Source organism: Rhipicephalus microplus, chromosome 1 (genome assembly GCF_043290135.1).
Source record: "Rhipicephalus microplus isolate Deutch F79 chromosome 1, USDA_Rmic, whole genome shotgun sequence".
In the NCBI taxonomy this organism is placed as follows: Eukaryota; Metazoa; Arthropoda; class Arachnida; order Ixodida; family Ixodidae; genus Rhipicephalus; species Rhipicephalus microplus.
In genome coordinates, this window is record NC_134700.1 from 96732359 (window position 1) to 96804447 (window position 72089).

Genomic DNA, 72089 nt, shown 5'->3' on the forward strand with positions numbered 1-72089 from the left:
TGGGCAGTCTACATAACGGGCTCTTGACTAATCTAATAATAAAGGAACAAGCATTTCTGGATACGATCCGAAGCCATAAACAAGCCGGATGTATACAGTCAAGCCGTGAGTGCCAGGTAGATTGAAACACAATATTTCTAGATTAAGATGCAATGCACGCAGACGTGGGAAATCAAAAGGACCGACAACTGCCCAAAGCATGAAATGAGATAAGTGTAGGGATGGAAAGAGCATCCCTCATAGTGACGCAAACCAACCCTGTTTTTCTCGTGAGAAGGGGAGTTATATTTTTATTTCATGTTTTTTAAATATAAAATCGCGAGAAATAGCTTGTGGCGCCGCCTGGTGGCAGAAACATCAAGTATTCAAGGTACCCGGTCACGTGGCCATATACTAGCGTACGCCGTCAACAATTTTCTTGTTAGTATTTAAATATTGTTCGCTTCTTTACAGTAAATATTATGACTCCGTAAAATGTACGTATAGGCCTACGTTAGCAGCACGCGCTAAAAGTATGCTGCCTTCGTATGACGTAATTATCCCGTGCTCGTCAGCGCGCCTTCATATCGTGGTTTTGGGACGTTAAACCCCACACATCCATCATATCAATCAGCGCACCTTCAGCAACTTTTATGCGTGCTTATGAAATCATTCCCGCAATTTTCAGGTCACTAAGATTTTGGATCGACGTGGTTAATCTGCCTACTCTTTGTCTCAGAAATCAGCCGCGCATATGCGCAGTGACCTTTTCGGTGACTTCGTTCGGCTCGTTTGTCGGCCGAGAGAGAGAAAGTAACGACAACGGGACAAGCTATCCACGGCACAGGTGCATCAACCTTGGGCTTAGGCGATGCGGCACACAAACAGCGAAGCTGTATAAAGCCACATCATCTCAATGTAACAGCTTGTTATTTTCAAAAGTAGTCGTAAAGTTCATCATAAACGTGGTTAATCACAGTTACAGGAACTACTGCGAAAGCAGAACAATGACATGATGCGTAAGTCGCTAGAAGGCCTGCCGGCATCTCTCTCAATTTTCAGCGTTGCTGGACAAAAAGGGGCATCCTTGTTCAGAGCCTTTCAGATAAAATGCTGCTTATAAAATAACTATGCTTTTTTTAGATTAAATACTGCAGCTACGAACACTACGAAAGGCAAGCTTTCTGTGGCACCGAAAAAAACTAGGTCGAGAAATATCAGGGATTGGTCCCCTTAGGTGTAGGTGATGCGCTTGAACACCTCTGGTAAGCCTACTTAAAGGCTTGTTTGATATGTTCTCACCATATACCTTGCTCTTACTCCTTAGGAGCCCAATCTGAGTGAAATCTATAAGCGAGAGCCTGGCGGAGTAGACATGTCATGATAGGGCGCATTTGTCTCTTTAGTTCGCCTGGCCGATATATGCACAGTTGGAACTTACATTGTTCTGACAATAAGATGTCACCATTGCTGCCGCACTGAAAAGTTCGCGTTGGGCAGGATGGCTTAATTCTGTTCCGGAGGGCACTGGTAAAACTCGTGCCGAATGTTTTTGATGTCGCCGCTGGAGGGTAATAACCACCGCTGTTTGCTCGCCTAAGTGCAGCTGTACTTTTTGAGGTGTTTTGAGGTGAGGTGTTTGTTTGCCACAGGGAACGTGTAGTTCGGTATCTCCATAACTTCACTCACTTAAAAAGAATCAAATCTGTGTGTCCTTCGAAGCCCTTCGTTTTCGAAAAGTAATATATATATATATATATATATATATATATATATATATATATATATATATATATATATATATATATATATATATATATATATATATGTGCGTGCGTTCACGCGTTACGTTTCTTCCTTCATAGTGAGCTGTGCAACCACACAATGCGGGACATCAGAAGTGAAGCTCCATTGAGGTTTTAGAGGACCACAGCACGGTAATTTATCACACACGCATCAAACTGGGTATCAGTGCCGTGCGGTTGTATGCAGTCACACAAGTTCAGCCACTGGCAATGCTTGCAGGAACTCCACAACCTTGTTTCTCAGCACGTCTCTGTTTCCTGGAGGAAACGGTTGTTTGGCAGCACGGCTATGTTGCGAGCACAGGCGACGGGCTACGCAAAAGACGGCGAGTCGCATCAGTGCCACCGGCATCGACACCGTCTCTTCCACTCAGCTCTTCGCCTCCGTACAAAGTTCTCATCTTCGTTTGTCTCATTCATTTTTACGTTCTCTTCATTCTATCCTTCTTCCTGGCCTCGTAGTTCCCTGGGCTTCAGTGTAAGCGCGTTCTTCGCGGCTATCTATTTATTCAACCGTTCTTTTTTGTCGCCCAACTGATGCTCCTCCTCCTCATCCTGGTCTCCAGCTTCGTTCTTTTTTTTTCATCACGGTGTGGCGGGATCCCATTCGGAGCTTGGAAAAAACAAGAACACGCCACCCGTCCAGTCTGCCTTAGCGATACACCAGCCAGCCAGCAGCAACAGAAGCAGCGACAGCGCTCCGAGACTCTAAGGCTTCTTTCTCCGCCGTGGTCCTGCCTCCTTCATCTCTGCCACCCCCTCCCTCCCCAAGCTCAGGGGCCTTCGTGAGCTAGATGCTTCCATCGCCATCTTCTTTCTGTGGTTCAGTTACTTCGTGCCAAGAGAAGACTTTTTTGGCTCAGTCTTCATTCTTTTTTGGCACAGCCTCTTACTTCTGGACTTTTTGTTCTACGTGATAGCTGTGTTCCCTTTTCCTTTCTTTTTTCCCCCTCTGTTCTGGGCTGTGCTTTATTTTTTTTTTCATTCTTTCTTCGCGTGGAGCAGATCCAGAGACTCCCCTGCTTCGCGGGACCGAGCCTTATATATACCAAGCTGGAGAGCATGGCGTGGCCATTTTGTACGTGAGCGTTTTGTTTCTGCAGCACTCCGCTCGGCCGCAGCCGCCTGCTCTCCGGCACGGCGCTCCTTGCGCTAAGCGAGCGAACGAGAGAACGGGAAAGAAAGCGACGAAGAACTCGCTCACGCTACTCAGCAGCACACCACCACGGCTGACGTGGTAGGAGGGCAACGGAGAAGGGAAGGTTGAGCATGAGGGAAGATGCTCCCATTGAAAAGAACTCCTCTCCTGTTCGGGAACGACGCGCCGCCGCCGGCGGCAGCTTCCCTAGCAGCCTTCCCCATCCTTCCCTACGCGCCCGTCTCCTCATCTCCGGGCGTCCGGGTGGGTCCCGGGTCCTTTTGTTCCGCGGCGAGCGAGCGTCTCCTTCCAAAGCAGCAGGGCTACAGGCAGCAAGCAGAAGCAATGCCACCAAGAGCATCGCTGCTGCTGCTTCTGTTCGTAATACGTGTCTCCGGCATCTTTCAATTTTCTTTTTCAAGGTTTTCGTTTGATTGTCTTTGCACGCTTAGTGGCTCCTTCATCGGGACGAAGACAGCCAGACATCCAGGGGCTGACCCGATGTTGCCTGTGCTGCTTGTTCTGCTGCTGCTGCTGCAAGCGGCAGCAGCAAAGACGTCTCGCTGCTCGCCCCCCCCCCCCCTCCCTTTCTGCGCTCATCTGCTGTACTACGCTACACTGAGGAGGCTGAAGCAGCGCTAAGGCGTCTTTTCATCTGGTGGGGCACGTGGACGCAGTAGCTGTTTTGTGTTTTTCCCCTGTTGGCGCCTGCCCGTGTGTCCGACGCGTATGTGCTGATGAATCCTGAACTCCGGTTATCCGCAGCGTTACTTTGCCGGCTGCTTCAGTTTTTGTTTCAAGCTGTGCCCCAAGTTCCTTTTAGCGGCAATTTCAACAGTTATTACCAAATCGCGGCAAAAACAAACCGAAACAAGACGAAATTGACGAACTAATAGAAAAGTGAATGAGGCTTAGGAACTTCATAAATATGTATTTGTTTTTCTGATATTGGTACCAGAGGAGATTGGACCCATGCATTCTTAGTATTTTGCACTTTGTCAACTGAAGTTTGGTAGTTAAGAGAAGACTTGCGTCTTTTTGTGTAGCGCCTTGCAAACTTCTTGTAGATGCAAACACAGACCTCATTTTCTCAAGAGAAGGAAGATATGACCGCCACCTTTGTCCATTAGCAGAAATTGTACGCAATCCACGTGCTTGGCCACCTGCGCTTCGCTTCACCTTCACATGATTGCTTCACCGCTTATAAACAAACGTGCTGCTTTAATTTTATTTTGCGTGAACAACACCTGAGCATCAGTATGTGCCTCCCACCTGCACACGCTATCGCCTTCATTCAGATATGGTATACGCCTACTTTTATTATATATAACATATGGCTGATTACCAAAGATCCGTAAAAAAGGCGTTCATTTATTCCCACTTTATCTCTTAGTTTTTTTTACATTTGTTCTTTTCACAGCGAAGTGTTTGTCCATGCGTCTAGCGGTGACAACACCTCGCGTTGCTTAGCAACCCAAGGCGCACTTGTGCCTTACTTCATGTTTGTTTCCTCATCTAGCCCTTGCGAGACAAGGCCGGCTACTTGGCTTGATAAAACTGAATCACGGTGTAAGATACCTTACACCGCGAGCTGGGCTTAGCATGCATAGTGGCGCACACTAGAGATACTATCTTGAAAAAGTGCCACAGGGGAGCTGAATGGCTGGTCCTGGCCCGAAGCTGACAACTACTGCCTACCACCCGCAAACGCTATTCTCTGATGTGGGAGCACCACCAAGACTGAAGTCGGGCTTTTCAGATATGTTATCTGGAGTGAGCGATGCCACAGGCACGTGCGGAGTTAAACGTACGAAAGACGGTAGTCTTTCTTGGGATACTTGAACGCACAAATTTTGACCTGCCTGTCTGCCTGTCTGTCTGTATGTCTGTCTGTCTGTTACCTGATTCAGCCACCCTGCCAAAGTTTAAGCACTTGCTGGCTGCGTTCTAGAACTACTGGCTGCGTTGACACTTGTGAACAATGCCGGTCAAATAGCAAATATTACGCATATATGAGACACAACATAAATACATAAGTATTAGGTGGTGTGTTCCTTCACTAGACAATACATAGATACGTAATATTAAAGACCCTAGTGCTTCTTACACTGCACTGAAAATGCGTCACTGTGCACGAAAAAGAGCTGGGCTGAAGATATGGTGCTGCCACCTGGCAGTGGCCACATGTGTTCTACACAAGATAATGTTTCCTGGCTGCACTGTCAGATGGCGTCTATATCTCAAGCAGTGCTTCCTCTATTTTATCAACGCCAGCCAGATGCAGCCGATTCAATATAGCAGCACCGCTGTCTGAGGCAAGGCAAAACAGAAATGACCACTCGGCGGGCAGAAGACTTTGGTCTTTCGACGACATTTGCTATGAAGGACGCAGATACGCGGCCAATGCTTAGGGCTGAAGCCGTGGCTCGCGCGTCCTCAATGTATGCAGTAGTAGTAGATAGCCACATCTAGTTTAGTCCTTGGAATGTCCGCTGGATGGCGATACTTGTAACTTGTACATGATGAATATATGATTAGTAAATGTGAGATGGCGGTGTTTGCAGCGTTCACTTGATGGATGCACGGACGAACGGGCAGGCATACAGACATATATGTCTGTATGTCTGCCCGTCCGTATACGGACGAGTGGACGTATGGACGGACAAACGGACAGACGGACCGACAGACAGACGGACAGACGGACAGATGGACAGACAGACAGACCGACAGACAGACAGCAGGCAGGCAGGCAGGCATTCAGGCAGGCGCAGGCAGGCAGGCAGGCAGGCAGACAGACAGACAGACAGACAGACAGACAGACAGACAGACAGACAGACAGACAGACAGACAGACAGGTGGGCAGGCAGGTTCAGGCAGGCAGGCGTAGGCAGGCAGGCAGGCAGACAGACAGACAGACAGACAGACAGACAGACAGGCAGGCACAGGTAGGCAGGAAGGCAGGCACAGGTAGGCAGGCAGACAGACAGACAGGCAGGCAGGCAGGCAGGCAGGCAGGCAGGCAGACAGGCAGGCAAGCAGACAGGCAGGCAGGCAGGCAGGCAGGCAGGCAAGCAAACAGGCAGGCAGGCAGGCAGACAGACAGACAGACAGACAGGCAGGTTCAGGCAGGCAGGCAGACAGACAGACAGACAGACAGACAGACAGACAGACAGACAGACAGACAGACAGACAGACAGGCAGACAGGCAGGCAGGCAGGCGCAGGTAGGCAGGCAGACAGACAGACAGACAGGCAGGCAGGCTCAGGTAGGCAGGCAGACAGACAGACAGGCAGGCAGGCAGACAGGCAGGCAGGCGCAGGCAGACAGACAGACAGGCAGGTAGGCAGGCAGGTAGGCAGGCGCGGGCAGGTAGGCAGGCAGGCGCAGGTAGGCAGGCAGGCAGGCAGGCAGGCTGGCAGGCAGGCAGACAGACAGGCAGGCAAGCAGGCAGGCGCAGGCAGGTGCAGGCAGGCAGGCAGGCAGGCAGGCAGACAGACAGACAGACAGACAGACAGGCAGGCAGGCAGGTTCAGGCAGGCAGACGTAGGCAGGCAGGCAGACAGACAGACAGGCAGGCAGACAGGCAGGCAGGCGCAGGCAGGCAGGTGCAGGCAGCTGGCCAGGCAGGCGCAGGCAGGTGCAGGCAGGCAAGCAGGTTGGCAGGTGCAGGCAGGTAGGCAGGTGCAGGCAGGTAGGCAGGCAGGCGCAGGGAGACAGACAGACAGACAGGCAGGCGAAATCAGACAGACAGACAGACAGACAGACAGACAGACAGACAGACAGACAGACAGACAGACAGACAGACAGAGAGACAGACAGACAGACAGACAGACAGACAGACAGACAGACAGACAGACAGACAGACAGACAGACAGGCAGACAAACAGGCTGGCAGACGGACGCGGCCAGTGGACGGAAGATTCACGGTTTACTGGTAAAACCCTCTGAAGCTTCACCGCGCTCATCATCATTCACTCCGTGAATATGTTTTGAATTTTTAAAATAAAATTAGTGGTATAAAAATATGGCATTTGGCGTGCATTTCAGAACACTAGATCAGTTTTACGAGAGAATTTTCCAGTAACTGAAAATAGAATTAGAGGAGATATATATAACAGTAAGGGGAAACCAATGCTTTATAAAACACAGAAAGAGAGTGTCGTTATCTCGTCCGTTTCTTTATCTTCATAAAAGTGCGCCCGCAGAGCATGCAGAACGGAGCAAAGCAGTTATCTCAATTTTGAAAAGCCGTTGGTTTTCTACACTTCAGTGGAGGAATGAAAGAGGGAACTAGAAATACCAAATCACAAAATCGGGTAATTACATCCGTAATCAACTCACGCATGTGCATGCGTGGCATCATCATGACATATAGGTGTTCACGCAGGCGAGACGCACTCGGAACAATAAACTGCCTTCGCCACATTGTGGAATGATGAGGGATGGCGAGAATATTGAAGTAGATTACGCCTCCACAGAAAGCGACTATGCCTCGTGTGGTCGATTAGAGTTGGAAAGCATTTCTGTGCATCGGTGATGTATATAGAGAAAATGTGAATTTTCACGAGATTTGTATCACTCCTGAGTGGCAGCAAGAATCGCGTTACAACCAACATCTTCAAAACAAAGACAAGGGTGATCACAGAATTGCACCTCAATTCTATAGAACAATCTAAGAATGGGCTAGCTAATTGAACACGGTGAGAACGAAAGACCACAAAAACTTTACATGACATGACAAAGAAAAAAAATTGGCTGCGCATCTCTCTGCTTCGCTGAAAATATCGTCACCAGACGATAGTCTTCTGCCGGCCTTTTTTTTTTTTTGCATAGCTTCACATTTTCAGCGCACCGTAAATAACAACAGCATCTTTAGAATTGCGTATCTATTTATTTCCTAGTGAAGGAGCACACCGTGTAATACTTGCGCATAAATGTTGCGCCTCAGATGCCCACAATTATTGCCTTTTGATCGACAATGTCGACAAGTATGAACGTAGCCACCTGGGCAAAATGACTGGGCATTCAGCAAGTGCTTAAACTTTGGCCTGGTGGGTGAATCGTGTCAGACAGACAAACAGACATACAGACCATAGTACCCGCTTTAAAATCTCTGTACAGGTTAAATCAGCGTGGCTGTGCAGATGGTATTTCTTGTTTCTCGGAGTTACAGAATACAATATGCCGTGCTAGCGCTGGGGGCAGAGAAGGGGATGCATGGGGTATAGGCTTACTTCATTGTTCTACTGTGGCACGTACGGGGATCTGTTGAACGGACAACCTGTCGAAGGCCGCTATACTGGCCATTTCAGTTGATATTCTGTGTTTGGGCTGCATGTCTGATTCTCTTCTGTTCTCGTCTGCTCACTGTATACCTCTGTCTATGTAAAAAAAAAAAAAAACTTGGCCGCGTATATCCGTTTTTCGCTGCAAATGCAGCGAAAAAGTGATAGTCTTCTCGCGGCCTCATTTCGTGCATAGCATCTTATTTTGAGCACAGCGTAAGAAACTCTAGGTTTTTTTTAGAATTACGTATTCATGTAATTTATACAAAAGGAGCACACTGCCTATAATGTACTTACGTATTGATGTTGCATCTCAGATATGCTTTCTTTGCAACATTCGTTGCTAGGCACCTGAAATGCCCTGTATAATGGCTGACGCGAACAACATTTCCTTTTTGATCGAAAACGTTCTCAAGTATTTTCGCAGCGGCCAGATCAAAATGGCTGAGTTCAGCAAGTGCTTAAACTTTGTCAGGCGGCTGAAACATCTCAGACAGACCAAAATTTTGTGCGTTAAAGTATCCAAAGCAACACTCGTCTTTAAAAGTACGCTTTATGTCCGGTAGAGGCAATATTTGATTTAGTAAGATCATGGCCGTGTCACTGACGTAGCATCCCTCATTCGAGCCCGTGCTTCGGCGATGACGTTGATTTTTTGCTTCCTAAGTTGGTTTACGATGCCAATAAGTGGTGTTGTACTGGGGATATTACATTGTGCTTGGCGATTATGTAATTACATACTTGTAATCCTTAGGGCTTTAAATTCAAGTTTACTTGTTTGACGGCATTTAGGGATATTATCATTTAGCTACGAAGTCAGACAAGGTGTAATATATATACAGTTCGAGATAGATAACAAAAACACAGCTTCACCTGTCACCATATTTCAATCGGGAAATTATTTAATGCGGCTCAGTAGTTGGAGGCAGATTTTTCTGTTCATATTCCAGAATAATTAGTATTGACACACCTCGATGGGCGCATGAAGAGGAAGAGGTGGAAGCGGTCTGGCTCACGAGCAGCTCGGTCGCCGGTTTTCTGGCTCTGAGCTGTACCGATCTCAACCATTTCCTGTAAATAAACGCGTTCCTTCGTCACAGTTGTGGTGGAAGGTGCTGGGTAAGCCAGCTACTGTCAAGCGAGACCGGAGAGCAGCCGTCTACTAACGACGGAACCGCAAGAGCACGAGCTTCGCCGCAGCCGTCGACTAGCGGGCTTGCCACCACTACCTCAAGATATGAACTTGGACGGAGACATCCAGCAGCCGGTCGCGAGGGCGCCGTCTTTCCACTACCGAGAGCCACGCACATTTACAGGAAAACCTGGCGATGACGTTGAAGAATGGCTCAGCCACTATCAACGGGTGAGCCGAGCCAATGGCTGGAATGCGGCCAGCCAGTTGTCCCACGTGGGTCTATTTCTCGATGGCAGTGCTTTAGTGTGGTTCGAGAATCACGAAGACACCTTGACAACATGGGACCAGTTTATGGAGGAGATCAAGAAGTGCTTTGGCGACCCTGCGACGAAGAAGAAACGTGCAGAGCAAATGTTGTCGCAGAGAGCTCAAGCTTGTGGTGAGACATGCAGAACCTACATTGAGGAGGTACTGAAACTGTGCAAATGTGTGGACACCAACATGACGGAAGAGGACAAGGTGGGCCACATTCTCAAAGGAATTGCGGAAGACGTCTACCACTTCCTTATCGGCAAGGAGAGTCTTGAGTCTGTGGCCGATGTGATTGGGCACTGCCGAACGTTTGAGGCCCTGAAGACTCGCCGCATCACTACGAAGTTCGGACGCCTTGCCAATGTTACGACCGTCGCCACTGTCGATGTGTGCCAAGACTCCGTGCCTACCGACCTTTCGTTAACGATTCGCCTCATTGTACGTGAGGAACTTCGTCGTCACCTTTACGCGCCCTTGAACGCCCGAGAACCACCGTGCGATACACCGTCCACAAGTATCAATGCTACGAGTTTCGAGGAGCGCAGCTATTCCAACCGCGGCCCTCAGCTAAGGGCTCCACCACCGGCGTCTTCTTATGTAGAGCCGCCTTATGCTCCCCACAGTCGTTACGGCTACAACAGCCATCCACCTCCTTTTGCGTCTCAGTGGGAACAGAGCGCCGCGTACCCTCAACATCCAGCGACGTTCCCTATGCCCCGTGAACGGCCCGTCTGCTACCAGTGCGGTGTTCGTGGACATATCGCCCGATTTTGCCCAATGCGACGTAATCCACGTTCGACATTCCCTCAGAGATCCGCGACGTTTGCACAACGAAGCCAACGGCCTGACTACACCTACTGGCCCCCCAACCCAACTGACGAGCGGCACGCCTACCAGCCGATCAACCGGAGTGATTCGCCCGGATCTGTGCGCAGCTTAACGCCGCCCACCACCCGTCCACCTCGGTCACCATCTCCACGGCGCCGGTCACGAATGTCGTCTCCGCCACCGGGAAACTAGCCAGCGCGGCCGACGGAGGTGAGGTCGCTGGACGTACCGATTTTCATCAAAGAATGCCTCCACCAGTTTCTATGCTTCAGAATAAGGTTCAGGTACTTGTTGACGACGTTCCCACGATGGCATTGATAGACACTGGCGCAAGTGTTTCCGTGATGAGTTTAGTTTTTAAGCAACGACTAGGCCGTAAAGTTATGTTTCACTGGGACAAACCTGCCACATTTCGGGCAGTGAGCGGCGCATTCTTGCGTCCTGTCGGCGTCTGCACTGCGTCTGTTAGTGTTGCCGGTAAAACGTTCAAGGCGGAATTCACAGTACTGGCTCAATCAACGCATGACGTTATACTTGGCATAGACTTTTTGCGAGAGTGTCGTGCGACCGTGGATTGTGGAGCAGGTGAGGTTCTGTTGTCTACTCTCGCCCAGCAGCCTGATTGTGAGAAAGGTAACCTCACTGTAGCTAAAGATGTACTTCTGCCAGCGTGGTCCACGGCCAGCGTACAAGTGACCACTTCGGAAACCAACTCGAGTTTGAATTCACGTGACATAGTGATTGAGCCGTTGCCTGTAGCTTGTCTCAAGAAAAACATCTTTGTACCACGATGCATTGTATCTCTCGCAGACGAGACGGCTCAATTATGGGTGATAAACAGCTCACCCGAGTCGGTTGTACTACCGGCTGGTATGCGCCTTGCCCTGTTCGAAAAGCAGAGCAGCACCTGCATTGGAGCTTTAAGCGATCTTGAAAGGGCGGGTCCGGAAACTTCTGGTATGGAAGCTGAATTTTCAAAAATGGTTAGCAAGTCCATTTCCTCACAGAAGCGCAAAGACCTGGTTGCACTGCTGGCGAGACATGCTAAAGTATTTGATTTTGCACGGAAGGTGCCTAGGGCTCAGATACCGACCACGCGCGCTCGTCACAAGATCGATACTGGCTCTGCTCATCCTCTCCGACAAAAGCCCTATCGCGTGTCCGTGTCCGAACGCAAAGTTATTGCTGAACAAGTTGGCGAGATGCTAGCCACTGGTGTAATTCAAGAATCGTCAAGTCCGTGGGCTGCGCCTGTTATTTTGGTAAAGAAAAAAGACGGGTCCTGGAGGTTCTGTGTTGATTATCGGCGTCTCAATTCTATAACCAAGAAGGACGTGTACCCCCTCCCCCGCATTGATGACGTAATTGACTGCCTTCATTCAGCTTCCTACTTTTCTTCGGTAGACTTGCGATCCGGGTATTGGCAGATTCCCATGGATCCAGTTGATAAAGAGAAGACGGCTTTTGTAACGCCAGACGGTCTATTTGAATTTAATGTTATGCCGTTCGGCTTGTGTAATGCTCCGGCAACATTTGAACGCTATATGGATACCGTCTTGAGAGGCCTTAAATGGGAAATTTGTTTATGTTACCTGGACGATGTGGTTATTTTTGGACGAACTTTTGAAGAACATAATCATCGCCTTGACGTTGTTCTAACATGTTTGGAGAAAGCCGCCTTGACACTGAACTCAAAAAAATGTCGTTTCGGTGAACGGCAAACACTGGTTTTAGGACACCTTGTGGACAAAGCTGGTGTTAGACCGGACCCGCAGAAAGTGGACGCCGTCAGCGAGTTTAAGCAGCCACAGTCTATCCGCGAGCTACGAAGCTTTCTGGGCCTATGCTCTTATTTTCGCCGCTTTGTACCTAATTTTGCTGAAAAGGCCCAGCCACTGACTGACTTGCTGCGCAAGGACGTCCCTTTCCACTGGACACCAAATTGTGAGTCAGCGTTTAAGCAACTAAAGTTCGCTCTCACTTCCGGGCCAATACTATGCCACTTCGATCCCTCTGCTTCCACGGAAATCCACACCGATGCCAGTGGAGTTGGTCTCGGCGCGGTGCTTATTCAACGACACAACAATGCTGAACACGTCGTCGCCTATGCAAGCCGGTCCCTGAGCAAGGCAGAGCGTAATTATACGGTTACCGAATTGGAGTGCCTCGCCGTCGTTTTCGCCGTACACAAGTTTCGCCCCTACATCTACGGTCGTCGTTTCTCAGTTATCACAGATCATCACTCTCTTTGCTGGTTGGTGAGCCTACGTGATCCATCTGGTCGACTTGCGCGATGGGCCATACGGTTACAAGAATTTGACTTCACGGTCCGCTACAAGAGCGGTAATCGCCACGCAGACGCTGACTGCCTGTCACGGCTTCCTCTACCAACGACCGAGTGTGAAGCTGATAATTTTGACGATTTTATCACAGCTATTGACTCTCATTTTCCTGACATCGCGGCTTTCCGGACAGCACAGCACGAGGATCATTGCTTAGATCACCTGTTTGCCTCCGCGAATGACCCGGCCAGTTCAAGCTCTTTTGTAGTCCATGACGCCGTCCTTTACAAGAAGAATTATTCTGGCCAAGGCGCCCGTCTGCTTCTGGTAGTTCCACGCACTCTACGTCCCCAAATTTTTCGGTTCTGCCATGACAACGCAACCAGTGGGCACATGGGCTTCGCCAGAACGTTTCATCGCATCCAGCAAAGGTTTTACTGGCCCAAGATGCGACGCGACACAGAAAAATACGTAGCGGGTTGCGAACAATGTCAACGTCACAAGCGTCCCACGACTACATCACCCGGACTTCTCCATCCCGTACCACCTCCTAGCTCTCCCTTCGAGATTGTTGGTGTCGACCTTCTAGGTCCGTTTCCGCGTTCAGCCAGTGCCAATCGATGGGTCATCGTGTGCGTCGACCACCTGACGCGCTACGCAGAAACTGCGGCTATACCTACTGCAACAGCCTTTCACGTGTCGCAGTTTATGCTTCGGCATATCATTCTCCGTCATGGCCCTCCACGAGTCGTCATTAGCGACCGGGGACGTCAGTTCGTCGCTGACGTCGTTGAAGAGATCCTACGCCTGTCTGCCAGCCAATTCCGCCACGCAACCCCGTATCACCCCCAGACGAATGGCCTCGTAGAGCGGACCAACAGGACGCTAACGAACATGTTGTCAATTTATGTTGATGCCAAGCACAAAAACTGGGACGAAGTACTGCCCTATATCACATACGCCTACAACACCGCGAAACACGAGACAACAGGGTACGCGCCCTTTTTCCTGCTCTACGCCCGCTCCCCCCGCAGTTGCCTCGACACCATTCTGCCTTTTACGTTAGATGTGGAAACATCGGTTGCCGAGTCACTATGCCGCGCTGAAGAAGCCCGTCGCGTCGCACGCCTTCGAACCATTGCATCTCAACAGCGCTCCAAGACCCGGTACGACGCCCACCATCACTCCGTTGCCTACACAAAGGGTGACCTGGTGTGGTTGTGGACACCTGTCCGCAAACGTGGTTTATGCCAAAAGTTTCTGGCCCACTACTCCGGACCATTTGTAGTCATTGACCGTCTCAGTGACGTCACATACGTCATCTCCGGCGTCACAAGCAATGGTCGGCGCTCTAGCAAGACACAGCTGACACACGTCGCGCGCCTCAAGCCATATCACCACCAACCTTCCTATTGACTCGCCCAGTGGGCATCGTCTGCGAACGGGGGAAATGACACACCTCGATGGGCGCATGAAGAGGAAGAGGTGGAAGCGGTCTGGCTCACGAGCAGCTCGGTCGCCGGTTTTCTGGCTCTGAGCTGTACCGATCTCAACCATTTCCTGTAAATAAACGCGTTCCTTCGTCACAGTATTAAATTTATCATTAAGTTAATTCGGGAATTTGGTACAGCACAGCAGCTTAAAGCAGCTTGTAAGCCGCTTTAAAAATATGTTGAGAATGGCACGCTAAGCAAACAAGGTCCAAATGAAGGCCATAGTGAGTTTCGGAGTTTTTCCTCCGGCGTAGCAAGGGTAGTGATGTTGTTGCTGCTTCCACCACCCCGTGGCGCTGCCGTTGGATGCTAAACGCGATGCAAATGAGATCGTCGGCCCGGGCGTGTTGCAGGCCCCGTTGTTCGGGCCTATCGACGGCAAACAACCATTAATAATAGTGCGACGCGAAGCGGCCTCTCGGCGGGTCGGCCGACTGTGAAATGTTCTTCGGGAGCAGCAAACAAGCGGGCGAACGAGCCGCTAATCGTCGCCGCAGTGAACCCCGAGATCGGCGGATGGTGTCGTTTATGAGCTCGTCGCTATATGTTTGCTTAAGCTTTCTTGTTGGTTTGTTTTATAATTTCTGCCTTAGCGCCTCATACAAGCCCCCTCTGCTTAACATGGAGGTGACTGACTCTTGTACTTGCGCGAGAGTAATCAGACCACGCCGCTTCTCGTCTCCTACGGAGTTCTGCGCGATGAGAACAATTGAATGTATTAATCAGGTGAGTGGAATTAGTAGTGAGAAGGAGCGAGGGTTAACTGTGGTTTTACGTGGTGGGACAGGAGGCCGCAGCTCCATATGCGATTTTCGAAGGCACGCATATCAGGGAATAATGAATAGAGCGTTTCGGAATGTTCGTATTTACGGTGATTCTTTAATGTGTTAGTCCATGGAAAGCGCTTCACAAAACAGCATTATAGCCGAGATCAGGTGTATGTTTATTCACCTTTATTTTATCTGTATTTGAGGTGCAACAATCGTACCATGATTGTGCACAGTAGGGACAGATTTGAATGAACAGTAGGTGCGTGACACCACTTGGCGGGGCGATTCTGAAACGCCTACTCGTAGAGCTAGTGAATGCTACACGCAAGTGGAAGCGACCGTGCACTCCACCGTTGCCCTTTTTCGCACGTATCTTGAAGCATTTGGCTGCCTCTTCCGGAACCCCGGAAGTAGTTTTGCCTCCGCACGTCGTTGTCGTGTGTAGCGAGCGAGGCCTCCCAACGTGACCGAGGTGGGTCATCGCTGCTTCGGCATGGTGGGAATCGATCTCGTGTAACCAGCCGGTGTGGCGCCGCTCTTGATTCCCTCCGATTCCCGCGCGCCGCCGTATTTTCGTCCCGCGATCAAAGTATAGCAACGCGGAAAACGCCAATCTTTCTCGCGAGGGGCGCACAGACCGTGACAAGATACCGTGCCGCATGAGGCAGAGCGTCAGCGGCGAAATAAAATGGAGAGAAGGGGAAAAAACAACGAGGAAATAATGGCAGCATGCCGAGCGTTCAGACTGGAGGCGGCTTGGCATCTCGTTTCCGTAGCGGTATACGCACACCGTCACAATAGCCACCGACTACTTGGGAGTTGGCGATGCAGCCGCCTTCGACTGCAGCAGCGTGCGGGGTGGCCTCACTCACGCCAGGGTAGGCTGAAAACCAGAAAAGGCTTCACGCACTACATCAAAGAGGCACGCACGCTTCTTACAGTGCGTGCGTACAAGCGCCGCTGGACGACCACCGCCGCAAAGGTCGCGGGGGCGCATCGTCTTGTCTACTCGGCGCCGCAATGTCCACGCTCCGCTGATCTCCGAGCAGCCGAGGCGGCGGAAGAAACAAGCGGGCGAGATCTACGGAGGGTGAGGGGCGCAGCCGGCCTTGCGGCGATCCATCACGGCGCCAAGGCTCCGGCAATATCGGCCTGTCCGCGCCCGGCGCGCGCCGGCCATTCGGAGGGCACACACGGGATGGAAAGACGGTCGGGAAGAAGGAGGGCCTCCCATGGCGGACCCCCCTCGCGAGGCCGTCGCATCGAGGCCCGGCCGCTGATGGCCAAATTGGGGGCCCGATTGGCCGCATTATGCGCCATCACCTCTCCTTCACTGCCACCCTCGGCACGACCCGGGCAAACGCGGCAGCACGGCGAGATAGATGCTGCCGCTGATGTGGTGCGTCTGATCGTCCCTGCCTCGAAGGTCCTCTGATGGCGCCACGGGGTGCGACGACAGGAAAGACGATCGCAGGGTGCGCATGTGCGTGTTTACGAGCGCCTGACGCTGTCAGGGCGACCATGCGTCGTGTTTGTATAAGGAGCCACGGGCTGAATTTTCAGCGTCGGAACAAGTTCCGGTCACCGACGGCTGCACTAGTCTTGCGACTTCCGACTTTGCTCTTACGCAAGAGCTTCTTTTGTTTTATTTTCATATTCATAAAGTGAACTTATTGATTTTGATATTACAGGCACCGGCGCTCTCCCTATGGCTTTCGTATCAGGCATGCTTTAACACAAGGAATAAACTAATGTTAAACATGGCGAAAATGTTCACACGCACTCACATGGCATGTGTCAGTGTGTGTGTGAAGGAAAAAATGTCTCATACGTTCTTTTGTAAGATACTGCAGCACACCGAGAAGGTAGGGGGCAGTCTGCTCAACGGGAATAAAGTTAAGGCCAATATTCGCACTATCCACCCATTCACATAACACAACAGTGCTACCTGTGCAAACAACAACGACTAGTTTACATAGTAGAATGATGCTATTTCAACGGGTATGTTCACTTATCCTGCTTATCTCACGCTTAACCATTCCCTGCTTGCACTTCTCGGCTTCTTCCTTTCCGTGCCGAAGGAAGATGTCGTGCGCGAATGAAGGAAAAGAAGCTTGATATCTGCCTCGAAAGAAAGCAAGCTTTCTCTGCTGTCCGAACCGGGCGCACCGCGTCACCGACGCGCGGATTCGTTATTGGGGCTTCCTTCTGCAAGCGCGCTCTTCCTCACGAGTCTAAAGCGGAGCGGGAAAGTAGGATGGTCGATAGCTCATTACGCTCGCGGCTGGCATGCTGATAGCGCGCTCCAAGATTGGGCCGCTCCAGTCTGCTGCTAGCAGCCGGTGACTGTGCAGGGGGAGGGAAGCAATTTTGGTGGAGAGGGAACGTGATTGCATGCTGCTTTCACCTTCCACGTCGCGAGTTCTCCCGCGATTATTTATTAATTAATATCGATGCGATAAGATGCTTAGAAGTGAAATTTAGCGCTCATCGGGTATCGTTTACCTTCTTGCGTCGTGGTTTTTTCTGGCACTTATTTCAAGGGTTCTTACAGCGACGGGCCACTGATTCTGGTGGAAAGATTGTGAAATTAAAGGAAATATGACGCCAAGAATAAGAATTTTATCAATTATCATCTAAAGAATTTCAGCAAAAATATGTGCGTCAGTGTCCATGTAAGTGTATGGATACGAGTAGACACACTTCTGTGGGCGCATATGCCGTCATATTTTCTTCTTTGGTATCTGTCTGTTAGTGCAGCTCTCTTTTCTTTAGCAATGTCATCTAAATATTTAGATACGAAGTCGTGGCCGATACCACTCCTACACTTCGACCCTATTAAGCGGGTATGTGTCATGGTATTGAAGAAACCAAGAAACACACACACCACACACACACACACACAAAACATCCAAACACGCACGCACGGGCGCACTATTAAGCATGCAAGCACATAAGCATGAAAAGAACAAAGAAAAAGAAGCAGGGTAGGTTCATATAAGAACAAACTCGAGGTCCTGGTGACCATCCCTCATTTTCACGAAATTCCACTTATGTCAACATTTTACGCACAAAACAATGTCTGTGTAGTGAAAAAAATTTTGCTTATAACATATAAATTTAGGCTGACAAGCACCGATACCTGACAGTATCTAAATTACTGAATTTAGATCGTGCTAGTGAAAGAACAGTGCACTTTTCGGTTACTATAATTATTCCCAGCATTATTCCCAGCTACGGTCTTGGCACATGTCCATTTCTTCTTCTTGATTTCAACTATGTTATCCTTAACCCCAGTTTGTTCCTTGACCCGCTCTGCTCTTTTCTTGTCTCTTATGGTTACGCCTGCCATTTTCCTTTCCATCGCTCGCTGCGTCGCCCTCAATTTAAGCAGAACCCTCTTTCTATGCCTCCAGAATTCTGCTCCGTAAGTAAGCACTGGCAAGATGCAGCTTTTATATCAATTCCTCTTGAAGTAAGTGGCAAATTCGCAGTCATTATTTAAGAATGCTTGCCGCATGTGATCCACCTCATCTTTAATATTCTAGTTATTTCACTCTCATGATTTGGCTCCACCGTTTATACATGTCCTAAGTAGGCATATTTCTTTACAACTTCCATCTTTCCACTTATCGAAAAGCACTGTTTTCTGCCGAGATTGTTGCACATTGAGTTAGTCTTATGCATATTAATTTTCACACCTATACTCTTCTGCTTTGCGTGTCTAGATCAGTAATCATCAGCTCTAATTCGTCCCCTGAGTTACTCATGAAGACAATGCCATCAGCGAATCGCAGGTACTAAGATACTCTTCTTTAACACCTATCCCTAACTCTTGCTAATCTAGGGCCCTGAAAACACCCCTTATACAGACGGTGAAAAGCATTGAAGCGATCGTGTCTCCGTTCCTTACACCCTTCTATTTTATAGGGGGGGGGGGGATCTGTCGCTTTGTTTATGGAGAACTATGATGGCATCAGATCCACTGTAGATATCTTCCAGTATGTTTATGTAGGGTTCATCAATGCCCTGATTCTGTAGTGCCTGCATCACTTTTGATGTCTTGACTGAATTAAACACATTCTCGTAATCTACGAAGGCAATATACAGAGATTGGCTGCATTCCATCACCTGATTTATAGTATGAATATGGTCTATTGTGGAGTAGCTGCACCAAATTCTGCTTGGTCATTTGGTTGATTGAACTCGAATGTCACTCTGATTTTATTAGCTATCATTTTTAAAATAGTTCGGAGATAATGGACAGTAAGCTTATTGGTCTGCAATGTTTGAAGTCCTTGACGTCTCCTTTCTTATAAATTGAGATGATGTTGGCTTTCTTCCAATATTCCAGTACCCTTCCCGTCAAGAGACACTTCATATGTATGGTGGCTAATTTTTCTAACACTATTTCTCTGCCATCTTTCAAGAGGTCCGTTGTTACCTTATCATCACCAGCGACTTTGCCTCTTTGCATTCCTTCTTGGGCTTTCCTCCCTGCTTCTATCGTTACTGGTGTAGGATGTCGAGTTCCTCTGGACTATTATTGTTTCTCACGATATCATCCTGGTTATTTTGGCTTCTGTACAGCTCTCTGTAGAACTCCTCCGCCATCTCAACTATCTTATCGATATTGGTCATGACATTGCCTTTTTTCCCTTAACGCATACATCCGATTAGCGCCTATGCACAAGGTGGCCTTCGCAGTTTTTATTCGTCTGCCGCTTTTTACAGCCTGCTCGATTCAATCCATGCTATGCCTTCTGCTGTCGGCTACCTTACGTCTATAGATTAACTTCGAATGCTTCACGAGCTCTATTTTGTCGATTGCATTTCAGGCTTTCATGGTTTGGCGTCTCTTGCCGAGATTTTACGTCTCGTGAGATGGCTTGCCAGTGTCCTGTCTAGTGACTGTACTTTCGACTTACATTGCACACTCTTTAGTATTTAGTATGTAACAAGTATAACATTTTGACCTCGATGGTGGTGCCGGGGAGAGACTTCTTGTGTGCGTTGTTGAACAATAAAAAATAGTGCTCAATGTACATGTCAATGGCTGCTAATGGGGAATGAGAGACAGGAGCATTTGGCTTTTAGTTAACGCGCAGGCTGCGATAACCATTAGCAGCCATTGGATGTACATTGAGCACTATCTGACAAGAAAAGGTTGCTACGTTAGACTCGCTGGGTGTAACCTCCTTAGCTTTAGAAAGGTTTAGCGAGCGTTGAGCCGCAGTGCCATGAATACAATGAACTTGTATATACCATGAATGAACTCGAGGTGGTTAAAAATGGGAAGTAGATACGAAGCGCAAGCCGTAAGAAAGTAAAAACCTAATTCTCCACCTCTCATTTCCCATTAGCAGCCATTGGCATGTACATTGAGCACTATCTGACTGAAAAAGTTTGCTACGTCATACTCGCTGGGCGTAACCTCCTTGGTTTTCGAAAGGTTTAGCGAGCGTTCGGCCGCAGTGCCATCACAGTAAAATTTTTTACACCCTTATAGGTGTAAAAAGGGTGTTATCGCAATTTACACCCTTTTTTCAAAATTTCACACCCTTTTTTCTTTCGGAACACCCTACAAGAAGGGTGTACAGACAAAAAGGGTGTTGTTGAACAAGATGAAGGGTGTTAAGGGAAGGACTTAAGGGTGTACCCGTGCCACACGGGCACAGAAAATGACATTCGGTATATATAGCGAAGACACGTGCACTCAGTTCCCGAATGACATTTTTTCTCGGCGTTGCTGTTATGTCCAAAGCGAATGACATTTGACTTGATGATTTCGATCGCACCACCTTCCTAGTGAGCATTGGGTGAGTATATATAGCAATAAAAAATAAACAAGCGTTTACAAGCTTCATACACATCCAATGATAATTGAAAGAATAAATAAGCATATTACACTGCCGTTAGCTTTCGTTCATTAGTTTGTTTCACGACGTTGCAACCAACCATGGCAACTTAAGCCAAAGCTATAGTCAGATCCACAGCATAAAAAGGAAATGGCGCCTGGCGCATTTATTTTACATTGCATATATACCAGCTGAAGAGAAGTTTTAAGCAGTTGTTTGAGTGATTGGTGTAAATAAGATACGCGAAAAGTTTCCTTCTAGTCGAATCAAATGTCGTTTTATATTTCTCAATCAAATGAGTCCTGGCGATGACATTAGAGGACGAACGGCATTTGGGCGATTGCGATTTCGTTCATCCGTGATGTGGCACCACGCGAATGGCCTTCAATCTGAAAGCATTATAGGAGATAAATGCCATTTTTTCTGCCCGTGTGGCACGAGTATTAAATGCATCCATGCTTACATATTAAAAAGACTTGAGTGGAGCAAAGTGTATGTTGTACTGCATTTTTTAAGATTATGGTGTCATCGACACCACACAAACAAGGAAATCCTTTATAAAGCCATTGTCACAACGTTATTTTTTGTAATATCTTTATTTTCATATGAAAAGATCATGATATACACTTTATGCTTCGCAGAAAACTGTACAAGAACAATCAAGAAAATGCACAAAAAATGAACACACTCTCGCAAAGGTTCAACATGTGTGTATATATTTTTATATTTACATGTGGAACAAATTTGGTATCGAAAGAAGGAGAGGTACTTTTGAAATAATTTTTCTACAAACGACACTCAAACGACATTTCGGAAAGTTCAAAAGGCTCAAATTCAACAGCCACGACGAGCGCACGGCGTTCTCACGCGCTACTCGAATATAGGATGTGCTTGATCAAGAAGGAGACGCCGCCATTACCACTTCCTTTCGGGAGCGCTGTTAGCACGACGACGGCTGCTGGCCCTTCGTTTTTACTTCTTTCTCCGGCGGCCGTGGCAGGGCACAGCGCCTTCGGGAAGAGGGGATGAAAGATGTAAGGAGACGAGAGAGAAAGAGTGGCAGCGTCTTTGGAAGGTTACGTTCGCTTGCAAGTGACGACTCCAGCAGCAAACGCGTCATAGAGGTCGTGTCCATGTAAGCATGGTTTACCCCCTGTCCCTCTCCGCCCCCTCAAATTCAACGTAGAGAAGCGAGCGCGGAGGGAGATACCATTGCATATAGAAGGTGTGATGCTTCCGCACTTTCTCGGCATCTCTTTCCACACCCGCAAGCTTTCACTCCTCCGTCAGTACTCGTGAGTGCGCGCCATTTTGATAACTGCGCCTTTGAAAACGTGACTATCTGCGCCGTTCGCAGAGTGCTGAAGCGTTTGAATAGTATTTGGCGTGCATTTTCTTCACTCGCGCTGAGGACTTTGGAACGTCAATTTTGTGCGCTGCGTCATCCGAGATGCCGCCGATCCGTTGTCTGCTGACTGTACCGCACATTCAGATAAAGCGGACGTACCACTTGGAAGAAGGTTCCGTGGTCGCCCTCAAACATGCGATTGCCACATGTCCTGTCCTTGGGTCGCAAGTTCAACTGTCTTGCAGCAAATTTCAGGTAAGTGACTGCTTATTTGTTCAACTGTGTATTTGTTGAGAGCGATAAGTGCTTTTAATCGTCGTTGAAAGCTGAGGCCCGTTTTTCTTTTTTTTTTTTTGCTGCGAGTTTGCGTAGTTTTGTATTTAAAGGCTGGGGATGTGCGCTTCTGTACTATTGTTAGTGGGGTCCGGTTTTCCGAAACAGTGTTGCTAAGAGGAAAACTAAGCGTGCAAGTTTTTGTATTATTTTACAACTCATGCGTTTTTATTGTCTGCCTCATACATGTGTACGCGTGCCCGAATTGACAGTATGTCGAAAGGCAACTACATGTTTCGCGTATCGACATCGTAGCTAGGCCTCACTGAAGGCTTGTCAATGGTCGCAAGCCTTGTGTTCACGTTCTGACCGCATTAACCTCTCCTTGATGTAATTTAACTCACCCCTCCCACACACCACAACAAAAAAAAAAAAAAAACGTGTTGATACTCGAGATAACATCGGCTGCGATGTGGCCGAACGAGTTCGCCGTGCACTTTTGAACTTAGTTCGCTGAGCATGCGGCTGAACTACACTCGCTTCAACAAAGTTCGTTGATTTTGAACGGTTGGCAGCGCACACCACTTTTCATAGAATGCACAAATAAAGCATGAGAACGTAGTGAGGCGCTTGCTTTAATATTTTCAAGAATGTCACTTTTGTTCTTATCGTACGCAAAGCTGTGTTTTCGTCGATCTAGAGTGTATTGTAAGTTGGAGCGCTCTCGAGTGTTTTGTATTGTTGAATTAACATATATAGCGTGTATGATGCGAGTTGTGGAGTTGTCTCAAGTGTACGTGAGGAGAATTGCATAGTGAGGGGATTAGTCGAAAATTTATTTCGAGTAAAGATGCCTATGCGTACCTGCGTGCGTGTTTGTGTGCGCGTGCGTGCGTGCATGCGCGCGCGCGCGCGCGCGTGTGTGTGTGTGTGTGTGTGTGCGTGTGTATGTGTGTGTGTGCAAGGCATTCCGGAGGCCGTGTCTCCAACAGGCCATGCGTGCTGGCAGCTGAGCCGTGTCTTCGCGATCTAGGAACATACAGTAGCGAACAAACCCTCATACATCTTTTTCAGTTCATTGACAATATACGGGGTTGGTTTGCAGGTAATGGATCCTCTGTTCAATGAACTTGTCGACCTCGCTACTGAAGACAGCATACCCGATATGTCGAAAATCGTTCTTATGGCACAGCAAGAAAGTAGCGGGAATGAAGCGCCGTCATGTTCATCGTCACAGGTAAATTTTCTGAGTTTTACGTTCTTATTGTTTAATATTATTAAGATTTAATGCTCTTTTATAAATATTTAAATTATCAGTTATTTAGTTTTGATGATCAGTTGCAACTGTTGGCGCGAGCGATTTTTGGCAGCGAGAGCAAAACGGCACGAAATGTCTGAGTTTGTTATCAGCTGATGTCATTCTAGAAGTCCGATGTTAAGTCCTAACGCCTGATGCTCTTCCCTAGATTAGTTATCGAATATGGTACAAATCCTTTGCGGATGTTACGATCTAGCTGCTTTTTAAGTTTTACCGGCTTATGTTGATTTGAGTACATTTTGTTGGAATATTACTTACGGCTAGGGACACGTATGCTGTGGGTGAAAGAGGAAGTGTGATTGTGAGCAGCAAAGCAGGGGGACTTGAGTCAAGCGCAGTGTTTCTTCGTGGAAGGTGCGGGTGAAATCGGTGTTGTGGAATAGCAGGGAATGAATTAATAAATTTTGAAGTATTTTATTTGAAGTATTATTTAAATTAAAAAAAATTGTATTGAAGAAATTGTTTTATTATCTGCGCTTTTCGCACGCTGGCATGCAAGGCCCTGGTTATGTTTTTTTTTTGCGTGCGACACAAACTTGCGTGCACTCACGCAATTTTAGGAGGGTGCCTTTTTTTAACCATTGCAGTTTTTTTAAAATAAAAAGTCTATGATACGCTGGTTCCTGTCGTTTTCGCACAAACTCGATGGCGAAGCGAAAATAACTTTCTGCAGCTAAAATGACGACCACGTGACAAATTTAAAACTGTTCAATTAGCATTTTAATTTTGGGCTTTAGTGCCGTATATATCAAAGTTCTAGTGGGAAATCATAAGTGATCGCACCTGGCCGGCACGAAGCACAGCATAATACCGAAATTACCCGTGGAGCGGAAATGGTGAAACTTAAATGGAATGGTGCGCCAAAGCAGAATCTGGTCGTAAAAAGTCTGCAAACATCTTAAACTACCCAAGTAGACAGCTTATCATTTGTCTAAGATGGGTGGTCCTGATATTTTCCGTTCTGAAAATATAAAAAGGCTAAAAAAAACATTTCACTTCTCTGCAAAAAGAAATGGCAAAGTGTCTGCGCCAGAGGTTTATTCTTAGACAGGGGAAAAGTTTCATTGCAGTTTTCTTGTGCACAGTGCATAAATAGTACGAGAGAGCGTGTACCAGTTCATGGAAATGCCGATTTTTGCTTGCACTACCAGGTGCAATGAAAAGCTTAAACCAGCTCTGCCGTTATTATTGTAAAATACCTACCACCTCGTCATTGCAATGTATGAATACCAACTTGCCGCTGCCCTCTATGCTATGCATTGTATCTCAATATTGTATATTGTGCATTCCCACCCCTGAAACTGCCCGCGAGGGCTTACAGTAATATAATAAATGATGGCAGTGTGAGCTATAGCAATAGGTTTACAGTTTCTAGAATGTGTTGTGAAAGACTGGCGTGTATTTAAATATCTCCATGCTATAAGCAATATCTAGTACATTTACTGACCAAAGTAATAAAAGATGGAGCTCTCAATTATCGTAAGACTGCAACTTTACGAAATACAGCTTATTAAGTTGCCCTTGCTATGTTATTACTCACTACTCACCAACAGCTAGCGAAGTACCATTGAACAACACTGCCAATGGAGTGCAGCGGAGTTTATTAGGGTGCCTAATGAGACATAAAAATGTTGTTTATAGCCCATAGTATGGATCTTCACTTGTATGCGGGTCTTGTTAGCTTTCTGAAATGTCAATGAGGTATTGTAAATGAGTTCTTTGGAGATCCGCAAGGTGGCAGAAGGTATTTTGCAAGAACCAGGCCAGTTTGCAGAAATGCGTATACTAACGCATTAGTGATTACGATTTTCTGACCTCCTGGTTGAAAAATGGTTCTCAAGCAAATGCCTTCAGTCTTGTGAGAGGCCATGGATTGCAGATATAAGAAATTTATTTGCCCCTTCTGCAAACATATGAAAAGAAAGAAACAAAAAATATCCTCTTTGCTGAGTTTGTGGAAATATTAATAATTTGTTTTTTATTGAAATGGTGCCACTGTTTCAACTCAGTGGGGTTCGTTTACTTCACTATTGGCATGAAAGTAATACCTTAAAAGTGACTTCAATGAAACCAATATATGGGATTTCTCAAAAATGAAAAACGAGACCTAAACAGCCCAACATAAACAGTTGTAGCCATCTGGCATCAGGGAACAAAAGTATCATGTATATAGCCTTATTATAATAAGTTCAATTGCAGACTAACGTCTGCTGATAAAAAGTGCAGTCATCATGGCTCATTTCGTTACCAAGTCTCATGACAGATACATGCTCATCGACAGTAGTGAAATGGTTAATGTGCTGGTTGTCCTCCCCTTATTTGTATCATGTAAAAGTTGCATTATTGTTCGTTCCCTTGCTTTCAGGGCACATTACAAGCTGTTGTTGAAACTGGTGAGCAAGACACACCAAGCATTGTCATTGAGCCTGTCGAGCGGTAAGGGCTTTTTTAGGATCATTTGTAATTGCAGTATGAACAGCTATGAGTTATGGGTAGAGATGTGCAAATATTAGTTCACCATATTGAAGCAGTTCTGAGTAATAAAAACCAGGTTGAATTGAATATATTCAATTCGGAATGATACATCAACAAACTAGAAAAAGATCAACTTGAAATGAAAATTATCACCAATAAGCATTACATAAGAATTATGCAGTGTTGTTTGAGGGTACCTCATTTGCAGTTATTTAACATGTTTGTGAAGGAATGATAGCTGTTTGGTATAATTAGAGAGCTGTGACACGAATGTACGTCACCATTTCTCTAGACAGTAACAACAGCTGTTCACCAGTCACACTAGTGCTTATGTGTTGATCTTGTCATCATAGCTTAATCCTTTAAATAAACTTGAAAAACTTATTACGTAAACTTTGCAACATTACTCGTGGCTATATAAATATTTGTGTTCATTTGGCATGTATTATTACAAAGTCATATTCTGTTGAAATATTTCAAATAATGTAATTTTTTAATTGTATAACTTTCTAATCAAAAGCATTATTAGAAGATAAGAACACTGATTGGTTAATGACTTGCAGTCTTCTCAAAGCCATGGCGATTTTAGAGCTACACTTACACATGTGCGTTCAGGAATTGCAGAAGTGCAATGAATATGCAGTAAGAAATGCATGTTCTAGTCATGTTCTTCTTATCTTCCCCCTTGATCAAAACTACTTGAGCTGTTTTTATAGATGTGAGGCACACTTAAAGCATTGCAATAACAATCCAGCCATGACATTCAACTTGACTGTTAATATCTATTGCAAACTCACTTTTTCAGCTTCTATAGCCTTGAGAACACTATAAATCAAGCAGACAAGCTAGATGTTTTATTGTGAATGACTCATAAACTTTTAAACTGCTGATATATAAACTGCTGTCTAGCACTTTTGGCCTGAGTGTGTTTGTGTTGCTTTTACTGCAGGTTTCTTGTTGTTTGTTTTATTCAGCCCAAATATCTGCTAATTTCTGGCTTTATTTTTAACGTGTGCATGAGCAGAAAGATTACCCGAAGTGTTATTTTTCTTGCGGTAATTTGCATCATGATACATTTTTTACAGCCCACTCGGCTCAGGGGATAATGATGGAATAAATTTTAAACTGCCCAGCCTTGGTGCCCTCCATGAAAAAGTGATAAGCTCTCCGCTGCTAACACCTTCTACATTCAGGCAAATCATTGACATCCTGCACAATGAAATGGCCAAGTACACACTGTGAGTACACAGAGGTGCACATTTAAATATAGTGTCCTGCCCTGTTAAACTTCAAGTTGTGACAGCTTAAGCTGCGATGCTCAACTGTCTTGCAGGTATCCAACGCGTTGTTTCTACAGTAAGGTGACAACCCTGCTCCTTGACAAGTATCCACAGCTGAAAGATGTAATTGGAAGTGGGCACGTAAGTACTGTTATGCTGTAAGATATGTGATACTTACGCTTAATCACATTGCTCCCTAATGTTCCTTAAAGCTCCTTAATCACATTTAAAAGCAGTTTTGGGTACATTTTTTTCAGTGTTTCACAATGCATTGATATAACAACATTCACTTTAATAAAACATATGTTCAATTTTGAAAATCTAATTTTGCATTGAAGTGACACTGTATGATGCTTACAATTACAAAGACTATTGTGCACAGATTCATATGTAAAATCGAAAACAAAAGAGAAAAAGAGGGTTCTTCATTAGCTGGGACTCGTGGGGTCATTATAGTCTTAAGCTTCATATGCTGTAGGGTGTAATTGGTAGTGGTCACTTTTCTTATTCGCAGCCGCTGTCATGAGTAGCAACAAGTTGGGGTCTTGTATATGGCCGCATACACAATACTAAGGCTCAAATGTCCTGCAGCTATATAAATCACCAGACGAGTGGATAAGTGAGCGTGCTACTAAATTTTAGTCCGGTATTGCAGCAGCCATTTATCTGTGAGACATACTTTTTAATAAATAAGCAGTGCTGCTAGACATTTTGTGAATGTTTTGCAACTAGTGAATGCTTTGGATATATTTATCAAAAGTGCATTTCATTACCAGCAGTTTTAAAGTCACTGATATCAGTGGGCTTATAGTGCTTGAATTTTAGTTTGTGTATTTATTATGAAAAGATTTTCATTGAAAAGGCCAGGTATGCATGTATCATTGTGTACATGAATATATTGAGCACCTTCATTTTCCGAATTGACAGGACTCCTGGAAAGTAGCCCTCCGCAATAAGTATAAAAACCTAAGAAGGAAGCTGGATGATCATGAAGATGTGTTAGCAAGTCGCCAGAAATTCGGTGCCCAAAAGAAAACAGGAGGCACCACTGAGCTTCAAAGGAAAAAAGCTGGGAAACTGGTGAGGATAGTTTAATACCGTGCTCACAGAAAATCCCACCCATTTGTAAAAGCTGCATGAATAGTCTCATCAATAGCTTGCAATTTGATTCCAATTCCAGAGTGTGAGCATCACAGATCTAACAGCAGAAGATGATGACAGTATTGCCAAACATGAAGATCGACTTGTTTTGGAAACCAAAAAACTATTGCCGGATGAGCAACTCGTGGAAAAGTTAATGGCCTTGACAGCTGGGAAGAGGCTTCCTGACGTTGCGACGAAAACGATTCGTGATGTGAAAAAGAACTACCCCTATATGATGGACTTTCAGCGAGTACGTTGGCTTTTTTTTACTTCTAGGTAGGGTACATCTGTGGTTTATTAACTGTATTGCTGTAATTATATAAAAGTGAAGAAATTTAACTGGGTAAGAATACAACTTGTTGCCACTGGGGTCCCAGCCTGCAACCTTCAAGTAACTCATATAATGCTCTGCCAGTCGAGCTACAGTGCCAGCCTTCCTCCTGTACACTTAATTGGGGTGGATGTGTGCACTTAAACTTGGGAGTGTTAGCCAGTGCTGCATGCTCTAAGCTATTGCGATGAGTGTTTTATGCTTTGTTTGCTTTGTGACATGTCTTGCTTTTAAGCAGTGTGCATTAAATAAATTTACACAAGGCTATCCTCCGCCACCATTATTGTGTCTGCAAAACAAGAGACATTTTCAAACTCTTGAGTGCTCCTTAACCTTATGCACTCCATACTTGGGTTTAAAAAATCTGAGTATCAGGTTAAATACACAGACATAGAATAACAGTGTGATGAGCATTATAGTTGCATTGTATTAGATTTTTACAGCAAGCAAAAATAAATTTCAAGATGAAACAAGGATGAAAATATATGGTACAATCTACATCACCTTCTCCTGCTGTTGTTCTTTTTTTGTATGTGTCAAGGAATGTTTTTATTTTTCCAGGAAGAAGAAATTTTTATTTTTCAAGTATAACACAGTTATTTTTGTTAGCTGATGTAGAATAACTAAATATGTCTGAAAAAATTCTTGAACGAGGCTTTCTTTCTTTCCCTATTCCCTAATGAGGCAAGTTTTGTGCACGCTAAGGGGCAGTGAATACCAGCTTTTTGTTTGTGTATGTCGAATGGATGCATAAATTTTCATTGCTTTGCATTGTGATTGCCTAGAGAGCTCGTGACACTACAATTGTTCCCTTCATTTTGTCAGATGCATTATATTGTTTTAATCTCCCAGTTAAACCATAGTTACGCTGCACACATTGAAATTGTTGTTAATGATAGATATCACATCTGTAATGCTAAAACACAAGTTGTGTCTTTTAAAGTGCTCTAAACCTGTTTTTTAAACTGTACAGAATTTGAAGTAAGCCACTCAGTGAAGTCTTATGCATTTTCACTTCGCCTATACAGGACGACATGCCAGCAACGCCATGTGTATCTTATAATGGGGCCGTCCTTGAAGATGCAGAGTTTTTCTGGCTGATGGTAGACCAGACAAAGTGTTTTCAAGTGACTAATGCAGAGGAAGGACTTGTCGCAATTATGTGTGCAAACTGGTTGTTCAATGTTCAATATGCTTGTAAAGCGTTCAACACCCTTGTCGTCCTCGAAAGATTTTTTCTTGAGCTCGAAAAGACAACACCAAGATCTGTTGTTGCGAAGTTCTTAAACATTGTCGTAAAATCCACGTAGTCATATGATAATGCCATATGGTAATGTTCTTGCACATTTGCCTTACTGCATATTTTTTATGTTTGATTGTATTAGTGATTGAAAATTTATTGATTATTATTGCCGTTTTTAGTGCCGCATTAATTTATTTTGCATTTGCTTCACAAGTCGTGCATGTTTCTCCTTTTGCATAGCCGGGCACACATGCTGTCAAATAACCCATGGTCATTGAACTTTTTAGTTATTACCATATTACATTCCTGCAAGACAGAACTATTGTGCAATAGTTTTTGCTGCTTGTTTGCTAATCTAAATAACATTACACTGCCTTGGTTATGGTCAGATTAGATTATGTGGGCCATTATGATATAATGCACATTGCAAGAAGCATGTGTAAAATTTTGCAATAAATGTAAATAATTTAGAGAAAAACTGCCTTGTGGTACTTGTTCTTGATATTTAGTCATTTATTTCTAGAATGCATCAAAAACAGATTTCTTTAAAAGTGAGAGCGATGCGCATCTACATAGCACTGTTGTTTTTATATATGCACAATATTTTTAACTTGGTAAGACTGAACCTTGATTTTGCCATGCCAGGTTTAACTGCAAATTAAGTTGCTGAAATATGTGTATTCTCTGCATCCTGCAATAGACAGGCACACTGCTTTGAGTACTATATATATTAGCATGTGCCGTGCATACATGTGCCGTGCATACCCGTTAGTGCTCTGTGGAAGTCGATATATAGCCATGGATATTCGTGCACATATATATTGACTTCACCCTGCCCTGAAGCGGAACACTGCAGCGCACGCCTATCGATATAGCAGAGGGTGCACACTTTTCCAACACCCTTGAAAAAGGGTGTTCCAGTTCAAAACACCCCAACACCCCAATTTTCATTTTGCTCGACACCCTTCGTCTAAGGTGTTCACATAACACCCTTTCAGTAGGGTGTATCTGAAAACACCCATAGGGTGTTCCTCTGGCGACAAGCCAGTTTACACCCTTAAGGGTGTAAAAAAATTTACTGTGATGAATACAGTGAACTATAGTATATACCATGAACTCGAGGTAGTTAAAGGTGAGAAGTGGACCCGAAGCGCAAGCCGTGTGTAGTATAGTGTGTGTGGGCCACCTCTCGTTTAGTCTTTGGAATGTCCGCTGGGTGGCGGTGCTTCTATATGGGGAATATATGATGAAAAGATGCGAGATGGTGGTACTCGGAGTGTTCAATAGATGGACGAACAGACACATAGACAGATGCATGGATGGACGCATGAACGGACGCAGGGGCGGCTGCATGGACGAACGCAGGGACGGACGCACGAATAGACGCACGCACGGACGGGCTGATGGACGCATGGACGGTCACACTGACGGACGCATGGATGGACGGAAGCAAGAACGAATGGACGGACGAATTCTTCGCCCCACTCTCCATCATTCACTCCGTGGATATGCTGCCATTTTTTTTCCCTTTTTATGGACGATTCCCTTATCACGCGTTTTAAGTAAATATACGATCGAGAGTGGTCCGGCATCGGCATTTGAACCGAACTTAGTCATTGCGTGCTATCGAGGCTGATGCGCAATCTCGAGGGTTCTGCGGCACTTTCTTAGCTCTGTAGATTACAACCTAACCGCCTATCGGTTCTCAACTTCACATTACTCGTAGCTCGCCTGACCTTCTCTAAACTGTTCAAAACTCTAGATTTGTTGGAAAAAAAATGGCGCCGCTTCGAGTTTGTGACCTTGCGAGATTAGCCTAGCGTGGTACTCTAATGACCATGCTTCTCACGCATTTTTTCCCCTAACTTCTTTCTGCCTCGCACAATTTTCACATTGTTACCTTCAAAATGATTTTGATTGGTAGCACTGCTACTTTCACGTGTCCTCTTATCTGACAAGTTGCGCGCTCCTGTTTTGTGGACGGCTCCTGTTTTGTAATCGGCTACTTCTATGGGATCGTTACGAGGACTGTATACGCCGCGGGTGGCCTGAGGACATGAAAAGTAAGCGCGAAAACTTTAACTGATAGGCTGGCGATGCCTTTAATGGTGTATCATAATTCGTTGGCATTCTGGAGTAGCAATTAAAACTCTAGTAAAAAAAGTAGTAAAGAGTGGTCTTCAGGTGGGAGTCGGATATACGTGCTAGTAATTATATTTACTGGCTAGCGCAAAGCTAGTGAAAAGCTAAAAAAAACTTCGTACGAAAGTAATGATGAGGCGAAACTGGGCTGCCAGTTCACGTAAGACTGAACGGCCACCGTGCAGACACAAAGCACAATTTATCGAAAATAGTAGCGGTAACTTACACCAACAGGGCCACAATTTCGAAAAAGCAAAGCTTTACGTTCTACAAAATAATTTCCGGTCATCACGAGAGAAGAAATACATGAAATCATGCTTTATACACAAATTTATGTCCCTACACCCATCAGGAATCAATGTTGCACGTGGTAATTTGGAATCGCTCAAAGCAATTGCATAATTGCGGCCGTATTAGGGACTAGAAACGTTCAACCTTCAAATAACATAACTGGTATTACATGGAATCACTCCGAACCTACATATTGTAATAATAATATTCACTCTAAATTTTTAAAATTTTAATTATAGATTTACATGTGTCTATATACACACAACTACAAAGTTCTTATTTTCCAGAACCTTTCGACCACAACATTCTTTCCTCTTTTGTCGCTTCAAAAAACACTCCTACCGTGCACAATTAAGTCATTGCCAAGCCACAAATTTCTCTGCGTCTCTTTTTTCCTTTCCTCGTCTGTTAACGCTAGCGTGTCACCTACCACCAATCCGCCTTTTTTTTCATTTTTTCTTTTTGTTTGTTTCTCTCGTCGTTGCTTCTTCCCTTTGCATTCCGAACTTGCCTATTTCTCTGCCAACATGCCGCCAAATTCTTGAGGCAATTCCGTTGAGCGGGACACCTACGGGGATAGTGAAAGCATATTTTAACCAATGACCTTCCCCAATAAACACGTGGTCTTCCGAACACATCTGGTGTCGCTTACCTTTGACATCTTGGCATTTAAAAGTAGCAGCCTGCTTCTCTCTTGCGCCTTTTTGTAACCTCTTTCTTATGTCCCATTCATAGATGTTCGAGAACAGCATAGGCCGTTATCGCCGGCAACCCTTTGTGATGGCCAAACGCAGGGACCGTCTGTTGGCTTTGAACTTTCAAGCTCTTTGCCTTTTTCGTGTCTGTAGCGGCAGCACACCGCTCCTACTTTTCGTGTTTCCTCTTTTTTGCTTCTATTTTTTTCTCCCCCCTCTGAGAACATTCTGAATCACTACCACCCAACTTGAAATGAAGCAAGGACTGCACTCCTCCGCTTTATAGTTTTTTTTCAGGCTACGATTGCCAACAGGGACACATGCCACCACCACGACATGACGTCCTTACTAACCCCCTTGAAACTAATACGCCAAGGATGAGAAGGCTAGGCACCTTTGACGAAGATAGGTTCTCCTATCGAAACTTTGGTCAGCCTATCTGAGGCATTTCCACCTGTCGGCTCTCATTTTGATTTTGTTGTGAAGAGTGTGTTTTTGAGAAATGGATGCTGATGCTGTCTCTATTACCTAGAAAGATGCTGAAAAATAAAACTTGAAATTTTAATATGTGGTGAAGCTTCATGGGGTGAGGGCTGATCTGTTAATCATCTTTTTTCAGCCGCTGACCTTACCTGTTCGAATATTGGCGGTAAAATGCTCTAACTGTAGTATGTATGAAATATCATAATAAATAAGTTTGCTTTCAGTTGAGAGAAAACCTGTGTTGTGGTACATGTACTTGACATTTATCTTACGCCAATATGTCTACTTTTAGGAAGTGGAAAAAGATATTTATCGATAAGTGGAAACGATGTCTACCAAAGCAGCTCTGTTATTTTTGTATAATCAGAAAGTTTGAAATGAACTACATGAGGCTGAACTCGCATGGTTTCACGATACCAAGTGAAACTGCAAATTAAGTTGCTGAAATATGTATATGTCTACATCCTGCATGACACGTGTGCACTGTTACGGGTAATAATGTTTTCAATATAATGTGTTTCTGTGTCTACACAAACGTATGCATACCAAGCACTCTTGCTGTATCAACTCACTGAGCCACCAATTGATATACCCGAGATGCTTATGCTATTTAACACTAAATATTTGTATTTAATTGTATAACCATAACAGGAAGTCTAAATTTCTATAGTCGGCTTTACAAAGGAGGCTTTGAGGAATATCATTGCATTTCAGTAAGCTTGCTTATACACACACACACACACACACACACATTTATATATTGAGATCAAACAGACAATATTGCCAAGGAAAGTATAGGGGAAGTTATTAGACCGAATTGTAATGTAAATGTGAAGAAAGAAATGTGGGTGAAAAGATAACTTGCCATGGACAGGAACCGAACCTGCGACCTTCGAATAATGCCTTACTCGAAGGTCGCACACCCTTTCAACACCCTCTTAGAAGGGTGTTGGAAGTATAAGAACACCCTAACATTTTGCTCAACACCCTTCGTGTAGGGTGTTCAGCTAACACCCTTTCAGTAGGGTGTATCTGAAAACACCCATGGGGTGTTTCTCTGGCGACAAGCCAGTTTACACCCTTAAGGGTGTAAAAAATTTACTGTGTACGCAAGGCTATATTATGCACTGCTCGCGTGCCTGGATTGCCGATCGGCTACGATACTCATCTTCGAGTGAGATGTACGCGTGTTCAAATCCCGCATCGTAGAGACTATTATTTTCCAAGGATTTATATACTTAATACATAAATAAACGAAGTTTTCTAATCACAAGAAAATGCATAAATATTTACTCGTAGCGTAGCATTACAAACGCTATATTTTAGCGAAACCACCTTTTTGCAGGTATCCTGTGTCCACTGGCATCGTAACATAAACGTCAACATAATGCCACAAAGTGACAAAGAGCATCAGCGTGAAACAAAGAACTAGTGAAGAATAAGCCGGCCTTGCACAGATGTTTGGAAGCCAATGCGTTTTTTGAAAGGGATAATGAGAAAAAAACTTTGGTCTCGATTTTTTTTGTTGCAATGTATTCATGGGGGCCTGTTAGTCATATAACACGCCATGCCGTTTTTGTCAGCAGGTGACAGATAATTAATTACAGGCCATTTAGTACCAACCAGTGTTAGTTTCGGTTTCAGGAACGACAAGCCACCGGGTGCAACTATATTACCACCTAGCGGGTGCAACGCTAGACTATAGCAGCACACAGAACTGTGACACCCTTCCGCGCAGTTTGCGTTCAGATGTTTTTTCGCACAGGAAACGGGACGGCAATGTCATCAGACTCATCACTCATCAAACACAAAACTTCCACCTTGCGCGCCGTGGCCAATGACTCGCGAGGAGCTGCCGGGTAATAGTCAGTTGGAGCAAATGATAACAAAGAAAAATATCGACTATAACGTAGTGATAACTTGCTGCAACGTGGTCATGTCAGTGAATTAGGGGGTTCCCGAGGTTCTCCTTTGATGGCGTCAGCAGCGTGATGGAGTTGATCGTTCACTCAAACTTCAAAAGTAATTTTAAATACCTTCCAAGCTATATTCGCTCTTTACATTTACAGGTGATATGCGCATATTTATAAGAATCAATCATGCACGCTATATCGGCCATGAAATTTTGTGTCAGTAACTTTAAATATTTGCCAGGATGTCTCGTTCTAGCCTCGCAATGGTGCCCCGATTATCTCGTTTGAGTGCCCAAATACCAAGGGTTTTTTTATTTATTTATTTGCTCAACGTCACTTCAAGGCCGACAATTACGGCTATAAAAAACTAACGATTATTCATACAAAATTAAAAATTTCATAAGAAAACACTTTTATTTCATATATTTTCGCACTGACCACTGCAATATATATACTAACAACTCCTCTCTACGCACTTGTCTGCGTTTAGATAATTTTTCAGGACCATCGTGTGCACATGGCCTCCCTCATCAACTGCTGCCGCAGTGCATGATCCAATGTTATAGTCGGCATTTATTGAGTGTTCACATTTATAGTTGCGTGTAGCTGCTACTACTCTATTCCTAAATTTCTTCATGCGTTCTTTCCTGTTACGGAGATATCGACACAATATTTTTGTAACTTTATGAACATTTAGTTCAGAGTGCGTCAATGAAAACATTATTTTGCCACACTTTGACATATATCGTACAAGGCGTCCACACGAACGACAGGGAACGAAGACACCAACAGCTCGAGCTTTACACTTATGAGCTTTCATGCTTATCAGAACCAAATGAAACAACGAAGTGCACGAATAAGTGCTCACTACACGAAATTCACTTCTTCTGTTGCTTAACTATAATAATAGTGGGCAGGTCTCCTTGATTGATTTCCCAGGGTTACGTTGTTATCTCAGTAGCTTTCTCACGTATATATTCAGTCGAACTGACCAATCCTGCAGTATAGTATACTTAAATTGGGCACTCCTGTAGCACGGCGTGATGAAAAGTGAGTCAATCTGGAGATGCCTGATGCAGTATTGATAATTTCAATGATAAGCTTAACAAGTGCACACCATGGTACTACATCGGCGTCATATCAGACGAGGTATCACGCTAACAGATCGCATTGCGCAAGAGTATAATTGAACCAGGTGCTCCATAATGTGAATTGCGTAAAGCGTTGGTTGTTTAAAGGTTTGTACCTATAAGAATGGGTTAGCAATTATTCTTCACTGTTATCAGCCACAAGAGAAGTGGCCAGAACGTTTATTGAGGGGGGGGGAGCAAGCTTCAAGCATAATTTGTGTATGTTCATGCGTGTTCATATGTGTGCGTGTATACTGTATACTGCATATACGCAAGCAAAATTAAAAAATTTTTGGATGGAAATATCGGAGCCCCCTGTTGCCCTGTTCTGTTCGGTTCTAACTATTTAGCTGTGGAAAGGTTGGGGTCCATATAGCCTCGGCTACTTTATAATAATAAGTTATGCAGTGAAAAAAAGAAAGAAGGAATACTCAACGGTACCCGAAAATGAACAATAAAAAAATAACACACTGAAACCAGTTGAAGTATCATGCCAAAGATGAGTTTGCTTGCAGCAGATTACACTGTTCTAAACTGTTCACACGCACACCTTCCTTTTCTGCTGTCAGGTTATGCACTAACACATTTCATATATGTCGATCCTTGGCTTTCTATCACAGGCGCTTATCCAGTCCGGTCTCCACTAAAACGTCTGTCAGGAAGATGTTCGCTTTTTTCTGAAGATGCATCTCAAGCCATTGTCCGGGTAATTTCTTTAATGTAAAGGGCTGTCCGTCTAAACTTGCTAATGTGTTCCTTAATTTTTCTCTTTCATTCACGTATTTGACGCACTCCAAAAGAATATGGTGAACATTTTCTGCTGCATGACCACAATGCATTCCGGGGAGTTGGATCGATGTATTTTGTGCAGGAAGCTGTTTGTGTATGCTACTTCCAGTCGAAGTCTGTGGAATAATGTCTCTTAAGTGTCGTTGGAGATCTGTCACTATGAAAAATTTTCTGTGTGGATCAACTTCATAAAGTATTCATTCTTTTAATTTAGGGCTATCAAACCATTCTCCATCGAACAATGCTTAGCTCCTTGCGTTATAAAATGTCAAATATTCGCCCCAGGCATAGGCACTGCGCCATCCCGTCCTTAGTTCAATGCTTCGTTGGCGGAACTGTCAGCCTCTTCATTTGCCTTTATTTCATTGTGACTGGGTATTCATTGGAATACGATGTTGTGACACTGCGCTGAGGCGAATTCCACGTTTTCTGCAATATATTGTGGTTCTTTGCCATTTTTGTAAAGTTATCTAGCGTTTTTGATTGCCTGAATGGCAAGTTTGCTATCCGTGCATGTCACCCACTTTCATGACCGAAATTCTCGCAGATAAGCTCATAACTGCTTCAAAGATAGCCACTACTTCTGCTGTCGTCGATGAATATTTGGGCGATAATGTTTACATTATCTTTTTCTGAATTTCGGGTATAAAGGCCGCACAGGATGACGCTTCTTCAGTGCGTGAACCATCTGTTTATGTTTGTGTTTTTAATTATGCTTTATATGAAAATGATGAAGTATAATCTGTGCCGCAACTAGAGGCACCATGTCTGCTTTCTTCCATGTGACATCTATTTCACAGATAACGTTGAGAAGCGGCAACGCACAAGGTGGTTTTGAAAGTTTCCATCGTTTAAATACTAATAATACTGCTTAGAATGATGATACACTATGTATCTCCTGTGGTCGCGTTGCTATCCTTTGTATTATTACACCAAATAAAGGATGACTTGCATGTTGCGTGAAAATTTTAAATAACTCTCTAGATGTTTCTTCAGCTCGGAGTACTGCAAGAGGTGGTTGTCGAGCCTCTGCATACACTAAAGCACTGCAAGTTGACCGTGGCAAGCAACCCCAGACATACCCTCAAGCTCCTTGCCGATAACAAGTGCAGTCTCCTTTTGGTGGAGGCTGGAAGTCCGTGCAGCAGAGGCAGTGAGTAACGTATACGATGGGGCGTATCCACGCAACATGTAGGGCCAATAGCGACTCTGTAGTACCTCCACATTTAGCCCAGCAGCGATGCTGGAGGACTCTAATAGTTTGATTGACTTTTTGTTCAAGGGACTGAACATGAGGCGACCATGTTAGTCTCCTGTCTAAAATCACACCTAAGAATCTATGAGTTTTTACCATTTGAATAGGCTGGTCTTGTAGAATAATCTGGAAATCTCTAGGTATTTTTAATCTAAACGGTAGTATGGCTGTTTTAGCCCGACTCAGTGCCATACCTATTTTCCTTAGAAAACAGTCTACATAATTCAATCCTTCTTGTAAAGTTTGTTAGACATCCAAAAACGATGAACCAGACGTCCATATACTCATATAATCAGCATACAATGCACATCTGATGTTAGGTGGAAGATTATACGGGAGCTGCGCCATGACTGCATTAAAGAGAGTAGGGCTTAGCACGCTGCCCGATGGCACTCCTTGGTTGACGACACGTTCTGACGTTGTGCCCCCCTGCGTAACTACAAAAATTTGCCGGTGCTTCAGGAAGTCAGCCATCGAACGCAGTATCTTACCCTTAAATCTCTGCAATGCCAGGCGTTCCAGAACGTGAACGTGGCTCACTATGTCGTATGCTCGTTGGACATCAAGGAATACAGCGACAATGATGTTTCCTCGCTTACATTGGTTTTGCACCTCTGTGACCAAGTCCAGAATGCATTCCATTGTGCATATACCTCTTTTGAAGCTGGCTATGCTGTCTGGTAGTAGTTTTTTTATGTCTTGCCACCATAAAATTTGTTCATTGATCAATTTCTCCAACACTTTCGAATTACAACTTGTCAACCTAACCAGCCTAACCGAATCCAACTGCATAGGGCTCTTTCCTGGCTTTAGCAACCGTACTGCCTTTGATATTTTCCAACTTTCCGGAACTTTTTCTTCTTGCCGATTTTCATTGAAAAGTCCAAAGATGTAATTTTCCTTTCTCGCACAAATTAGCCAGTGCAGCATATATCTGGTCCTGGCGAACTTGTTCGTTGTATTGAAGACGGCACATATTGGAGCTCCTCTGGTGTGAAGATGTCATCCAAATCTGATGAACTGACCGCTTTGGTGATGCCCCTGTCCTCCCTAGCATATGTAATGAGCGCATTTTATATGGCATATGCTTATTGCCTTGTGTTACCTAGTACACACCTCGCTACTTCACGAAATGAAAAAGTATTGCTTCGTGGACTCTTCCCTACTTCGCAAACTGACGATGATAATGACGTATATATATATATATATATATATATATATATATATATATATATATATATATATATATATATATATATATATATATATATATATATATATATATATATAGCGCATCCTTCGCAACTGTATCTGCAGTGGCCTCCCTAAGAGAGGTTTCAAATGGCTGTGTGAAGGCCACTCTTCTATAGCTAACAGGCTGTGACAGTGCTACAACTTCCGCCCGCGTAGGCCTGTCATTTTTTAACCCGTGTGTGTGTGTGTGTGTGTGTGTGTGTGTGTGTGTGTGTGTGTGTGTGTGTGTGTGTGTGTGTGTGTGTGTGTGTGTGTGTGTGTGTGTGTGTGTGTGTGTGTGTGTGTGTGTGTGTGTGTGTGTGTGTAGCATATACCATTACGTTGGTCACGCGGGCCACGTGGTGGTGTTTCCAGGCTGTGTGTGGTGTAGGGAGTGGGGAAGGGGCAAGTATTTGCTGTACTGCAAATTAGGCGCAAGATATGAACCGCTTTCGGACATTTAAGTAGCCATTTAACAAGTGCATGACTGTAGATAGGTTCATTTCAGAACGGCATTGGCAAAGCCATCTTTTGCTTTTCATTTATTATCATCTTTGTTATGATGTTCAAATGCATTGCTGCGCGTGCCACATTGTTCGATCTACCATAGCAGAACGAGTTCAGTTCGAGTGTGCGTTCCGTTCGAACGCGCTTATTTCCCTGCCCTGGCTGCCCTCCTGCTGAGTCGCAGAACTAGCCGTATATGGCGACGCAGCCCAGTCGAGCACAGCGGCACGTGGCGCTGCCGAGATTCCCGTGCGCCCGTCTCTGCGGGAGACAAGCGTGTTCCGGATAGACCGCAAGCCGGGGATCGATCGCGTATGACGCACGAGCACCTACGCGTGAGCGATGCGCGGCTTGCGTAATTGCCGGGATGCACGTATAGTCTTCTTTAAATGCGACCGCATTTATAGCGCCGATCGACATCGTCTCATGCAGACTTCAGCTTCGGACGAGTCACCACGGTAGTTGTTGCGGTGGTTGGCTGGCCGCCCGAAAGACGCAGGTTCTTGTCTCGCCGGTGCGGCCATGTTTCGATGAAGCCGAAGCACTAGAGGTGCATGTGCTTACGTTTAGAAAAAAAAAAAAGGAGAGTAATAAAGGTTTTCCAAACGTATGCTCAAACCTTACACACGAGGAGGAAGAAAGTAAAAAAAACAGTTAAGACAGAAGAGAAAGAACAAGACTAGGAAATTAACCACTCGTGCAAACACGCGCAGCTCGAGCTCGCGCTGGTTGTTCACAAACGCTTGTGAAGTCCTGTCGACATCAAGAGGTCCAATACACAGCTTTCGGTGCCTAGAGTGTGCACGAAACCACACACGAAGGTCGCGACCATGTTTTGTGAGACTGGTCTTGCATCTAGGTGGTGTAGTTCACCTTCTAAAAACACATCGTTCAGTCCAGTAAATTGGGCAGTGGCACAGAACGTTCTCTTATCCTCGTGCCGCCTTGTAGGTCAATGGAACATAAACACGAATATGCATTTGTAAATGCCCACTACATGCTGCAAAGCTCAAGTGCTAGTTGTGTGACGACAATACTTGCTGGTGTCTTGTTTGCATAATTTCCTTTCAACGCAATCTTAATCTTATATGAACAACAACAACAGCAACAACACTAAAGAACAACAACAACAACGACCACGACGACAACGACAACGACGACGACAACAACAACAACAACAAAAAGAAACTTATGACAGCTTCACTATTAAATTTTAGGAAATGCAAAGTCCGGGCGCCCGTTGATTTTAGTTCTTATATCCCCCCTGCTCTGCTTACCAAAGCGTCGATGACGTCAATGATTGTGGTAAACTTGTAGGGTTTCCCCAGTTTGAGAAGAGTTTTGCTATGAAGACTCACAGAATTGTGTGTGATATTAGCGCTATTTTACGCAGCCTTTTTCTACTATGGCAGTTAAAATACGTATCGTCTGCAGCAAATTCTGTCAGGTCGTTTCCTCCATCACATGTATAGCAATGCTTTGCCGTCAAAGCTTAGGCGAAGAGGCACACGCTCGCTCGGCAAGGTGATTGAGCCTGCCATTACGCGTAAGCCGGAGTTTTCCGAAACGTTTCTACAGTTTTTTAGTTATTTATGGCGATTATTTTTGCGTTATTTGTGTTAAACTATAGCTGTGGACTGTGTTTCCTCTCTTTGACGTTGTTTTGAGTATCGCCAGTCCTCTTACGGCATATATTTAGTACTTTATTGCGAGCGTGATCACGCCACCTGAGATATATGGATGGACAACAAGCTGCGCCTCTAAAGTCATCCAGACTTCAAGGCCGCTGCGCTCTAGGGGTGCGAAGGCTGTAAAAAGTGGAGCTGGTAAGCATTTTTGGAACCCGAATTGAACAAGCTTCGCGAGAGCGGTAAGAAATACCCGACACCGGTATACAGCGCCGACCCGACTAAAGCAACGAATAAATGTCAGAGTCCCAGAAGCTGGAATCGAACCCAAACATTCTGCGTGGAAATTAAGCATGTCACCACAGAGCTACGCCAGGTCTCGGAACTACTTTTAAAATAGATACTATTCTTCGTGAAACGTCAATAGTGGTTGCTTCAGTGCTGCCTACCCAATTTTAAAAACATTACATGTGTACTCCTTTGATAGAGCCGTCACGTCGAATTTACGTCAATTGTGGTTTGTTGTCATGCGCTGAAGTTGATTTATGTAGCAGGGTCAAGGGTTAGCAACTTCGCAAGCATCAGCACTTCAAATCAGCTTCTGGTGTTGCTAATACGCATGTCTAGTTGCATCGTTGCGCAAGTGCAAACAACAGGTTGTATATACATCTGAAACTCTTCAAAATATGTCTGTGCGTGCAACATTTGTACATATAATAAGCGTCATGCCATGACGTGTCGTTAAAAAAATGCAACACGGTCACCTTGCCTCCGCATGCTGCACATAACGTTGATTCTCAGGTGCGTGGGATCTGCCAAATTTTCGTCTCTGGTAAATTATGTACAGGTGACCATTCCTGTATCAGATAACGAAAGCAGCGCACTTCAATATACATAATAGGCAAGTGCTGCTAACATGTGGCGAAGAATTAGGATGCTGCCTCAAACTGGCACAAAGGCTCGATCGTGCACCTTTGTGTTTATTAGGGGCGAAGCTCCTTAAAGTGGCACCCGTTCGTCCCTAGTAGCCGTCGTAGTGTGTAACAATTATTACATTTTGACCTCCAAGGTAGTGCCGGTGGGAGATTTCTTCTGCGCGTTGTTGAACAATAAAAAATATTGTTCAATGTAGATGTCAATGGCTGCTAATGGGGAATGGGAGACGGGAGCATTCGGCTTTTAGTTAACGCACATGCTGCGATCCCCATTAGCAGCCATTGGCATATACATTGAGCCCTATCTGACAGGAAAAGGTTGCTACGTTATACTCGCTGGGCGTAACCTCCTTCGTTTTAGAAAGGTTTAGCGAACGTTGGGCCGCAGTGTCATGAATACAATGGACTAGCATATACCATGAACTCGAGGTGGTTAAATGTGGGAAGTAGATCCGAAGCGCAAGCCGTAAGAAAGTGGTCGTGTGCCACCTCTCGTTTAGTCCTTGGAATGTCCGCTGGATGGTGGTATATGGGGAACATATGATGAAAAGATGTGAGATGGTGGTACTTGGAGTGTTGAAAATGGGCGAACGGACACACACACAGATGCATGGATGGACGCATGAACGGACGCAGGGGCGGGTGCATGGACGAACGCAGGGACGGACGCATAAGCAGACGCAGGCACGGACGGGCGGATGGACGCATGGACGGTCACACAGACGGACGCATGGACGGACGGAGGCAAGAACGAATGGACGGACGAATTCTTTGCCCCACTCTCCATCATTCACTCCGTGGATATGCTGCCAATTTTTTTTCTTGAACGTGCCCGGACAGGGGCCTTCTCAAAAGCAAGTGTGTGTTTCGAAAACGCGTTTAACAATTTAGAGTACTTCGCACTCTACATGGCACGGTCGAAAGCCATCCCTCTTCTAGAAAAGCCTACGCCATTACCCATTATACCTCGTCAACGAATGTGTGTAGAAAGTATATCGCAGCATATCCACGGACTGAATGGTTATGAGTGGGGCTAAGCGTCCATCAGTCCGTGCGCGCTACCCTTCTTCCGTTCGTTCTTGCTTCCATCCATCCATCCATGCATCCGTTCATGCGTGCTTCCGTGCGTCCATGAGTCCATCCGAGCGTCAATCTGTGTGTCCGTGCGTATGTGCGTCCATGCGTTCATCTGTGCGTCCTTCCATCCGTCTATCCATCCATCCGTTCTTGCGTCCGTGTGTCCACCCGTCCATGTATGAGTCCATATGTCCGTCCAGCTGTCCATCCGTCCGTCCAACCAGTGAGCACTCCAAGTACCGCCATGTAGCATTTTTCATCATATATTCACCATATAAAAGTACTGCCATCTAGCGGACATTCCAAAGACAAAACGAGAGGTGGGTACCTACTACTACTACTACTACTGCTGCTGCTGCTCATACAATGCAGACGCACAACCAATGGCATAAGGAACTTCGACCCTAAGAACTGATTAGCGACTTAGAACACTTGGTGCTCTCTAGGAGAGCATAAAGCAGCCTAGTACATTGTTTGCGAAGGTCACAGACACTATCGTGCGGTCAATAAAGCCTGCTATATTTGGGCACACCTAGCTTAAGTCATTTTTGAAAGCCTAGGCTCTACATCTGGTTACATATCAGAATTCGGCTTGCTATCCAAATAGCTGTACTTATGAGCTGTACACGAAGGAAGTGCTCAAAAAATAAAATTACCTTTCAAATTCACCCTTTAAGCAAACAACTACGAGAAAAGCAATATTTTTGAAACGATAGCGTTCATACGTCAGCTTCAAGTTCGCGATCACGCAAGCGGCTGGGTCAATAAAATTGTTGAATTTGGTTACTCCATTTTCCCACTCCCGTTCCTTTACAAGAGTGCTCGTACGGGTAGCGTCAACCGCAGATGTAGCTCGGAACGTGAGACCTCAAGCCACGTCGTGCACCACCTCGTCAAAATTGACCTTCATGCTGTCGACGGTTGTATGGGCGGGAAACCAGAGAATGCATGCATTTTGGTCGTCAGAGCTGGTCAGACTCGCCGAAGGGAGCCCTGATGGGATGCGAATCAGTGATGGAGCACACGGCGTTGACCCCGCTGAAACAGGCGTCGACACGGGTGCTGGAAGAACGGTTTGAAGCGAAACTCGGTGTAGCGTTCACTCGAGTGAATGTTTGTTCGAAACGCAAAGGCACGGGAGGCGAGTTGGGTTTCGTGTAAGTTTCATCGCAGATAAACAAGCCGAAAGAGTGTTTTCACTCGACGTGCCATCGAGCGTTGCGGGTGGTTGAAAGGGTCAATTGAGAGAGAAGTGTGTCGCGAGCGGGTGGAAAAAAAGCCGGCCGCTACGGAGGCGCTGCGGCGAGCGGGTGGCGGTTGAGGGAGAGAGGGACGTCATCGCGCATCTGCGAGGGAATCGTGCGAAGGAAGCATTACATCAACTCGCAGCTGCAACGTGACCTACTTGGCACCGCCCCAACACCTGCGACAAGGCAACACGTTGCGGCCCGTTATTGTGGACGCACGTACGTACGGCTCCAAGTGGTGGGAAGGGTTCCCAGCATCCTGCCTGAGGTACGCACGCACAGAAACAGGCCACGAGATTGATTTTCAGTGGCTACCTGGTCATTGTGGAATCGGTGGCAATGATTCCGCAGACAACACGGCTCATGTATCCCACCAAGATGAGCACGCCCCTCCAATGCCTTTGTCAAGGACAGACGCTGCAAGGCAGCTTCGTCACCTGACACGTAGTCTGTGTCGGCTGGAGTGGATTATCTCAAGCATAAGACACACAAGGCTCCACTAAATAAACCCCAACTGAAACTTCGACCCCCATCTGCACTTCGTCGACGTGAAGCTTCGCTTCTTTGTCAGCTTTGGTGGGGGGGGTTGCCTTCACAAAAGCATATATATACAACCCTCATTGAATTGACCGACAGAGTTGAATGCGACGTCTGCGGCACCGGAGAAGACATCGACCATCTGCTATGCCATTGTTTTCGATTTGCCTCTGAAAGACAAAAGCTTTGTGACGCATTGCGACAACTGGACGATCGGTCCCTCAGTGCAGAGGCTACTGGAGCACCGTCTTCGTCTTTCATCGGGTTAAAAGGCAGTCAAAGCCGTTTGCACTTTGTGAGGACTACAGGCCTATGTGAACACCAATAATTTTTTGTAGTGCCACCGCTGCGTACGCATCAGCCCACTAACCGGCATTTTTTTTCTCTTCTATTTCCTCTTTCTAATCTTTATACTCTCCCTTCCCTTTCCCCCAGCGTAAGGTGGCGAACCGGGCGTGTGCCTCTTTAAACTCCCCGCCTTCTCTCTAAATCTTCTAGTCCTTCGTTTCTACTACGTTACATACGTGAGTCAAAAGAACTGCTTCGCGTCTTAAAAAATGCGTATTTTGAAATAGTAGACAGCTTTTTTTTGACGGTGGCTCCATAAAAGCACTGTGCAAGCTACAGAACCAAATTTCATACCTGCTACCACGCCACAAAATGGTATTTAAGTTTGCTGTTATTTTCTCATTACCGGGCTAGCAATAATGCGGCTTTATTTATTATGTGACCGTAACTGTTGCAGGAAGCCGTAGGTGAAATGTAGTTATTGTTCACTTCGCATAGAATGCTTTCCTTTTCTTTGCATTTCTCAAACATCACCACTTTTTCAGACACTCACTTTCATTAAAGAAAATTATTTATTAAAAGAACATTTGTCAGTACCGCTTGGCGTTGTCTCTTTCGGTGTTCTGTGCAGTGTAGAGGTGGCCTTTGTTTATTGATGCCTTACGAGCCTTATAATTCGGTGAGGCAATGTAAATATTGGCCTGCTTCCCATTAATACTCACCTTTGCGCACAAGTTTACGCTAAGATTTGAAACGGCATGCAATATCTTTGAGAAAGAAAATATACCTCAAACGCTCGGAAATGCCATGTCTTCTTCAAAGAAGAGCTTCAGCTGGTGTTTCATTGGTTGCATCTTGCAATCACGTATGTGACACAGACTAGACTGTGATGTGCGAGTTCACATAAATTATTACGCCAAGAACACGTCTGTATCTCAACGAAGAAAAAAAATAAACCCGTAGTCACCAAAACATCGACGCATGCTGTATAGTTTGCCCTCCACTCGATCTTCGATCTCTTAGGGCCGTGCAATCTTTCTTCTTTTTTCTGACTCGATCTACGCGCTTGCATTGGAGCACAGCAACGCGAACAGCAGTGCGTTGCCCACAGGGGAACAGGGTGCATGCTCAGAGAACGCGAGCCTCGGCGAAAAGACCAACTCGACAGCGGTCTGTTTACTTCCGCATTGACCCGTCAGAAGCGTGCGTTTTCCACAAAGGGGAGCGTAAGATTGATGAACGCCAACGGCGCGATTTTCCGAAAGCTACGTCATTTTTTAGGGCGCTTTTTCCTCTTTTCTTTTGAACCCTCACACGCACCCCGTTCATATATCTTACCTTATGGAGTTTTGACCAACTTCGCGATTTACTATGTGCCTTTCTTTTTTCGAAGCCCTATCTTACACGCACGTGTCGTATGCAAGTTGCTCCAACATGAAGTACATTTCTCCACTGTCACTGTCACTGCTGCGCGAGCTGCTTGGACAGTACAGCATCTGCAGTGACTTCGCGTATTTTGACTTGAGCAACGTGAGTCAAGCTGGCAGTCATTATATCGGACGTGTACCGCACTGTGCCCCGCCGCGGTGGTCTAGTGGATAAGGTACTTGGTTATTGACCCGCAGGTCGCGGTATCAAATCTCGGATGCCGCGGCTGCATTTTCAATGGAGGTGAAAATGCTGTAAGACCGTGTGCTCAGATTTGGGTGCACGTTAAAGAAGCCCAGGTGGTCGAAATTTCCGGAGTCCTCGACAACGGTGTATCTCATAATGGTGGTTTTGGGACGTTTAAACCCCACATATCAAACAATATACCACACTGTGCAGGCTGCATTGCAAAACGCCTTGCGTTATATGTTTGCGATAGTCATCTCGTTAGCGAGCCTTGTTATAGCATAAGTAGAAACACTCGGACACGTGGAGACGAATAGACGTGAATTGAGAAGGAGGGTTCCATATATGTGTGCTTTTGTTAGCGCTCGCTTTTTCGCTCCCTAAAATACTAGTACGTGGATCCAAATAGCACAGATAAACGTTCCGCCATTATTCAGGCCAGGAAGGCAGCGTTTGACGTAGTCGCGAAGCACACCCTTAATCCTGGCAGATAATGACATGACTTGCAATCAAACTTTGTTTAATTTAGTGGAGGAGGTAGAATATTCGAATTACACTTTTTCTTCAGTTACATACAAATAAATTGGTTACATGGTCCTAGCCGTAAAATGCAGTGGCGTGCGACCAGCCGCTGCACTCAACTCCGTGCAACTGAAGATGTTCTTGCCACACCCTGGTGGCGTATAGCTGCCCTGTGTTCCGCAACGATGATCCGTGTTGGGCCAGTGTCACACCTGTCCCGTTTATTAGCGAGGTAATCGCCGGGCTGATTCCAAGAGCCGAAGTATCGGCCCCCCGAACCGCACCACGAAAGCGTGGACAATTTAGAAGTGGTCCTTTTTGGCGCGCCAGCGGACGCCGGCTGTGGCCCAAAGAACAAGTCAGAGCCGAGAGCTGATAAACAAAACAAATATTATATTCTCAAAATTGGCAGATCGAAAACAATACACAAGGATGCACACTCCACAATAGTTACATACAATACGTCACCAATCAAACAACGTACTACACAGTACAATCAGCCACACTCAAAACAACGGACACAGACAACGATACGCACTACAATGCAGTCGCATGCATTGAACAACCAAGACACTTAAAGACTAAAGAGATAGAAAACCTATCCAGTCCAAAGTTCTTGGAACTGAAGTCGGGATGATACTCTTCCGAGAATCACTCACTCAAAGTCCAGCGTTGTTGTCCTTCCGCGCCCTCGAAGTTTCTCTTCCAGGAAACCTCCCGTCTTCAATTGGCCACTCTCCAAGCTTCAAACTTCTTCGCCAAAAACACGTCGGCTTCACACTCGCAGTGGTTGCCACGGGTCTTCGCTCGATAGCGGTAAACACACGCTCTTGCCTGTAGCCCGAGCCTTCACCTCTCAGGTGGAAATCCTCTTCATCTCCGGCTTCGTCCCTACGGACCAAAACCTTCGCCGACTACACGGCGGAATCCCTACGCGCTCTGGCGTTAACTTCCGTCTCCTCCTGATCTCTCATCTCGGCTGCTCGGTTAAATACCTTGCGCGCGACATTCCAGACGGTTCTCCTCATTTCGTCGGCGCGATACGCAGCGAAAGCTGGGGAGAGGTGCGAGACGGTTCGACTGCCCTCCCCGGAGGATGATTCAACTCAGTATGACCCCGCCCCGTTCGTTCTAGAAAAATCGCGGGCTTGCTGGGCCGCCGATGCGGGGTGAGGAGGTTCGTGTGCGACGCCATGCTTCCGCGGGGAGAGCGCGCGCCCGGGGAGCCTTGGACGTTTACTTTCTTTTTTTTTCTTTTGACCTCGCGGCGTTTCTCCCGCCCGTTGTTGCAAGAATTTGGCGGCGCGCTCTTTTTTTAGCGCTCGTTCTGTGACACTGCCCCCCACTTTAAGAATATTATCTCATAATATTCAAAACCACACAAACGAGCGCGAACAGTCACCACACATTCTCACAGACTGTATCACAATCCGTCGCTCATGACACTTCACATTCACAATATATCACTCAATACGATTGGACATTGTAATTCAATTACACAACACGTGAAAACACAACCACAAGCGCATGAGTACAACACTCCACCACATATTCCCAACAATACAAATGTACAAAGTTATCTCATTACAACAATGGTACAATACTATACATCACATCACAGCACAACACTTCGACATTTGTGACACAGGATAACACAACATTAACACAACGTATGGCACTCAGCACTGCCCAACACATTCTGATTCGACTTCAGCACTTATCCTGTGTACCTTGCGCGGCGCTTGCGCCCTTTCTTGCGGTGCTCGCTCGATCTCTTCTTGTGTTTCCACGTTCGGCGAGCCCTTTCCAACGACGATATCTGAGGCGTCGTCTCAGCCATCGCTGTCTCTTCCGACACCATTAACGCGTCATTACATTCGACGGGTCCTGTCTGTTTATTTACCCGCTTGATCATGCCTCTACATTTTTCCCGGCTGGCCAACTCCGTCTCCTTTACACTGTCGGTCGGTTGAGGTCGTGCTGACATAAGTCCGGTTGCTCGGCCCGTGAACTTATTCGACACGATCGTCTTCTCCTTCGCTGTCTCTTGCGCCGCAGCTTCACCTTGGGCTCTAGTGAGATCCGTCACGGGATGCTCCTCCACTGTATCTCGCGGCCGCTGTGTTGGCGAGGGCTCTATCTTCGGGTCTTCTCCCAAACATTCTGGATCACTTGGCCCTCGCGCCCCGTCGATGTTTCCGATGACAAGGTCATACAGGAGGGTCGTCATGCATAAAGCAGTAACCTTCCCGCTGAAGTACGGGGTTTCAACCTCAATTTCTGCTTCGGGAAGCATCCGAACCGTACGGTCAATTAGGCAAACCGGCTTCGTTCTGCCTGTCAACTCACTTTCCCGTACCAAATTTCTCCGCACGATAACAGTGGAACTGCCGGTATCTCTTAACACCGTAATCTTTTTGCCCGCAACTTTCCCAGGCAGTGTTGGCATTCCTTTCGTAACACCGGTTGGCTGTTTTGACATTACAGCACCCACAATAGGAATTTTCTCCCCATTCTTCAACTCTACGAATCCATCAGTGACGGCATTATTATCAGATTTTGGTGCTGCTTGCACACAGGATACCTGGTGAGTTTGACTCACTCCGTTCCGACATGCATCTGCTTTGTGCCCAGTCTGACCACACTTAAAACATTTTACAACCGTAGGGCTCGTAAAGATCGTTCGACAGTTTTTCGCGCGATGACCCACTCGGTTGCACAGAAAGCATCGCAGAATGCTCTCTGGTGCACGCTTCTTTTCTTCGGGAGCCAATTTCTTCGAATCATCGGGACACTCCTTCTTGACTCTGGCCAAATTAGTTCCACCTTGCGCTTCCAAGAATTGATCAGCCAATTCAAGCATTCCTTCAAGTGACTCAGCCTTCCTCTCTTTCAAGTACAGCGACAGGCTTGGGTGGCAACTAGTAAGAAATTGCTCTCTAATTAGGAGCTCTCTAAGCTCATCGTACTCCTGTGCTGTCCCTGAAAGTTCAATCCATCTGTCGAAATAATGGCAAAGTCGGGCGGCATACTGCGTAGCCGTCTCACCATCAGCTGGCTTTCCTGTCCGAAATCTGTCCCGGAATCCTTCCACGGTAAATCTAAATCGCTTCAGCAAAGCAGCTTTCACCTTTGCATAGTTGGCTGCATCGGTCGGCGTCAGCCTACCGTACACACTGAGCGCTTCACCACTCAAGCAAGTACTCAAAGCAGTTGCCCATTGATGTTCCGGCCAATTCTGGCTCTTCGCAATCGTCTCAAATCGGTGAAGGTACGCGTCAAGGTCGTCCTTCCTTTCATCAAACGCTACGAGCAGCTTGCTTGGGTTCAAGCGGAAGCCGTGGTCTTCCCGTTCGCTGCTTTCAACTCTAGCTTGGACGGGAGTTTCGTTTCGCTGTTGCAAACGGAGCCGCTCGAGTTCAATTTCGTGCTGCCGCTGCTGTTCCCTTTCAGCCATCTCCGCTTCTCTTTCTTCTTTCAGCTGGCGCTCCCTCGCTTCTCTTTCTTCTCTCTCTCTCGCAGCTGCCAACCTCTCTCTCTCCAACTCAGCTGCATTTTCTTCCTTGGCCCTCTCAGCTGCCAACCTCTCTCTCTCCACCTCAGCTTCTTTTTCCGCTTTGGCTCTTTCGACCGCCAACCTCTCTTTTTCCAGCTCGGCTGCTTTTTCTTCTTTGGCTCTCTCTTTTTCTTCTTTTTCCTTCTGGGTGACCCACTTCCGTAGTTCGGCGCCAGAAAGACCCATCTTTTCACCAAGAGCAACTAACTTTTCGAGATCCATTGTGTCTCGCAACTCGCAACTAAAACCTTGCCGCGTGCAAAAAGTATCTGCCTAAATCAGTCTATCGGAACACTCCCCTACACTCGTTAATGAGAACACTGAACAACACACAAAATCGTTCCGATAGCACTATCAGCAACTCGAGGCTCTTTCTCACCACTTTGGACACACTGTGCACCAAAAGGACCTGATTCGCGGACGCCAGATTAATTGTCACACCTGTCCCGTTTATTAGCGAGGTAATCGCCGGGCTGATTCCAAGAGCCGAAGTATCGGCCCCCCGAACCGCACCACGAAAGCGTGGACAATTTAGAAGTGGTCCTTTTTGGCGCGCCAGCGGACGCCGGCTGTGGCCCAAAGAACAAGTCAGAGCCGAGAGTTGATAAACAAAACAAATATTATATTCTCAAAATTGGCAGATCGAAAACAATACACAAGGATGCACACTCCACAATAGTTACATACAATACGTCACTAATCAAATAACGTACTACACAGTACAATCAGCCACACTCAAAACAACGGACACAGACAACGATACGCACTACAATGCAGTCGCATGCATTGAACAACCAAGACACTTAAAGACTAAAGAGATAGAAAACCTATCCAGTCCAAAGTTCTTGGAACAGAAGTCGGGATGATACTCTTCCGAGAATCACTCACTCAAAGTCCAGCGTTGTTGTCGTTCCGCGCCCTCGAAGTTTCTCTTCCAGGAAACCTCCCGTCTTCAATTGGCCACTCTCCAAGCTTCAAACATCTTCGCCGGAAACACGTCGGCTTCACACTCGCAGCGGTTGCCACGGGTCTTCGCTCGATAGCGGTAAACACACGCTCTTGCCTGTAGCCCGAGCCTTCACCTCTCAGGTGGAAATCCTCTTCATCTCCGGCTTCGTCCCTACGGACCAAAACCTTTGCCGACTACACGGCGGAATCCCTACGCGCTCTGGCGTTAACTTCCGTCTCCTCCTGATCTCTCATCTCGGCTGCTCGGTTAAATACCTTGCGCGCTACATTCCAGACGGTTCTCCTCATTTCGTCGGCGCGATACGCAGCGAAAGCTGGGGAGAGGTGCGAGACGGTTCGACTGCCCTCCCCGGAGGATGATTCAACTCAGTATGACCCCGCCCCGTTCGTTCTAGAAAAATCGCGGGCTTGCTGGGCCGCCGATGCGGGGTGAGGAGGTTCGTCTGCGACGCCACGCTTCCGCGGGGAGAGCGCGCGCCCGGGGAGCCTTGGACGTTTACTTTCTTTTTTTTTCTTTTGACCTCGCGGTGTTTCTCCCGCCCGTTGTTGCAAGAATTTGGCGGCACGCTCTTTTTTTAGCGCTCGTTCTGTGACAGCCAGATGACGGCGAAATGCATAGCTTCGTTTCGGAACGCAGGGCAGCGTGTGAGCAGCACAACCATATACGATTACGATGTTCAGTAACGCACAGGTTCCCTTAAGCGTTAGCGAAAACTTATCGAAGAGAAGAGCCATCTTCTTTTCTCCCCCCCCCCTCCCCCTCTCTTCAGGTTTTGCCGAACCCAAGGATTGTAGGCATTCCAAACTTAGCTAACTTTTCCTCGTTTTGTTTCGCACTGCCTCTGTGATCAGCTGACCTTGGACGAAGATGTGAAATCATACGAAGACCTTATCAAGTTACGTTATTCTGACGACAAAAACTACCACTATTTGTGTTGTTATGATGACGTCATATGGTGTCATCATTGGGTGATGGTGATTTTTTGCATGCCGCATTGTACGCCACGGATGGTCCATTTTCCCTTTCGAAAAGAGGTTTCACACACAGGACAATGGCAACACCACCAAGTCCCCCAGCTAAACTAACTAGGTCTACACGCATTGCAGCAGGTATTGTCATATTGCTGTGCTTCAGTAGTGGCTCCCCTGCACTGCATCTGCTAGTAAGAGATACTGCACGTATGCGCTTTTGCGCGCATGTGCTTCTGCACGTGGTGATTAGATGACAGAATGCCCGCAACGCATGCCGGACGTACTGGCCTCGGTTCCCCGAAACATATGGTACACCCACCGCTTTATTAGAAAAACGAGCAAATAGTGACACTCTTATTTGGCTTTCAAGAACGTTTTGAAAGTATTGTCCGAAAAAGCGTTCTGAACAATGTCATTCGCACAATATTGATGGTTCTGGTTCAAGTTGCGTGTTATATTGGATAAGAGAGAGGTTCAGAAAAGCAAAAGACGCAACTTCTGCAGCCCTAATTGGGAGTATGGCTCAGCGCCTTTATGGGGGGAGGGGAAGAGAGCGTTAAAGATGTGAAGAAGAGAGAACAAGACAAGAAACGGTGTCCATGATGAAGGACGTGGCGGGCGGCTTTTATAGCCGGTTGTTTAGTCCAGTGTCCTCAAGAAAGCGAAGAACCACCTTGAAGACCTGGGTGTGCTGCCGTGTAAGAAAGAGGATGTCCCTCAGTGTTGCAGCGGGCAGACCATGGTGAAGAGCGGCGAGCAAGACGCCGCGTTGAGTGCGAAGCGCTAAGCAAACACACAACAGGTGCTCGATGGTTCTGTCTTTCCCGCACGCAGTGCACGGAGGGGACGAAGCTCTGCCAAGCCGATGACGCCTGGCCGCTGGCCAGGAGCAGCTGACACGTAAACGAAGTAGCAGGGACTTCTCCCTCCTGGTGAAACCACGGTCAGGCAGCCGGGTTGGTGGTTCCATCCTTATACACGATCGTCAGGGTGGCAGCGTATACCAACAGCCTCCTCAATGTGAGCCTCGAAAAGTCTGAGGCGACCACGGTATACGGCACACAGGGACGGCGGAGTGATGTGCTTCTTTCGCCAGGGCGTCAGCCTGCTCGTTTCCCTGAATCCCACATGAGTTATATTGGGCACATGTGCTACTGGAGCATAAGTTTGCGAAATATGAGGGTGAATCAGTTGTTAGGATAAATAATAAAATTTTATTGAATTCATTACCCGACCAACCGGATAGTTTCTATTTATTTATTTATTTATTTACTTATGAACAGCTGCATTAGTTGCGTGTGCTCTGAGATGCACCTTGTGTGACGAAACACAATGTTTAAAGAAATACACAAAGGTCTGCGTGTACCAGGATCAGACAATAAAGTGAAAGGGTCGCTCCAATTGTTATTGGAACGAGAACTACCTCGGTACTCATCTTGAAAATGTTGCCTCTCCTCCATAGGGGTATTGTGCGGGCTCTCTCCTCTCACTCTTTCTCCATCTTTAAATTTCCGCCATTCCTTACGTTTGTGTCGGGTAGCCTACTAGTCCTCCGAGACTTGTTAACATCCCGGCCTTTCCTCTGCATCCTGTTCCTTGCTTCCTTCTTTGCCTCTCCTTTCTTTCAGTATCAACCAACGCCCTCCCTCTACAATAACGTTGCACCGTGTTACCTTACAACGTTTGCATTGATAAGCGTCTTTCCTGTATAACTTCAATCGATTCGCTCGGAGGATTTCAAGCTGGACGGACGTGCCCTCGCGATCTCCGACGCCAGCGTAGCTCCCGCCGACTGGTTCGCCCTCCGCGGTCTCCTGACGCCGTGCAGCTCTCGCATTGTTGTGCCCCGCCCTTGGACTGCTTCGACCGGATCCCCATGCGCTTTCCTATCTCCTTCTATTTTCCGTCGCTTGGTTCTCTATTTCTTCATCTATTTCTTCTATTCTTTTTATCCCACCTTCCACCTCGCCCCCCCCCCCTCTAAGGCACTGCGCCGTGTCGCCCCTGAGGCAGACAAAAATTAGGTGCCTTTTTCCTTTCCCTTACAGCCACAACCACCTAACTTCAATCCAACACGTCCAAAGTTCATACGGAGTTTCTCACCAGCACGCTCATTGAATGGTAATCATCATTATTCTTTATAGCCTCCAGAAGTTCACTTCCTCTCGGTTCACGCTCTTTCCCGCAATGCCTCGCTCTCTGTCCTTCAATGCTGCCCTGCCTGTTACGAGCCTTTCGCCCCTGGCGACACTCGCGAGTGCGCGCCTACGTGCGTCAATAGGCATCTGCGCTTGCATAACCTCTCCGTCAGCTGCTCCTCAGATGCGGTAGAAGCAGACCGTAAAAATATACAAAATATATTTTCCCGTAACAATACATACTTGGAGAACCCAATAGTATGTACACGAGAGCATCATTGTCACGTTGCTATGCGCATGCCTGGTGGCGCTGGATTAGTCTGAAATGAATACTACTTTTAGAAGCAACACTCTTACAACTTGTGGGAAGCTCGTCCATTATGAACACTGCGCCTACTGAAAAAGCGCCTGCCAATTGCTTCTCAACAAAATATTATGAGAAATGTCTTCTTTTTCTTTTTTTTTTGCTGACGACCTGTTATGTGTTAGTCTCATTCAAGGACTTGCTTTGAAAGCGTATCGTTTTGTTTTGGTTGTTAGAGAGGCATTTATAAATTAACTTTCGTTTTAACGTTATTTTTTTTGGTGGTTGTCTTCCCCAAATGAGTGCTGCTGCCACGCTTGAGGTTGAACCCCTGTCCTCGAGATCAGCCACGCTGTGTCGGGGTTACATGGTATACGAGAAAATTGACATTCCCGTAATAATTGTCCGAATTAATGCGCCAACTCTTCCCAAGAAGCATTGAATTCTAAGGCACAATGTATCTCAGAAACGTGGTAAGCGATTCAAACACAAAAACTTCTTTCTTTTATACCAGAATTTCTTTAGAGCAGAGGGGGCTCCTTTTGGCAATGGTCATTTTTGGCTATGTATTCCATATGGCTGAGTGAGTGAGTGAAACAACTTTATTGACGATCCGGCATAAAGGGGGAAGGGGTAGGGGGATTAAAGCGAGACACTAGCGTGCTCGGACGTCCCGGAGCAGCAACCTACTCGCGTCAAACCCGCGGGGGCACCGCTTTCGGCCGCTGGCGTTCCAGGATGCCAAGCACGTGCTGAACCACGTCTCTTTGATTGCCTGGCTCTCGGCTGAAAATTTTGGAAGGGTGGAGGGCGGTACGGGCCAGGTGTGCCACCGCTTGGCTAGGCTTCTGCTGAGGAGCACACAAGCAAAAAAATATATATAGACAGACCAGCTGAACAAACAGTCGTATCGGTGCTTTTGTCTCTCTGACTTTCGATTAGTTTGTCCTTGTAGACAAAGAATCACGTTCCGAAAAAAATAACTACTGCAAGCACACGTGCTTGCTACCCGTTAGGGCATTATTAAAATTTATTTACGTAATAGGCCCACATTCGCTATGCTATTTTTCGTCGTTCTTCTGAGAAGCATGGTATCCGCTAAACACTTGCTAGGAAGTTTGTGCTAACTGTCCATGCAGTGGCTGATGACGATGAGGAAGTACGGCTGAAGTGGGTATGCGCCACAGTTAATAGGCGAACAAGAAGAAGCTTTTGTAAAGGGTCGGAGCATTGGACATCCCACTCGTTACGCTATTCACATTGTGCGACGACTGGTTGTTCTTTCGTTGTTTTAAAACGCTTTATAAGTCGTAATAACGCGCTTTTCTGATATCAAGCCTGCCTCAGGCAAGTTTTAGAAGTCACAAGCACCGGTGTAGCTCAGTCAATAAAGAAAAAAACGGTGTATCTCAGTGGTAAAATACTGGGCTGGCACCGAGCGGACCCGGGTTCGAGCCCCACTGTGTCATTGGTGCTAGGTCAAGCCTGCCTAAGGTAAGTTTGACAACAAGTTACAAGCACCGGCGTTGCTCAGTGGTAGAATACTGGGCTGGTACCCGGGTTCGAGCCCCGCTGTGTCAGTGGTGCTAAGTTATTTTTTTAATATCGCGCGATGTGGTTACGAACACCAGTGGCGGCGGCGGCGGCGGACCACTGCGCGAGACCCAAGTTGTGATCTCATAACAGCTTTCCCTGTAAAACTTGTGTTCTAAAGATTATCTCACTAGTACTACACATGTGCTTTTCTTCCTCCATTGAACAAATCAGGACGGCCTTTCAGTACCACGATGCGTAAACACATAAATAATTAGATAAATAAATAAATAAATGAAATCAATAAGAGCAATTTAACACTGGGACATTGGGGAATAAGCAAGACCCACTAATTTATGAAGGATGAATGATCAATTGTCCCGCCAGCGTGACATACATCGTATCCCGAGTACTGCACAGTTTGTCAGAAAAAGATGCATGCACAGATCCAGCGAGTATCTCTTCATGTCCTGACGCCAACCCTAAAATTTGCGTGCGAACACAGCGACAGTGTAGGCCACGGTACATACTCACGAAATCTTTCTGCGATAGCTTCTATTGTGCTGTTAGAACGCGAATATTACAGATTAAATTCTTCTTCTTCTTCTTCTTCTTCTTCTTCTTCTTCTTCTTCTTCTTCTTCTTCTTCTTCTTCTTCTTCTTCTTCTTCTTCTTCTTCTTCTTCTTCTTATTATTATTATTATTAATAATATTATTATTATTATTATTATTATTATTATTATTATTATTATTATTATTATTATTATTATTATTATTATTATTATTATTATTATTATAGACGCAATTACCACACATTGAAAGCCGGACACCCCATCTCATCGCCTCCACGTTTTGAAAAAAAAAAATCCGAATCCATGCCAGCCGCAAGAAATGACTTTGTCGTACTAATTTTGTTTTCACATCAATGCTCGTAACGATCAGAAAGGCAAAATGAGGGCATGTAAGTCATGCACGCTGACGTGCCTTACGGTTATTTCCCTCTGTAAACACCTGTCAAGCAATTTCAAACTATTCCTCTAGGCGTTCGCGTTAACTAAGCCTTCTGTTTTTGTTGCAGCAAAAGTTTTTCTCAGAAAAAAAGAAATCACCGCCCAACCACTCCGTACAGATGATTAAGCAGCGAAAGTTAAAACCTGCAGCTCCGGTGTTTAGCAGTGGTTTCAACACGACGTGACACTGAAGCCTTCCGCAAATATTTTTTACATGTTTAGGCCGCGGTCTATATTTCGAATGCTGCATGTTGTGCCTCGCTTAAGCATCGACATGGATGATTGTATTGAGCACTTAAATGCGTTTCGCAATGCGATAATCACAGTCATTGTTCCTGAACTACATTTAGTCGTAGACATCGCCGCCGAAGTCAATGCGCCGCTGGAGAAATTACCGCCAAAAGCGGGCGTTCGCCCTGGCGAAAGCGCTCGCGCAATCATTCATCACGTTGACGCCACAACGCCGCGTTGTTCCAAGCGTTTGACATCGCGAGCTAACTTGGTGGCGTGGTTTGCAGGATCCACCCGTCACCGGTGCTTGCATTCTCGTTCGCGATTTAGCACGGCCTAAAAGGCTGCCGGATCACTGGTACGCAGTTGCGTTGCCGCCGGCACTCAGGATCCCGGGCCTGTTCTTGCGCCAGGACTGCACCATCGGCTTGGAGAATGCGAGCTCTCACACGATTCCTCTGTCAGCGCTCTTCTATAGAGTGTTTCGTGGAAGTTTTCCAGAGAAACTTATGCGCCCGTGCTCAAGGCCACGGCTGCGACGGAATTAACGACGTCACTCACAACGCCACCAATGGCCCGTGTGCATGGGATTTGACGCTGCGAACGACGTAAATGATAACACAGCCAATGTAGACCGCTCGTGACATCACTGGCAGACTGTCATATACAGCCTGGCCATATACAGCTCTCGCTGTAAGAAGTGTCCGAAAGCCACCAGTCTGCCACTGAGCTCCATTCGGGTGCTTCGTTGTATCATCGGTGGCCAACTAGCTCCCGGAAGCACTTAACGTTTGCGCTCTTTGGGCACCTGTGCACCATTCCCACATTAACCAACCGATTCATTCCTTCGCAGATCCGTATATGCCTGATTTTGTTTTTTTTCCCTGCTATAGATGAACGCTGTCGTCGAACGAAAGAAAACGTGGATCGGGGCGCTTAGCCGTTAGGAAGCGACGTGTACGTGGTTTGTATGTGGCACACCAGAAGCCGGAAGTTGGCCCCTAAGTCGAGGGAGAGATTGTTTTACGGGGTGCACGGTTTAATGAGCTCGCCACGTATAGATGTGTGCTTGCTATACGCCCTACCCGACGATTCGTGGACAGTTGAGTGCTCAAGCGCAAACGATCGGGCCAATTAATGCTCATCGGTTGGGTGCGCTACCCAACACTATGTGCACGCGCTTTCCGGTAACAATTAGAGGTCATGGCGGTGGTGCGACGACGGGGACAGCGGAGGCGCAGTTGTGCGCGTCTATATCGTGGGAAAAATGCGTCTGGGTGGCTTCACGACGCGCAAGCGCAAGTTCCTTCTCATTTCATCGGCCTAATTTCCCATACCCGTTTACACTGAACAACACCGATGTTTGAAAAAAAAAAATTGAAGGGCTAAGCAATGGCTACGAAATGTGAAGTCGCCGAAATAGGCATGTCGCATGGTGCCAACGTTTCGACGAAACAACTTGCTTTGGCCAGCGCAGGATCACTTTTCCCATGCAAGCGAATCTGCTCAAAGATTAAAAAAAAAGCTTCATCTCCACAACGATTGCCGCCTGCACTTCGCTGTCGGCAGAGGTGATTACTTTTAATCGAGGAACAATAATATTGATATAGAGCTCTTACAAGTGTAAGGTACTTGCTTATTCTATTGTGTTTTTAGCCTTCTTTCTTGCAATCAGCTTGTTCATTCATGGCCTTGAACTTGCATTTTCCAAGGCAACTAGCCATCAACATCTAAATATTCCGATAATATCTGGTTAAATAGACAACATTGCTGTTGTGTGCTATATAGTCACTTCTGCTTGAGCTGCATGTACGTTTACTATTTGTAAACATGTAAAGCAAATAATATAGACATACCCAGTGGTGATGAGATTATCCTCGATGTCTGTGTGCTTATTCGTTTGTTTTGTTTTGTTTGTTTGTTTGTTTGTTTGTCTGCCTGTTAGGGCATGCAGGTGTGTTCTGTGGCGTAACTAATGTACTTACAGTTGTCGGTTGGTGTGTGGGTGGTGTTTGACTGATTTCGGTAGCATGTCTACTGTCTCGTTCGATGCTCCTTGTGTTTTCACTTTCAGAACGTGTGGTGATACTCATAGCGTTTCTGGTACATGATGTTCTCGCTTTAATTGCTTCCTTCACTTAATGTTTTATTAAACCACCACATTTAGCAAAACACCTGCATTCGTACGAACTGCAGCCTCAATTTTGCGATGGATGACGTCACACTTTGCCCCATCGAGTTGTCATCAAGAAATTTCGCCTACAAGATGTGAAATCTCTGGTTATGTGGTCTCAGCTCGTGACGGCGTATACAGCGCCGTGCGCGAACATAGGAAAGCAGGTTACTGTATGCAGAAAAAGTGCCAACTTGCACAGCCAGCACTTTTTCTATCATTTTTACTGTTTTCCTGTGTTTGCGCACTGTGGTTTACTGTATGCCATCCAGAGTAATGAGCGTTCCAACACAATCAATAATTTCTGGAGTGTCAAAAACTGGCACTCGCTGGTTCTCAAACGAGCACTTATTCCTGCTCGCGGATGTGAAATGCGCTACAGTCGACACGAAATGAGAGCGCTTGGAAAGAAAGCATGAACCATAAATGCAGCGCTATAACCGGGAAGTTGTGGATGCCAAGAAAGAACCAATACATCGCTTCCAATCACGTTCACGACGTGCGGTTTCCAAGATCGTACTTGGCGAGACGCCATCAACTCACCCGCCCTCCTCCCCCTCGTTCCTCCTCTCCGCGTCGCAACACACACCTGCGGACACCTGTGGCGCACGTTCACACGGCATTGTAGAGGGGAGATGCTGATATAAGAAGAAAAACAGGAAAGCTGTCCAACGGGCAAGAGCTTCCGCTGTGCCATACCAATTAACGGAGTGGACACACTGGCCAATTTGGGACCGTGCTGGCCCTTACCGAGTGCCCGTCTGCGAGCAGGGCTCTTCGTCATCCACAGAGCTCAGCCCCTCCCTTCGTATCCCCTCTTTCCTGGATCCAAGGCGAGGTGCAGCGGCGTGAAACCATTGCGGTGAAGCATGGCGAGCCGTCGATGCAGCTCACTGGGCAGCGCGATTGCGCAAACGAGCAATAATTATACAGTGGCCGAGCGATGGCCATCTCCGGTGTCGGCGTACACGAGCTTGTGCGAACAGATGAAGCCTGAGACGAGCTCGGCATTCGGGTTTAATAATTTGTGGGCCCTGAATCAACTGAGAAACCGAATGTCTCCGTTTTAATGCTTAAGCGTGACAACACGAGTATACCCTCCCGGAAGATCGCTGTCTGCGCGTATGCAACAGGTAACGCTTGACAAGGTGTGTCCATCGATGAGACAGTGCGCTCTTGCGCTATGGAAGAAGGCTCGCATTTTCATGTTAGCCTGTAGCAAGGGAGAGGTAGCAGGAAATTTCATTGTCACAACACCTCCCGAAACATCTTTTAGAGTTGCGCCCTTCTTCCCCTCTTCTCACGCTATCGGCCACGTTTTTCGACTAAAGTCTTTACACATTGCATTAGAAGTATTAGTTGTAGCAGCAGTAGTAAGCTTATTTCATTTTTTCAAATACAAGAAAAAGGAAAACGCAAAAGGCGTTTCATGTATACGCCTGACAAAGGCCTCTGATACAGTTTTTTGTTTTTTTTTTCAAAAACAACAAGCACGAAAATTTTGCCATGTCGTGTACCACATGCGCGGTAACAAAGAAATACGGTTATCAATAACAACCAAAGACAGAATGCAGTTAATATACTACAAGTAAACAAGACTTACACGTCACAAAAGAAAAATACGAAAGAAACTCGAAGCACCGTATACAACATTGAAACAAGACACTTTGCAAACACTAGTGAAAATGTCACAGCCCGACTTACCTAATGTTTTCATACCATATTGGTTATGGATGAGTTCTCTCTTCTTTATTCAAAACTTTTTTTAACTTCTGTGCTGCTGCTGACGTTTGAATTGGGCTGACGGGCCTGTCAAGCTGCTTGTATACAGCTTTTGTCGTCAGCCTTTCAATGTATTCACGATAAATAAATAAAAAATACCTCACCTCAAAACTTCTAAATCACCCTATAGACTAACGTCAAACAATTTTTTTAATTCATTAACCAATCGCACTGATTCTTATTGTAGAAATTTGTTTTCCATGATTTTTCTTGGTTCTTGGTGAACGCAATAAGTTTCTTCTAGCTGGCTAACGTTAATAATTTCCTTTTGGCTATACCACTTGTTTTTGTGTATACCTCTTGAAGCAGTTTAAAATGATGTATTTGGTTTGCCCTTAATATTTCAGGTTTAAGGAAACTGAAGTGCGCGGATGGTGTATTTTACCATGGTAATACTAATAACACCGCAGTATTTTTCTTTTTGTCACAATATAAGATTCTTATATTTTTGGTTCTAGTAGTACCCCATACTCTATTCGCTGTAACAATGTCTCAAATAGAATAGTGTATTGTACAAATTTTTCTTTGATATTTATTACGTAAAATTGACATATTACTATGTAAAAAAGAACTAAACGTGCTGGTGTGTGAAATTTGTTTCTTTCTCCGAAAACAAGATGGCTCTACTCCTATAAGCCTATTGTTGCATGTCCGTTATCCCTGCCTCTTGGTTCACCGTTGAGGTCCCGTTAGAATTACAGGCTCCTTATCAAATGCAGGTTCATTCGGTTGGATTCGACTTTAAGGTTGGCTTCTCATTGATTGACATATTGACTAGGGGCATTAGTTTTCAATTGAAGTATTCCTACAGACGACGTTTACCAATACCGAAAAGTATTTCGGGCCCCGTTGCTGGAGTGAAGCTATAGAAGCATGGTACAGCCACTCACGTCAGGCATCAGTGAAAAAGAACACGGAAAATTAATTAGCCAGTCAAACGCTGAATTAATAAAAAAAGTGCACCGAACTCTTATGGGCGTTATACATACTCAAAAGAACGAAATGATATCTTCTAACCAATCACCCGCCTACCATAGTACTTCCATACCTCACCCCCTTCCAAATTTCCCTCCAGCACTATTGCTAATCACTATTTCTCTATTGCACTATTTCTATGTCTAATTGTAAGCTGCAGTCTTTTCAACGCAGTTGTGGCGAATACAGCATTTCGTATCGCACACGTCATACCCGCACGTTTTCTAGCAGTCGCTGTTGCCATCATAATGCTAAGTTCAGCAATTAATTTGAAGTTTTTTTAGCACATAAGTCACGTAATGAACGTGCTCTTATTACTTACGCTGTGCATGAGCTGAAGCGAACACTTCCTGTGTTCTGCCCCTTCTATCATATCCGTGTGCAAGGTTTCTCATAGGGGGGGGGGGATGAAGTTTCGTCGCAGAATCCCCCTTCCGCATACGGTGGGGGAAGCAAGAGGCAGCCTCCCTATGTACGCACGACCATGTCCCCTGTAATTTCTGATATCGAATCACCAGCGATATGCTTTCGTACCCTACGCACCAGCATTGCGGAGAAGGCTACCGCAGTGTTAATCCGAAGGAAACCAGTTCGAGCTTTTGCCACGTGCATAAATGTACTCGATGTCGAGGAGAAGGGAATAGGCAGGATTTGACAGGGGACGTACAATTTTGAGCTTTTGTGTGATATGTGTTGCTAAGGACCCCTATGCACTTGGAGAAGCTAAACTAGCTTAGATTAGTATTCGGCAGGACCGATACCTTTAATGTTGCAGCCTCCTCTTTCCTGCCGTCACTCAGGGCACGAAAGTATTGAAAAAAGGTGTGGGATGCAAAGCCGGTTCCATGCCCAATGTCTATAAAAACAATTTTTTTGTTGTTGTTCTGGTTATATTTTCGTACCGCTAAAGAAAATTCTGTTGCTGAACGAGGAAAAAAATGGGTTCATAATGGTTTTGTCCCACTTAGGGACAAAACCATTATGGGGAATTTTTGTCCCACTTAAGGTCACGCACCAAGTCGCATTTTGTCCCAGTTAGGCACAAACACAGTCGTATTCGGCAGGACCAAACTAAAGTTATTTTCCTTCCTTGCATGATGGTTTTATCTGCGTACCAATTATTTAGAAGCAAACTGATCAAAAACATGGTATTTATTTTTTCACATAACTAAATTACGTCAACTACGCACTAGAACGTTTTCCGCGTGAATTCGTCTTTAATGCCCTGTTATGAACACAAAAATGTTGCGTTGAGAAGTTCATGCACTCTGTTGAAGATTCGGATGTGAATTTTATTGCGGGGTGAATGGAGCTTAGCAACGTTAAAAATTCAAGCAAGGTGTGGGAGTGGACAAATTAGCTTACTATTTCTTTGTTTTTGCAGCTGAAACGCAAAAAGGTAGACAACGGACAAAGAGAGACGAGGACAAGCACCAACTTTCAACTAAAATTTTAATGCAAAGTAATAAGAATATATACATTTCACATGACATCATAATCGTATCTATGAATGCACAAAGATGAAGGCAAATTGAAATAAGCAGCAGTGAATTTTACATAGAAAAACCACGTGCTGGTAAGTTAAAGAAATCTAGCTTTTTTTTTGTTAGTGTGATGAATGGCTTGCTGACGCAGCTTTGATTTGCATTCACTGCCGCCTCAATGATGAGCCTTACACTATTGTTAGAGTGAGTATAGCCAACACAGTTATTACATCATCTAGATATGCTGTGGTGAATCCTGACATTACACATATGTCGTCTACACTCCACGACAAAAAAAATAAAATAAGCAGATCCTACGTGCCTGGGAATCGACGTTATGCGAAACATGCGGAGGGAAGGTGACCGTGTTGCAATTTTTCTTATTGAGCGACACGTCAAGGAATGACGCTAAGTATATGTACAAATATTGCACACACAGACATCTGTTGAACAGTCGCAGATGTTTATACAACCAGTTGTTTGCAGTTGCGCAACGTTGCCAACTGGAACATGCGTATTAGCAACACCAGAAGCTGACATGAAGCGCTCATGCTCGCGAGGATGCTGGCCCTGGACACTGCTACATAAATTAACTTTAGCGCATGACTACTAACCACAATAACCCAGCGTGACGGCTGTATTAAATAAGTACATGTGTGATGTTTATAAAATTGGGTAGTGGCCCCACCGTGGTGGTCTAATGGCTTAGGTACTCGGCTGCTGAACCACCGGTTGCGGGATCGAATGCCTGCTGCGGCGGCTGCATTTTCGATGGAGGCGGAAATGTAGTAGGCGCATGCGCTCAGATGTGTGTGCGTGTTTAAGAACCACAGGTGGGTGAAATTTCCGAAGTCCTCCCCAACGGCGTCTCTCATAATCATAGCTTCAAAGCAACGCCAAGCCATACAACAACAAGTCACGAATATGCTTGCAGATGACGTCATTCAAGCGTTACAGAGCCCCTGGGCATCGCCTGTAGTGCTAGTAAAGAAAAAGGACGGCACGCTGCGTTTTTGCGTGGACTACAGGAAGCTGAATCGGGTGACCTAAACAGATGTGTACCCGCTCCCACGTATTGATGACTCCCTTGACAGACTTCGGCACGCTCGCTACTTTTCTTCCATGGACTTGAGGAGTTGATACTGGCAGATCGAGGTAGACCCAAGAGACCGAGAGAAAACCGCTTTTTTAACGCCAGATGATTTATACGAATTTAAAGTCTTGCCTTTTGGTTTGTGCTCCGGGCCCGCGACTTTTCAAAGGCTTATGGACACGGTACTTTCGGGCTTGAAGTGGAAGATGTGCCTAGTCTATCTGGACGACGTTAAAGTGTTTTCGACCACTATTGACGAGCATCTCAAAAGGCTGGAAGTTGTTTTACGTGTCATACGGTTCGCGGGCCTAACATTGAAATCAGAAAAGTGTCATTTCTGTTTTCACGAACTTCAGTTTCTCGGTCACGTCGACAGCAACGCAGGCGTACGGCCCGATCCTGGAAAAATTGCCGCCGTCGCACAATTCCCAGTACCCTCCAATAATTAGGCTGTCAGGCGCTTTCTGGGCCTTTGTGCCTATTGTCGCTGGTTTATCGCAGACTTAGACCGCATCGCGTCGCCACTAACTTGTCTCACAAGAGACGATGTTACCTTTGAGCGGAAAGAAGAACAGGAGGCTGCCTTTCATGACCTGCGTCAACGTCTTCAAACGCCCCCGGTGCTTGCCAACTTCGACGAAGAAGCCCCGACGATGCTTCACACAGACGCTACCAATGTTGGTCTGGGAGCTGTGCTTGTGCAGCGGCAAGAGGACACAGAAAGAGTGATCGCCTACGCAAGCCGAACGCTAACACGTGCAGAGACTAACTATTCAACAACAGAGAAAGAATGCCTCGCCGTAGTATGGGCAACAATGAAATTTCACCCGTACTTGTATGGCCGGCACTTCAAAGTTAGTAGTGACCATCACTCCCTTTGCTGGTTAACTAATCTAAAAGATCCCACTGGCCGATTAGCGCGTTGGAGCCTAAAACTGCAAGAGTTTGACATGACGGTCGAGCACAAGTCAGGCAAGTGACATATGGACGCTGACTGTCTGTCCCGTTCACCCATTGAGTCGGCAACCCTACCTGAGGAGGAGGAAACGGCATTTCCCGGTGTCCTCGACACGACCACCATTGCGCAGCAACAACGTGACGACAATGAGTTGCATGGCTTACTTAACTACTTGGAAGGCAGATCTCAGAAGGCGCCAAGAGTTTTCGCAAGAGTGTTGTCATCGTTTTGTTTACGGGGTGGAGTACTCTACAAAAGAAACTTCGTCGACAGGATCCGCCTATCTGCTCGTCATACCAGCAGCCCTTCGTACCGAAGTACTCAAAGCATGCCACAACGAGGTGACCTCTGGCCATTTGGGTTACACGAGAACGTTGGCCAGAGTACAGCAAAGGTATTACTGGCTGAGACTAACCACAGCCGTGAAACACCACGTTCGTACCTGTCTCGACTGCCAGCGACGCAAGTCACCACCGACTAAACAAGCTGGCCTCCTGCAGCCCGTGCAGGTCCCAACAGCTCCATTCTACCAGATAGGGATGGACATTTTGGGCCCACTACCTACTTCTACTGCAGGGAACCGCTGAGTTGTCGTCGCGACGGATTATCTGGCACGTTATCCCGAGACAAAGGCTATCCAGAGAGGTACAGCAGCGGAGGTGGCAAGATTTTCATCGAAAATATTGTACTGAGGCATGGTGCACCAACCGTTGTGATCACAGACAGAGGAACCGCATTTACGGCAGCTCTTTTGGATCACGTCCTGATGCTAAGTGGAACAACGCATCGTAAGACCACCGCCTACCACCCACAAACAAATGGGCTGACGGAGCGTCTGAGCAAAACCATTGAAGACATGCTTTCGATGTACGTAGACATTGAACACAAAAATTAGGATGAAATCTTGCGATACATAACGTTTGCGTACAACACGGCCAAGCAAGAAACGACCCGCATGACACCGTTCAGCCTCGTTCATGGACGAGAAGTACGAACTATATGTTAGATGCGATGCTGCCGCACGAAAGTGACGACATCGATCCAGACGCCAACACGTTTACGGAACGCGCGGAAGAGGCTAGACAACTGGCACGTTTACGGATCCGCCAGCAGCAAGAGTACGATGCAGGCTGCTATACAATGCTCACCGCAGAGCAGTTGTCTATCAAACTGGCGACAAAGTATAGATTTGGACACCCGTACGGAAACGAGGACTATCAGAAAAGCTCTTAAGAAGATACTTTGGGCCATACCGAGTGCTGCGACAACTGAGTGACGTCACTTACGAAGCCGTTCCCGACAATTCGAGTAGTTCCAAGCGTCGCCAGCACCATCCTGAACTCGTGCACGGAGTGCGCATGAAGCCTTACGTCAGCGAGTAATTGCGTGAGACTTTTCTTAAAAAAAAAAACTGCATTATTGACTTCGCATCGTGTCGATGCTCTTTGAGAGGGAGGCAAATGACCCGTGTCTACATGTGGACAAAAACGATGATGGGGGGATTTAGCGGAGACCAGATAAGGGGCCTCTGGCTTGATGGGAGAACGAAGAAGAAAATCATGCGGCTCAGCTGTTGAGAACACGCTGCTTTCGCTGCTTCAATGTGTACTTGTGCTTTGTTCGCGTTGTACTGCGACAATATGGTGGTTTTGGGTCGTTAAACACCACTTATCAATCAATCAAAATTGGGTTAACAGCCATGCAACCATTATTGACGTTTCATAAGGATTAGCGTCTATTTGAAAAGTAGTTCCGAGACATGGGGTAGCTTTGCGGTAAAATGCTTTACTAGCACGCAGAATGCTTGGGTTTGGTTTCAGCTGGGACCCTGACATTTATTCTTGGCATTCGTCGGGTCGACGCTACGGATGCCGTGTATTTCTTAACGCTCGCGTGTTAAAATTGCTCATTTGTGTTCTCGTCGTTCCTGGGTAGATACTAAGTGCCAATCACCTGTGGCACATACCCGCATACCAGCGGCACATACCCGCCCGTGGGTATGTGCCACTGTCTAGCCAAAAGTATTTGACGACGTACGCGACGGAATTGCGACATTATTCATGTTTTGACCTGCGCGCCATATTCGTAAAACCATCTTACCGTCTCTTGCTAATTTCGGTTCAGGACAAGCTAAGGGGTGACCACGAGAGCAGCCAAACGTAAGCGGCTAGATAGATAGATAGATAGATAGATAGATAGATAGATAGATAGATAGATAGATAGATAGATAGATAGATAGATAGACAGACAGACAGACAGACAGATAGACAGACAGACAGACCGATAGATAGATAGATAGATAGATAGATAGATAGATAAGTACGCTCAGAGTCGCCGAAGTTCGCTAAGAAATGCTTCGCATTTAAAAATATTTTAGGTAGTCATCCGTTGCCACGTTTATGACTTTGTTTATTGAGGTTCATTAATTTTTTTGTGCGTCACACGACTCTCGGAAGAGAGTATATTAAAACACGAATTTTAATGACATTGTCAGAAACGCGTAAATTCACGTGGCATAAATCTCAGGCACTCAGTATTACATTCTAAGAAAGAAAATGAATGAATGTGTTGTTTCGAGTGAGTTTGAATAATTAAGATGAATAATTTAGAGTTAAGACTACGCAACAAATTATATAATTTTTGTACTACCAGCCAGCTTCAGCTCTTTCATTATAAGAATGAACTATTAGGGCCGAAATGCATGCGCATTTGCTTTTAGGTTTTATTCGTTAAGAGCTTGGAAGAAAAAATGCTTTTTCCCGTACACAGTAAAAATTTTTACACCCAGAAGGGTGTAAATGAGCTTGTCCCGTGGACGACACCCGAAGGGTGTTAATTCAGCACCTTCCAAAAAGGGTGCTTTACCATGCACCCTTAGAATAGGGTGTACATGTAAAAAAACTGTAGGGTGTTAAAAAAACACCCTTAAGGAAGGGTGCCTTCGATGTCCATCACTTTTTTAGCACCCTCTGAGGAGGGTGCGAGAAGGGTGCACAAGGGTGTTGAGTGCCCATGGCAGGGGTGGCGAATACTGCCACCAATAGATATCAGCATGCACTGATTAAACACTACTTGAAGAAAGTGGTCCTGATTATCGATGGTGCACCACCTGTCGAGCTCCATTCATTGCGTGTGGGCAAAAATATAAACGCGTACAATCGTGTATGAACTTGTGCTGGATCTATATATACTTCACAGTATATGCATAATGCGCGTTACAGAAAATGAAGCCTTGCTGCCCTTGCATATTGCGTTTATTTAATAGGCAAATAAAACAAACTTTTCTTCTGCCACACAACTTTTTCACCAGATATACGTTCATGTATACGTACACTACACATGCAACACCTCAAATGTTTATCATATTTTTTCAGTTTCACTTTATTGACAATTCTTTGCAACATACAATTACACTGGTTTCAGTTTAGTATACTGCTTCAAGTACATAGAGACTACAAATGAAATACACGCTAATAAATCCCTATAATTCTTTCAAGTATCTACAATCCCAGTGGTTTCCAGTTTAATACTCCTTCGTGTACACAATCGGTTAATAGGAATGAAATACAGGCAAATATATACTTATGATTCTTTCAAATATATACAATCACCATGATTTCACTATATACGCCTTCATGTACACAATTGTTCCCAAGAAGTGATGCACACAAAAATATATATGGATAGTGTTTTCAAATGTATACAATCACAGTGGTTTAAGCTTTGTATTCCTGCATGTATAACAATTGGTTATGAGAAATGATGTAGATGCAAACATATACGGGTTTTCGCACATATAACTTTAGCGAATACTTAAGAAACCAATACAATGATCAGAAACACAATATGCTAAAAACGAACACAAAACTGAGTCAGGACACACAAAAAACAAAAGAGGTAATGCATAATTATGGCTAATGACACAGCTGGGTCACTTTATGCCAAATGTCCCAGCCATTTTGGCAACCATCTCAAATGTATTCAAAAAACTCGTGCTGCATTGAAAATAGTGAACTTCTGGAATATTTAGGAGAGGAAAAATATTTGGTCACGTGGCTGCCTTCTGAACTTTCTGGAATGCTGTCTAGGTGTTGTATGTGAAAAACTTTATTTTAAAAGCACCGCTCCTTCTTTCCATACGAAACTCGGTCTACGTGTTATGTAACTAGAGCTTAATTTGGGAGAGTTGGTTCATCGTGATTGTGTGCTAGTCACAGCGCGACAACTTTAGGAAGAGACAGAAAGGACAGGAAAGAGCACAGACTGTCAACTGAATTTAATGAACATGCTACGAGCGCTTTTATACAGAGTACAAGAACCGTGTTCATG

General features: G+C 45.7%; 2 protein-coding genes across 2 annotated transcripts; both read left to right on the forward strand.

The window, feature by feature from the left end:
- The first annotated feature begins 22017 nt into the window (after positions 1-22017).
- On the forward strand, positions 22018-30774 carry LOC142794020 (uncharacterized). Its single transcript, XM_075885847.1, has 3 exons — positions 22018-22488; positions 23612-23743; positions 30082-30774. Exons 1-3 carry the CDS (start codon positions 22336-22338, stop codon positions 30361-30363), a joined length of 567 nt encoding a protein of 188 aa, XP_075741962.1. The 5' UTR covers positions 22018-22335; the 3' UTR covers positions 30364-30774.
- On the forward strand, positions 27435-29235 carry LOC142793877 (sterile alpha motif domain-containing protein 3-like). Its single transcript, XM_075885825.1, has 3 exons — positions 27435-27537; positions 27633-27720; positions 28507-29235. Exons 1-3 carry the CDS (start codon positions 27521-27523, stop codon positions 28672-28674), a joined length of 273 nt encoding a protein of 90 aa, XP_075741940.1. The 5' UTR covers positions 27435-27520; the 3' UTR covers positions 28675-29235.
- Positions 30775-72089: the final 41315 nt, after the last annotated feature.

Excerpts from the sequence above, each read along its gene's own strand:
- LOC142794020 (XM_075885847.1), top strand. The coding sequence starts at position 22,336 with ATGCCGCCGATCCGTTGTCTGCTGACTGTACCGCACATTCAGATAAAG. Across the intron at positions 22,489-23,611 it reads TGTCTTGCAGCAAATTTCAG|GTAATGGATCCTCTGTTCAA; the intron begins GTAAGTGACTGC and ends GTTGGTTTGCAG. Across the intron at positions 23,744-30,081 it reads CGTCATGTTCATCGTCACAG|GACGACATGCCAGCAACGCC; the intron begins GTAAATTTTCTG and ends TCGCCTATACAG.
- LOC142793877 (XM_075885825.1), top strand. Across the intron at positions 27,721-28,506 it reads ATGTAATTGGAAGTGGGCAC|GACTCCTGGAAAGTAGCCCT; the intron begins GTAAGTACTGTT and ends CCGAATTGACAG.